At 34.8% G+C, this 72,089-nt stretch overlaps 2 protein-coding genes across 3 annotated transcripts; both read right to left on the bottom strand.

Annotated features, from left to right (window-relative positions):
- Positions 1-439: 439 nt before the first annotated feature.
- On the bottom strand, positions 440-17,891 carry LOC142350736 (uncharacterized). 2 transcript variants are annotated; one of them, XM_075402687.1, is made up of 5 exons: positions 17,757-17,891; positions 12,734-12,866; positions 11,728-11,891; positions 5,519-5,649; positions 440-975 (listed from the first exon to the last, which is right to left on the bottom strand). In XM_075402687.1, the coding sequence occupies exons 1-5, from the start codon at positions 17,788-17,790 to the stop codon at positions 601-603; spliced, it is 837 nt and encodes a 278-aa protein (XP_075258802.1). In that variant the 5' UTR covers positions 17,791-17,891; the 3' UTR covers positions 440-600. The 2 variants fall into 2 exon arrangements, with proteins under 2 accessions (XP_075258802.1, XP_075258803.1); XM_075402688.1 differs by lacking the exon at positions 17,757-17,891 and adding an exon at positions 12,938-12,972.
- Positions 17,892-22,654: 4,763 nt separating this feature from the next.
- Positions 22,655-58,774, bottom strand: LOC142350646 (uncharacterized). The gene is made up of 5 exons (XM_075402558.1): positions 58,610-58,774; positions 46,878-47,004; positions 34,422-34,588; positions 27,061-27,194; positions 22,655-23,135 (listed from the first exon to the last, which is right to left on the bottom strand). The coding sequence occupies exons 1-5, from the start codon at positions 58,665-58,667 to the stop codon at positions 22,770-22,772; spliced, it is 852 nt and encodes a 283-aa protein (XP_075258673.1). The 5' UTR covers positions 58,668-58,774; the 3' UTR covers positions 22,655-22,769.
- Positions 58,775-72,089: the final 13,315 nt, after the last annotated feature.

The raw sequence follows: 72,089 nt of genomic DNA, 5'->3' as shown, positions 1-72,089 counted from the left end.
AACATGCCTATGTCCAGACTTTTGTGCATTCAATGTTGCCTATGTCCAGAATTTCGTGCGTTCAAAGTTGCCTATGTCCAGACTTTTGTGTGTTCAATGTTGCCTATGTCCAGAATTTCGTGCGTTTAAAGTTGCCTATGTCCAGACTTTTGTGCATTCACATTTGCCTATGTTCAGATTTTCGTGTGTTCAAACATGCCTATGTCCAGACTTTTGTGCTTTCAATGTTGCCTATGTCCAGAATTTCGTGTAATCAAACATTCCTATGTCCAGACTTTTGTGCATTCAATGTCGCCTATGTCCAGACTTTCGTGCATTCAAAGTTGCCTAGTTCAGACCTTTCTAGTTTTTATTCATGTTTCCAGGCCGTCTTTAACGCACGATGCCTTCCATTTGGTTCATGTTGGTCTAGACAAATCAAATTTTGGTGCGAATAACCTCAGCTTCTTCTGATATATTTTGATCATCACAACATCACTGAAATTTTAAATAAAAATCATAATGTCCATTAGTTCAAATATACATTATTAGTGAACACTATGGCGTGTCCAATAGCACGCACATGCAAATTAAAATTTCTTAACAAGATGAAACGGAACTTCATCTTCTGGACTTTGAGGCTTGCGATGAACCTTTCTTCCTTCTGCTTTTTTTGCTCCCTCCCTCCTTTTTGCTGGATTTCTCTAACTTTTTATCCCTTCTGGACGAAATCTCCGGAATATGACCGCAAATCCAAGGATGCTCTTTACACATTATGTTATGCTTGAACCAGTGGAAAGTCAAATTTTGTCCAGGGTTCTCAAAAGGAAACGTTGCTGTACTGAGACCAGGGATTCCATATTCGGGGAATTCTTCACCACCCATGATTATGAAAGGAGCTCCATGTACGATTGAGTTCTGATTCCGAGTAAAATTTCCAGGTCCGAAACCGAGTTCGATTATCAGATTTTTGCACGCAATCTCCAGATAGACAGCCTGGAAAAACAAAGAACACATTTTTTGCAATTTGAATAAACTGGCATTTTTTTGGGCAATGAAGCGTGGGTCAAAGAGTCAACGGAATTCACGGCTGTAAATCTAAAGACCTGATTTTTTCTTCTCAGAATTGATTTGAATGAAATGAATACTGTGAAGAAAAATAGTAAGAGATAACGAGACGGAATGGTAATGTGAGTTAACACTTTTTGTTCCAACGGGTCAAAAATTGAATGAGAATTGTTATGATGCTATTCAATAAGGTTGACGTTTTGTCCAAATAAATATTGTTTACTTCTCTGAAGAAGAGTTGTAACTAATTTGCACTTAACTTTTAATTTTTTAATCGAAAAGGTCCGCCTGAATGTCGTTTTTTGTCCATCAAGTGCGAAAAAATTTCTCCTTTTAGATCCCATAACAAAATGCTTCAAACCTATCTTAAATAGAATGCTCCGCATGCACAAACTATATGAAGTAGGACGAGTAAAAACAGCAAATTTACAGCTAGGAAAAAAAATCAATTGAAAAAAATATTCAATAAATCTTTAATATTGCATTTTTTTATTTTTACATCTTCAGTTTTTGCCGAAAAACAAAATGTCATTGTTAATCCAAAAAAAACACCATTTGCAGGTCAAAAATTTTTGAGAAAAAAATGCGTACGAGAACTGTGCCGAGCCAAAAGAAAAGACGCTTAAAATATAATCATACCTCATCTTATCTGCTCAAAAAAAATTTTAGCATTAAACAAAAATTGAGATTTAACCGTGCTTCAAACGTTGCCTAGAAAAATTGAGTTGAATTAACTGTCAATTTTTATATAGCCTTGACCGTTTCTGAAACGAAAAGTGGGTTGAAATTTCGAAAATAGAAAAAAAAGTTTAAAAAGCATTTTTTTATATCAGTCAACAAAAAAACTCATAGAGGCATCAAATTGGATTTTTTATTTCTAATTCTAACCAGAAAAGCAAAGGTTCTGTAAAAACTTTTCGAAATCCCAAGTTGTAATGTGCTTCTTTGTGATCAGAGAAACGAAGTGAATCCAAAAGAATGCGGCGATAGATTGTACAAACAAAATTTAATTTTTTGAAGCTAGAATTAACAAATAATTTTTAAAAAATTGGACAATTTGGAAATTTTGACGGCAAACTTGTATTTGCTTTCAAAACTAAAGTGTTAAACAAGGGTAGATACCGTTCTGACGTTTGGAAAATGCGATAAAATTTTTTTTTTCAAAATTCACTTCTTCTGTAGGTAAACAAGAAAATCAAACGTACCTAAATTTCTTTGAAAAGAAACACTTGACGCCATATCTAGTGCTTAAAGGGAACACCGCACTTTGAGAGATACATCAGGGTACTGGAATCTAAACTTTAAAAAGTTATAATTTCTCCCAATTTTTCCAAGATTTTTCTCACTCTGGTCATAACAAATTGTTTTAAAATTTAACTAGACAGCAATAAACTTTCTTTGAGGGGCCGAATCATTCAGAAAATGAATGGCTTGCAAGATCGTGTGAGATCTAAGAAAATTTAAAAGATGCTGGAAACGTCATTGCGGTCGGGCACTAAAAGAAATGGCCCAGTTTTGTACTATATTCCGTTGATTCCTGCAGAAACAAATAGGTCAATATGTGAAGAATGATTGATGGCAAAAATAGCGATTAGAAAAAAACTGAAATATTCTGGGAAACTTAAAAAAAATTTTAGTTGCTATTCCGGCTTGCTTTTTTGCTTGAAACAATTTTTGCTGCAAATGGTTGCAGGAATTGGGTCTAAAGACCAAAGATGTAAATTAATCTTATTCGAAAAACTAACTTGAGAAAAAAGATAGCTTTTTTATAAGTGTCAAAATTAATTCAAACTGATGTCCAATTCACGCAATTGAAAAGCTGAATTCAAACCTTTTGTAATTTGTTTTTTATAGCTCGAATCTAATAGAACTGGAACATCGTTAGTAGTGCCGAAAATCTTGCAGAATAAAATGAGGCGTTTTCAAGCTGACGGTAAAATAGTTCCACTCTTTTGATTTGATTTAGTTAAATAATTTTGTCCCAATTGTGCATTAATTTTCCTATAAGTTCATTTGAGGTCCACTATCTAATAACATAAGCCTATGCTGTCCAGTCTTGCAAACCATGTAAAAAATTTGTCCAGTTTTATATGCTGTTCCCGCAGTTACTTCCAAAAGACTTACTTTTTCAAAATTATCAGAGAAAAACATATTTATTAAACCATGAACGTTTGCGAAAAACATTAATCAAGCAAAAATACAGAATTTTTTTGTAGCTGCCATTTTTCCGTCCATCAACAACTTTTTCCACCAGATAATAGTATGAAAATTAACTGAACAATCCAAAGAGAGAAAAATCTTAATTGCGAACAAATTCTGTTTAACGAAAAACATCGTAACTATAACAAAGATTTGAATGATCAGTTCATGCATTTCAAATCAGATCCAAAAAGTTAATTTATATCAGAAAACAACTCCGGGAAATTGAGGTCACTTCAAACACATGAGACAATTAAAATTTCTGCGGGAGAGTTGACTCACAGAGGGTTGTAGTAAAATAACAATTAAATATAAACATGAAAAAAATCATTTTGGTCAAACCACTGGTAAGAATTTGATCGGATATTTCAGAACATCATTTATCATTTTTGCCAAAAATAGCGCCTTTGTGTGATCTCAGAGAAATTCATTATTTAAATGGTAAGAAAAAATCCTTACAATACTCCAAAACGCACCCATTTTTCTTTGTAGATTTATTTCTTGTTCAATAATTTTGCTCTTTTTGAATTTGACAATATTTCGGAAGCTTTTTTAAGCATAACTCATATTCGTTAATTTTTCTTTTGAAAATTTATGTTGAAGTCAAAAATATATGTCCTACATAAGTTTAAGAGTAGATCTTGTATTCAAATCTTATGATTACAGTACAGTATATCTTTAAGTCCATTCACTGTATTTCTTAGCTAGTTAAGAGATTCCCAAAAAAAGAATCAGGAAAAGAAAGAAATGGGAATTTTCGACTTTTCAAAATTTGATTGACATGCTAATAATTTGTCGTAGTGAGTGACATTGTCCAAAACTGTCAACAAACTGCAGATGATATGAGCCTTCTTGACGCTTTAATTTAACCGTATAACAGACATGTTATTTTTTCAGTTTACTGTAAGATTATCAAGTCTCTTCAGAACATACAGCGAAATCTTAGCTGTATTGGAAACTCATTCTAAATCACAATTAATCTGAAGCAATTCTGAAGAACAAAGATTATTTCATTAATTTGGCAATAAAACTGCAGTTAAGTTGCGGTGTTGTCTATAAAATAAAACCAAGTTTGCAACTAACCTAGTGTAGAACTTATAAAAAGCGCTCCACTGAGAAATTTTTGTGATCAATTAGGCGAGACAAAAATTTTCATTAAAAAGTCAACTGTGAAGTAAAGTTCTAGATGCCTAGTTTGCATATCTTTGCAAGATTATAGGCTCATTTTAGGATCAATTGACGTTCGTTCTGTCGTAATTATATTATTTTTCCCAATTTTGGCTTCCTTTCCATCTTATATTTTATGAAAGTACCCGGACTTCAGTTTCGAAGCAATTCAGCGCGGCAACAGTACAATTCAAGAGTAAAAATTTTATTCAGTTCTGAAACATTGCATCTCGAGTATATCTTAAGTTTTTATGTACAGTTTTTCTTCATTATGATTATATTGAGGTCATGGCGTTCTCCCATGCTAAATTTATTTTGTATAGTGTGAAAATTACTCATGCGCCGAAGTTAAGTTTTAGCAGCATAAAGTCATACTTTTATTGCTTAGAACTGGTAATTACTCTACTAGTATCAACTTTATTCTTTAGCTAGGTTTTAGGTAATTACCACTTAACTCAGTGCTTACGACTCGTTACTCAAATTAAATGATACAAGTACCCACGCGGAAAGTAAAATCACATATAAAGCGAACATTGTTAAAGAGAGTTAGGCTGAATACATTTTTTCATGCAGTAAATTTTTACTCAAAAATCAAGACTAGCTAGTGTAAATTGTGATATGAACAGAGTACTGGCCATCCACGAAAACAAAATGTTTTTCGACTGATTCAGCGCTGATTTGCTCTGTCACCAACCTCCAGATACGAATTTTACTTCATTTTTATCAAATCTAAAAAACCAAAAATTAAACCGTTTACTGTCTTCAGTTATTTGGGCATAAGTTCCTCTGATTTATAAAAATAATTTAAAAGTTTTTAAGCTGTAGTTTTTGCTGTAGCTATATGGGTGCCTCTGACTTTTTTCCCCTTGTGGTGCGTTTTCCCCTCTCGGTATAAGTGCATATCGTGTGCTGAAGGTGAACAAAAAGGCTAAGATCATATGAAAAAAATTTTTTTCCAGATTTCGGAATTTTTGAATGAATGCATCGTCTTTTGAAGTTCTACTTGAATCTTGCAATATTATCACTGCCGTAGCCTGCATGAAAAAGTACACACTTAACAGATCAGCAATATTTATATTTCACAAACAAATAAAAAAAGAAATACCGTAAGAAAATTCAGGGGTTTATCTTCGTCCGAATAATCCATCAACTTTTCCATGTATTGCTCGGGGCTCCACTTTTTTCGCAACTGACCGAAGAATAGATACTTCATTGACTGTCCCTCGCAACAGAAATCTGAAATGATTTAAGGGCAACAAAGTTTTAGCTCTAAACCTCCCACCTAAAATACAGATTCAAAATTATTCAATAATCTGGAAAACAGATGTTTAGAAAGTATATATCGATTAATTGAGCCACTGGCATCTAAAGAGTTAACTTCCACTCATTGATTGAGAATGGGCTGGTTATCAATGCATTGTTATGAAGATTTAACCCAATCAATGGTTCCCTATTTTTCTCCTTTTTCATCGCCTACATGGAACCTTAAGCTATGTATCCCAATAACAAATTTATGCAGATAAAGGCTCTCTCTCTCTCTCTGTATAAATACGTTATGAAAAAACATGCAGGGTGTTCAAAAAAGTGGTTTCAAAATAAATGTTTGGAAAACTGTGCTAAAGTTATATGAACTCAAAGGTTTGCGTTGCAAAACTTTATCAGCTCAATAATCCCCTTCTTACTCAGAAAAGGGGCATGCAACTAGTGTAACATTTCGTGCATAGCTACATGCTACCCAGGTTGAGGTACCATCCGGAAATGACCTCTAATCAGACCATCCCAGACCAAAGTATCCTCTGATCAAACTAAATTGCGCTCGAAACACCGTGTACGCTCGAAGTGCGCTCGAAACTATATCTGATCAGACCTTTCCAGACGGAAATGACCTACGATTAGACCGAAATCAGACCATTGTCCGGACAATTGTGCGACCATGGCCCAGACGAAAACCAGACCATCGTCTTTCTGATCAGACTATTGTACGCTCAAATGTCACTCGTGATCAGACTATTGTGCGCTTGAAATCACCTCTGATCAATCTCAGTTGCGCTGGAAATAGTCTGATTAGTTAATGATTTTCACTGTGAACGAATTTCCATAATTTTGTTATAAAACTTTCATTTCATAAAAAATTATTTTTGAATTATTATATTCATCTGAAGAAAATACCATTCTAAAAGTTTTGCTAAAGAGAAAATCCAACTGCTGAGAAAAATTATTTAGTATACCATTAGTGCATATTTCGAACTCAATTGATGAATTTTGACTGCTATCTATATAAAACGTTGTGTTCAACTGTTAACTAAAGTTTCCTTTTAAAGGGGATGGCATTTTCTATCATCTGGACCCCATTTGGTTCTGATCAAAGCCATCAGACTCTAGATGTGTATGTGATCAGAATGCTGATTTTTGTTGCGTCTTGGCAGAGCCAACATCTCTCGTTTAAAAAACAACAAAAAATCAAAGGAAAAAATTCCCCTCGAAATGGTCTCTGATCAGATAATATTGCGCTCAAAATCTTCTCGGATCAGACTAATGTGCGTTTGAATCCGCCTCTGATCAGACCAACCCAGACGGAAATGACCTCTGATCATACCATCCCCATACGGAAGTGACATCTGATCATACTATTGTGCGCCAGAACCAAATTCCAGAAACTGTTATTTTGTTCTGAGAACACACCGAGTGCGTTGGACTTGGTCTGAGACTTGGCTGGATGGGATCTCAACCTTGGGGAAATGCAATTATGCAACGTTAGAGGGGCTAATTGGCATATTTAATGATTTAAATATACCCAATGAAAATATATTCAATATGACAACAAAATATCGATAATGCCATAATAGCCAATATAAGCTTAATGATATTTTCATTCAGTATTCCTATTACCAATTAGCAATTGATTTTAACAAAATTTTTATCTTGCTTAAGCAACCAAGTGTTCGATTGTGATTGTTCCAAATCCCTCATTCCGGGGTATGGCCATGACGAGTGAAATATTGGCAGATTCACAATGAAAATTTAATGTGCAAAGTATTGACAAGTGGATCAAATTCATATTGAAATTTTAGTATATAAAGGTTAATTGCATTATGAATTTTCTGTCAATTGTTTTTTAAGCCAAATAATATTCAATGGATAAATTTAAAACTTGGGTAAAGTATTGGGTGTATGCTTGTTAGTTTGTCACCTTGGGTTTTTTGTCCGTGACACTGTTTATAGGGATATTGGGTTTTACCACAGACAAAAAAGGTTTTAAATAACTTCAATGTTGCCTTAATTTCAACACAATTTGGAGTACCCTGCATTCTTAATACACAAGAACTAAATTCGCATTTCACTTATGTGGATAATTGCTAAAACTCAGCAATAGTAAAAACATATATTGGCAATATATATATATATATATATATATATATATATATATATATATATATTAAGACCCTTACGTCCATTATTTAAATATATATATATATATATATATATATATATATATATATTGAGACCCTTACGTCCATTATTTAGTGTAACCCGCTTTGCAATCCCTATACAAGGAAGCGAGCATTTCGAATCCACTTTTGTTTTCAACCTAAAGCAATGACTCTGAAGCCATATGACTATGAACGACCTCTGTGTACCGATGATCAGATGACAAATCAATATAAAACTGCTGAGACTTCTACTTCAGAGTTGCTGTAACCCGTACCCGTGTCAAAATTACCCCACCCCCTGATTACCCCACCAAAAAAACTGATGTAAGACTAAGGATAATTATTGTCTATTGGGGGGGGGGGGGTAAAACGATGTAAGATTAGGGGTAATGGGAGTAATGTGGGGAATTTTTAGATTTCTAGATGCGGAGTAGATTCATATAGATCCACCGTCAGGAATTGGGCACGCATTGATAGTTTAGAGGCTAAGGAGAACCAGCTGAGAGTACAGAGGTTGCGAGTTCAAGACTGTCAGTCTTCAAGTAAAGGGGCTGAAACAATGTAAGATTAGGGCTTCCAAAGGGGATAATTACCCCCCTACTCATGCACTAGAAGAACATAAAATTTGTGTAAAAAATTTGATTGAGTCAATCAGATTTAGATTTTACAACGATTGCGAAACGAAGTGTTAAAAAAAACTATTTCTGCTGACATGTTTGCTTTTTCGTCATCTAAATTTTTTTTATTCAAAGAAACTGGTGTCAAACATTTTTGTGATCTTTCTTTAGAATAGTTGATATGAAGCGAATTGGCAGCACTAAAAACGCCTGATAAATTTTTTCAGCATTTTGCAAATCAACTGCACGCTGACGTTACGGCGCATTCATTCAAATATCTGAAGTCGCAGTTATTGGTCGGAGTCTCCTGACAAGTCAAAGATTTTATTAAAAAAAATTAAAGCTAAAAAGAATAACTTAGCTGTCACTGTACAGGCTTACCGAAAAACTCAGAAAACTATCATTTATTGCCCTTATTACGCACACTTGTAGGAATCTTTTTTGAAAGATGAATTCACTAGCTACTAATTCGGTTTCTTCGCTGCCCAAAAAAAGTTTGATGGAGCCGTAAAATAGTGAAAAAAAGTTTAGGTAGCATTATAAATTCGAGAGGAAATAATTTCTCCTCATGTGTACTAAAAATCGCCTAATTTTTACTCTAACATATGTTTTTAGCTAACATTGAAAATAAAAATTTCAAACTTAGAATACGATTTAATGCTTACATCTCTGAAGTGAAACACCCGAACCCTCATGTCAGAGCTTTTCAGTATTGATTCATTAGAATCCAATGGTAAAATGTTAAATCAGTTCTGACTCATAGTAAGCTAAGGGTAAAGTTACTTATCATTATGCCCAGACAAAATTCAGAATTAAATGTTTCAATGACTTTTTTCTGTTTAGTATGATTTTATACTGTTAATAGAGAGAAAATTCATAGTGTCAATCATAAAATTTTCATTCCGCTCAGAGAAATTTCTTAGAGCTTTTTCATACTGTGAAGAATTCATGCAGGAAGAGGCTATGAATTTACCATGATCAGTCCAAAAAGTGACATGATCAGAGTACTTGACAGAAAAAACTACCGAATGAAAAGCTTCTGATTCATTACTGATGTTGTCTGCAAGGAAAGTCCGGGTGCGTAAAAACACGAAAATTACAAAAAAAATTTTGTCATGCCTTTTTTTACATTTTTTCTTTTTTCAACATTTAAATGAGCAATTTTCTTAACCTTTTCGTCCGCCTTTTGGTAAGTATTCTTGAGTTCGGCTCTCAGAACTTAGTTAGCGCCTCATCATTTCCAGTTTCAGAGCTAAGATTTCTCATTATACAAGAATTTTGACAGCGGATAAACCTTTCAATAGCCCCTTTCTGTGTTTACCCAGTTATGTCTTAGCATACATTTTAAAACTGAAGCCTCACTTTTTACTTGTGACTTTAAATTAGCAGTGATTAATTTTTAGAAGTTTTTTTTTATACGAAGAAAGTAAAATAAAAGCCTTAAAAGATCAAAATAAAAGATTTGATTCAAATACTAGACTAACTTTCCTGGATCTGAAAATAAAGAAACAAAGAATCCATGCTTATGAATCCAAAATGGTCGTTTGCACATATCGTGCATAGGAAGGAGACATTATCAAAATGCAGATGGCGACAAAACCTTAGTGGCTAAAATTCTAATTGGTATCAAAACTTGTAGGTTCTATTATTACCTATAAAAATATTTGCAGGACCGTGAAATTCACAAATACTTCGGCCGATATTGACGAGCATGGGAAGTTGTTTCCATTTATCACTTAAACCCAGGTTTAGGTCCAGACCCAAATTGAGCTATGATCAGACTTTCCAGACCGAAGTTAGCTCTGATCAGACCATCCAGATCAAAATGATCTCTGATCAGACTTTCCAGACCAAAATGTCCTCTGATCAGACCGAACCCAGACCACTGTCCAGACTATAGTGCGCTTATGATCAGACCCAAATTCAGACCATTGTCCAGACTATAAACAGACTATGATCAGACCATCTTCAGACCATGATCCAGACTCAATTGCACACCATTGCCCAGACCTTAATCAGACTATGATCAGACTCAAGTGCGCTCAATATAGTCTGATCAGAGAAAGATTTTAAATATGAACAAATCTCTTAATTTTGCTATAATATATTCATTTCATAAAAACTGGTGTGTGCAGTATTAAAATCAGCTAAGGAAAACCCTATTCTGAAAATATTGCTAATGAAAATGAAACCTAACTGTTGAGAAAAAAGTTTTATTTACAATACACCGCAGTTCATATTTCCGACTCAATGGATGAACTTAGACAGCTTTCCACAAGAAACGTCGTGGTCTTCAGGTAATCAAAATTTCCTCTTGAGGGGACCGGCATTTGCTATCAGCTGGACTCCTTGTTTCTGATCAGAGTCATCGGACTTTAGATGAGTCTCTGATTGGAACGCTGCTTTATTGTTGCCTCTTGGCAGAGGCAACATCACTCAATAAAAAAAAACAAAAAAAGAGAAAAAATAATGCACTCGAAGTCAGACCTTCCAGACCGAATTGACTTCTGATCAGACCGAACCCAGACCATGGTCCAGACTACAAAGACTGTGATCAGACCTTCCAGACCGAATTGACCACTGATCAGACCGAACCCAGACCATAGTCCAGACTATGATCAGACCGTCCAGACCGAATTGACCTCTGATCAGACCGAAATCAGACCATGGTCCAGACTATTGTGCGCTCGAACCGCTTTCCAGACCCTGTAATTTTGGTCTGGGAACACAGGGGTGTGCGCTCGATTGGGTCTGATCATAGCTCAATTTGGGTCTGGACCAAAACCTGGGAAATATGGATACAAATAGAATTTTTGTTTCTTTTTTTGATTAGTATTTACACTGGAACCTAAGAAAAGGTATATGCTCCGCGCATGAATGCTCTGAAATTTGCAAAATTTCATCCTTGTTCTCGGTATTTTTAATTGCAGATGCCCCGGTTGTTTTTTTTTGTTTGATTATAGTCGCACATAATCGTGTCACTTTTGAATCATTGTCGCGAATTTACTCATGGTCCCGCAGAACCAAAACGTGAACAAAATTTCTCAAATTATTTCACAATAATTAGCATTAATTCAAACCATTGCCTAATTTTTGTCTATATTTTCGTCTAATCATCGCCTAATTTTTGCCTGGATCAACCCAACGAATATACAGGAGTTTGTGTATTTTTTACGGCGAAAACGTCATTCCTGTAAAAATTTTATAGGTTTCGAGGGAGCATTTTTAACTTCCATGGGGGAGGTCTCAACTAAATCTTTGCTAACTTGGCTCATCGGGTTCAATCATGTTGATGATCTGCCATTTGTCTCTGATGAGAACACCAAACCAGGCCATTGTGGCCCTCGGGTCCATTCCCCCAGGTGATCTGGTATTCGTGTCCTCGTCCTCAGCTGCAGGAGTTCGGTACGAATCCAGGCAGTAGTATTTGCTAAAATTAGAGTTCTTTTAATCACACATTTTGACTATCTAAATATTCCATACATTCTAGGATTTTCTGGTCGATCGCATAGTGATGCCGGAGAATCACTAAAGTAGGTCCTCATCGAAAAAAAAATTTGAACAGAATTGGAAGCAAAAAATATGTAAGATTCCTGGTAAGTATACTAGGATCGTATAAGATTTCCTGATAATCATACAAGGATGATTTATTTTCTTGTAATCATATAGTGAACATGTATAAATTTCTTTGGTTTCACACTGGGATCAAACTAAGAAATTAGGTGGTATGAAATCATATATGATCATTGTTTGAAATCAAGGGAACCAGCACAACCCAGGGTTTGATTCCTTTACCAACTTAGGGCGCACACATTCTATTTTTCGGAAATTTGAGAGCAATGATCGTTTTTGAGCGTCTTAGCGATTTAATTCTTAAAATTCTGAGCAAAAATCTGTCTTTTTGTTAATTTAAGTACCCAGTGGAACGAAACTTGATACACCTTACCATGTCATGCAAGATCTTGATAATTCTTGCAAAACTTGCAGCATCTTGCCAAAATTTTGATAGGGAAAAATTTCTTGGATCACCTTTGCAAGATCTTGGCAAGATTTACCATGTTTTATCATGGTTCTTATCATGGCTATCAAGTTTCGTTTCACCGGGTAGCGATTTATTTGACGGAAAATAAAACCATACTAAAATGATTATTCATTCGCAAAATTTCTATGAACAAAAGATACTATTGTCGGCTTTGATTTTGACAATGAATATATTGATAGAACATCGGTTCATATTTTGTAATTACAAGGGAGTTCCAATTCTGTTTTTACCTGTAACGCCGACATTTTTTCCCAAACGTTTCGAGCCCATTTGAGACCCAGAACACCAGGGACTCCATATTTGCCAAATCCTTGGTGCTCCTTCCACTCCGATAATGATGCATGGCGCTGCACACAATCATCACTGAAAAAGTAAACAACCGAATATTCCAGGTTTCCACTCCTTAAAAACAAATATCCAATTTGGTGTCTTACATATTTTATTTCATTTCTTCATTCAATCTTTGCATGGTTGCTGTAGAGTCATCATCAGTAATCAAAAATGTGTACAATTGGGACCCCTTTTTGGCACAGATTCCGCAAACATGTCGACCAATCACTCGAACGGATGGAAAAATCTTGGCTGTTTCTGCCTAGATGGCTACTCTTCGTTGTTGCCTTTATATTACGAGAATGAAAGGCTGCCAATATTGAAGCGATGTCAGGAATATAAGGTAGCAAAAATAAATTGAAAAGTAATGCTGATGAAACAAACATATAAAAAAAACAATCAATAGAACAAGCTGTTAGAAAAGATACTGCATATAATCCACTACAGATATCATTTAATTGACTATATCTGTATAAATTGTATAAGAATCATGATTAGATTCATTGAAACATTGTCGACCCTTACTCACACAGAATAATGGTTGCAGGTGAATTAATTAATATCTTCGCCAATACAGCACCCGAGTCGAAAACGGATGGAATTGAGCAGTCATCCCCTGTGTACTAATTAGTAGATACCCCCCTTTTCTATGTTACAATATAATCCTGCGATATATAGACGCAGTTAATTTAAGTTTTATGTGATGGATGCTAATATTTTTTAGCCTGCTAAGAGCTGTGCAGCTAAATTTATCAGCTGTTAATATATCTCAATAAGCAACTATATGAAACAAATTTAGCAAAACGGCTTTTAATTCGAAGTTGAATTGAAAACAACGACCTATTCTTCCACATTTTGAAATTTTGTCGCGTTGGTATCTGCCAGAAAGTGGGTGAGGCGCAAAATAAACAATACCAGGTTGAGGTCCAGACCCAAATTGAGCTATGATCAGACTATCCAGAGTGAAATGACCTTTGATCAGACTGTCCAGACCGAAATTACCTCTGATCAGACTTTCCAGACCTAGATGACTTTGATCAGACCGTACCCAGACTATGGTCCAGACTATGATCAAACTCAAATTCAAACCATTGTCCAGTCTATGAACAGTCAGTCTATCATCAGACCTTTCAGAGCAAACTGACCTCTGAACAGAAGTTCCAAACCGAAGTGACCTCTGCTCAGTGTCTATACTTAGACACGTACGAGACTTTAAGTATCCTTATAATAAATACATTTCATTAAAATTAATGTCTCCTGCGGACAATTCAAAGAAGTGAATAGAAAATCAAAAGTGTTTTTTGTGAACTCAAAGTTTTGTGAAAATTCTTAAATTGAAAACTTTGCATGTCATTGCTTAAGTTCGCCCGCACGGTAGATGAAGTTTGACAATTATTTATGAGAGAAGTTTGAATCTACAAGTGCTGCTCCAATTTATAAAGAGACCGACTGCTCAATTAGAGGTTGTACTCTATTGTCCTATTTGTTTTAATAAAAAAAGTGATTCGTAGGGAATCTCTGACCAGATCAGATATTTTTTGGCTCGTGGCAGAGAACCATTATCACCTACCCATTAGATAAAAATGCAAAAAAATGCATTCAAGTGCGCTCGAAATAGCCTCTGATCAGTCTCCAATTAACTCGAATCTGCCTCTTAAAAGATCGTCCAGACCGAAGTGACCTCTGATCAGACGTTTCAGACCGAAACGACCTCTGATCAGTCCTAAAACAGACCAAGGCCAAGATTATTGTGCGGTTGAACCGCTGCCCAAACCCTGTAATCTGGGCCTGGAAACACATGGGTGTGCGTTCTAGTGGATCTTATCATTGTTTAATTCGGGTCTGGACCTCAACCTGAGATCTCCTCAATTTCATATCCATACATAACATATCTGGATCTCTGACTCACTCTAATTAAGGTATAGGTAAATTTATCTGAAAACTGTGGATGTAACTCCATGTGCTGGTAAAATTTATCTGAACAATGCTCACGAAAATTGCTCACCTGCATGCATTTTTTGAAAATTTCAATGCACTATTTATTTTTCTTGAAAACTGCTTTTTGAGGGGTTGTTTGCTTGTGGAAATTTGTTTCCTTTACTTTTATCTACCTAGTGCTTTACCTGGATTTTGCTCCACAAAACAAATGGGCATTTTTGGCTCGTTCAATGAAGAATTACATATCGATATACAACAAAACGTATTTTATTTTTGTTTTGTGGCTTTAAGTACCGCATCTCATGAAATACGAGACGCAGTGTTGTAATTACACCGATCTTACTCAAAAACAAGTTCAAAACTTATCCTCTTCTATTCAAATGATTCATCCATAAAAAAGTAACTGTTTTCAAAAACAATTATTAACAGTTGTTAAAATTTTTGCAATCACTTGTTTTCCAAATCACCCTAGACAACCGGAGTAAACATGATATTGATGCTTTTGAAATTTAGACAAGCAGTCCTTCGCCAATGTCTAAGATGATAATCGATGCAATATTATCTCCAAGCAACTTTTATTTTTTTTATTTTCGTGCAGACAAAAAAAGCTGTGTATTGAAATAAAAGAAACGGTTACATTGCCATTCTTCTTGAATCGGTTTTAGTGAATGAAATTTTAGAATTTCTCGAAGCTACTTATATCATCATTAATCAGGTTTAATTCTTACTTTATATAGTCAAAAATGACTCCCTGTATCAATTTTTCATAAGGCCTAAGAATTTTTTCCATTTTTTATGAAGTTTTGCATTGAACGAAATATCGCACTGAGGAAAAACCAAGAACAGATATGTTCCAGAAAAAAAGTTGCCAGGTTGCTGATCAATTGTTGCTTGGAAAATACGGCAAATCCTGAGCTGCCAATAAAAGATTATCCAATTGAGTTTGAAAAACAGCAAATTTCTATTCAAGCGAGTGCAGTTTACCATTGCTAAATACTGCTAATTTAATGGTTTATTTAAGCAAAGTACCGCAGCACTGATTGATTAATCTCGAAGATTGAATAAAACTTAAATGAGACTTGAGGAAACCTCCACAAATCCAAGGTCTCAACATAAAACCCAACCTAGTCCAATTAATATGGTTGCTAGTTTCTTTGAAAAATAGGTTATGATCCAAAAACTACATTTGATTGACAACCACTTTTCTTGAGCTAAAAGCAAACGCTTTCGAATCTGTAAAAATACTTTGAGTCAATTATCTGGTCTGTAATTTAGATGGCGACAGATTCTATTGGAAATAACCTGAGCGCTTTGATATCTATTTGTTCAATCTGGAAAATCATTCTTATGCATTTTGTTCAGTAAAAACCAATCAAAAGCGGAAACAGATTTGAAAACAAAATAAATAGTTCAGAGTAAATTTTTATGTAGAAGCAAAATCAGTTAGTAGATTTGACAAGTTGTTGTTTAGTAGATTTGATAATTAGTAGATGGTCTCTTTTGGCCTGACTCGCACCGTTTTGCCATGCACCATTTTTGTTTTACAATTTGACCTAAAAAGCGCGGTCTTCAAAATGGCCCCACGTGGACCTCAAAGGTGACAAATTTCCTTGTAAAAAATCAGAACTTTTCCAATGATTTTTTTTATTTCTAAAAGCTAACAGTCGAGAGTCGCAAAAGCTAATGACAAAGAGATATTAGAGCCTTCAAATACTCCGCGTAACAACTTTTTGAGACAGTGAGAACTCATAAACATAATTGGTGGACAACTCAGATGCTGTCTCAGAAGATAGCGAATGGGAGATTCGGTGTCCTGCGACTACTCCATGCTTGTTGAGCTTCCTGTGATATCCCGGCTCAAACAAGGACGACGGTGGTCTTAACAATAATTCACGATGTTACAAGTCGAGATGCCCATTTTAAGCCAAAACCAGCTTTGAAATGAATTCGATTGTTCGTCAATGCGTACAAAAATGGAATAAGTTACCACATTGGCTTCGGTTGGCAAAAAATGAAAACGTTTTTAAGAAAACGTTGAATGATTTTTTGCTCTCACAACATGAAAAATTCCTTTGAATAGTAACTTAGGAGCTTTTAAAAATTATTTCTATTTTTAGTAAGAAAACAATCGAAAGGAAAGTTTATAATGTGATTCTTTAAGAAATTTGTTGATGTTTATTATATTATTATTGTTTGAATGATTTGAAATATTTTTTGTTTCAGGTATATTTAACCGTATGGTTATAATTATTTTAATTTACTTGTTGCAAAAAAAAGATTATCTACAAAGAGGTGGGAAATTTATGTTGTGGGAAAGATATCGCAATCATTCGCATTAGAAATAAAACAGTATCTAAAAAAAACTATTTTTTGCTCAAAAGAAACTTTCAAAGATTGCTTTTTTCTATAAATATTCTTCTGTAGTTCGTTTTTACAATTTGATCTGTTGCTTTAAAATATGTAGCTTTATGATTCTGTTAATTATCGAAGCGACAACCCAGCGTCACGCGAACAATTGCCATGAGCTCTTCACCAGCGTGCGTGCAGGGTTCAACAGGTGCGGGGAAAACGTACCAAAAAAGTGGCCCCAGCTTGAGAGAGGATGTTTTACACTTTTATTATTACCGACTAGTAAAACAAAATTAATGTTACACAATTGAAATTGTTATAGGATCCAATTCCTATATCTTTTTGCCGCTCCTGACAGCCCAAAAAGATATGAGTGGAATACTTATTTTCCTATTATCCCCATAACTCGCGCATTTTCCTAAAGAGTCAGTCCCCCGTTGCAGCACACTCTTGCAGCAGTATTTTGGTCAGAGGAGAGGAGGAGAGGAGAGGAGAGGAAAACTACCACCTGGCACCTCGTCACTCTAACCCCTGAGAAAAATTAGCCCCTAATTCATACATTGAAATGGGAGGAAGTTCGGGAGGATATTCGACTCGGGTAATCCAGTGGAAGGGGTTATATATCCTAACAATTACCTGTTGCAAGAGCAATTGAAGAATGCCACATCATTGAAAATGGTGCTCAGATTCACTGATTAAGGACTAACAGAAAATGTTTGCTTTTTCAGTTCAATCAGTCAACAATATTCTAGCAATTGAAGTGAATGTTGTTGTTTAAATTGTGTTATAATTAAACGCCCTTTGTGTAAACAACATTTGTACCTAAGCTTTTTTGAGCGGATCTTGATTGTTCATTATATGAAACTCTTTGCAATGCATTGTAGCTCTATCGGCCGTTCTACTACACTGTGTTAGGCCGTTGGATGGTTTTGTACCGAATTAATTATCAATGCTATCACAAATATTCATCTGTATTACGCAAAAGGTGAAAAAAAATGCAATGAAATAATTCAGAGGCATGTGCAAGGTGGACACCAGTAATTCTAGGCCGTTCCCGATTAACTGTGTTCAGGCTGCCCGGACGGAAAATGCCTTTTGGTATTTCAATACCACAATTTGTTGAGCCATTTTTTGAGTTTGGCCTTATATTCTTTAAAAAACTCTTAATGCAAGCTGTATAAATACCATTTTTTAAATTTCCAATTGCACGAAAAAAAATTGATTAAGTCTACACCTTCAGAGTAAATTGATGCTTCAACACTGTTATTCGGTTACTTCATTCGTTTAATAAAATATCCTTTTATGTACAGCGTGAGATGAACAAAAGCTATACCCAAAAACTCATTTGATAGGTTCCTTGCATGGTTTTCTGAGCTGCCAAATTTAGCTAAATTTAATATACCAAGAAGCTACCATTAAGGGTCATTTAAACATTTTAAGATTTTAGGCTTCAGATGCTTGGGAATAGCTCTCAAGAGGTACTTAGTGCTGATGCTGTTCATACGGCTGAGGTAACTCCACTTCTGGTGACAATAAAAAAGAGCTGACTTTCGGGCAAGGATTGTGTTGCACTTAATTTAAAAAATGAGTGTACAAAAGATTGAATTGCAAGCTAATCTCTTTGCTGCCTACTAAAAAGAAAAATTTGTCAAGCAGTGATCGTGTCTGTTCCCAAAGTGTTCAAGTGTACATACAAAAACATTATACTTCAATTGTTACCGCAATTTTTAAATGCCCATTCTTCATTGCAAACCAGTTAGTAACAATCTAGAGTTTTGTTCAGTAACTCCGCCACTGCCGGTCCCCAACCCGGAATGAAAAAGGAGGAGGGTTTAAACCACAAACTACTGGAAAATCTCAAAAAGTCAGTCTTTGACTTGATTTGAGGAGATTTCCGACAAGAAATTTAAATTTCTTCAATTTCTACAGGTATTGTATGAATTTATATATTTTATGGACCTGAGAGCGAAAGCAATGGTAAAACCAAGCTTGGCTCATGAAAATAGTTATGAATTTTCCCCAATTCAGAGAAGATCAGATTCTGAATCAGAGTCGGATTCAGAGTCTGAATCAGAGACTGAATCAGAGAAAAATCAGAGTCTGAATCAGAGTCTGATTCAGACAAAAATCAGAGTCTGAATCAGAGACTGATTCGGAGTCTGGAATTCAGAGCGAAATGTGACCTGAATCAGAGTCTGAATCAGTACTGATAATTTCTGAAATTTACTCTGATTCAGTACTGAATTTGCTTTTGAGCTAGGTACGGGATTGTTTGACCAGTGAGATTACTTCGATATTTTTAATAATCCCGTAGATGCTAGCACGTGTGGTAATCCCGCTAAGTCTTTTGGGCGCCGCGACTGCGTGGATGTCCTGACTTCTTGAGAACTAACCAATTTCTTTTTCCACTTGGTACTGTCGTCGTTGGAAAAAAAAACAGGCTTTGTGTTTTAACTGAGTGAGAAAAATGAGCTCCACCTGAGATTTAGTCGAATCTGCAATCAACCCGCTAGAAAAAATTCGCCCAACCTATCAGAATTTTGTGCCACAACCTATGTTTTCCCTCTCCTAACCATCTGACGAAAGTATATGCCTATTAACCATATAACCATATATATGCTTATTAACCAATCTTTTTTAGCTGGACGCAACCAAGCTTCAGGTCTAGTGCTTTGCTAAGGGATAGTCTACTGACACAGAGATAGTAGATCTCTCTCCTTGGCAACAAATCGGGCAAGCGGATGCGTGTCAGAATTTTGATGAACTGTTGCTTCATCATAATCACTAGAAAGAACACTATCGGGGCGTTGATTACTTGCGTTAAGCTTCTAGTCTGATAGTGAATTACTATTGTTGTATCGCAGGACCGTTTGACAAATTGAGTTACCACAGAGCGCGTTATATTCTGAGGAACGTGTTTACTCAATCTAGGAAATCAATTTAGTTCAAACAGATGGAGTTGATCATGAACGGATCTAAAACAAGAGATCATTGTAGCAGTATTAGAATTATAGCAAGATTTTACAAGATATTCGTCTTGTATTGACTTTGTTTATAGTCACGCATATACTCACCATAGTCAACTCCAAGCATTTTCGTGTAAGAATTTCGCTCACCTCTATTACCAAACCTGGTTTTTAGGTTGGATTTTTGGTTTTTAGACCGATCAGAAAAAGTCAAACTTTTGGAAAAGTTTTGAACAAAATTTTGAAGTTCGTGTAATAATTTGATGCCGCAAACGTGCTCAAGATATTGAAGTTTTTACACAACCGTAACCTGTATTGGTCATTTTCTGTGTACTTGTTAATTCTTTGAAGAACCCAATTTGAAGCATCATATCAGTTAATAGCTAATAAACACCGGAAAAATTAGTGTTTCCTTGTTTTTCATTCCAGATTGTTACATGATTTTAAGATTGCCGTGATTGTAATGTACTACTTTTTTGTCGAGCTTAATGGCAAAAAATGCAGCTAAAATATTGACTTATTGATAGGAATTTCCTACCCACCCAATAAACATTTTTTCATTACCATTGTGCGGATATTTTATTGCATTATGGCACCAAATCGGACTAGCTTATTTAATAAGACTAAAGACCAGTGTTCAAAATCAAAATACGCCGTGAAAAGGTGGTTGAATATGGACTGATAGCGGGAAGGAAACCATTATAATCTGCATCTTAAAGACCTGTTCGAAAAAAATTGCTTTTTAATCCATTAGATTTTTTTAGTTGTTTTAGTTAATTTTCACAAACTGGTCAAAGGAAACTGACCATTTTGTACAGCCAAAGTTACTATTTGTTAGCTAAAATACAGTATCGAAATCAGGCTAAAAATATTGCTTTGAGTTATAATTATATTTTAATATTTGATGCTGTTAAGAAAATTAAACTGAGCTTTTATTTCTCAACACGCAAACTAAAATAATAGTTGATTTCGTTTTCATTATAAGCACTCGAAAAAAGTATGTTTAAACTTTTTTAAAAAAATTAACGCAAAATTTCTCAATTTTGAGTTAGCATGACGCAAAAAAGAGTTCCGTTAGCAAGAGTTAGCAAGAAAGCAGAAATTCAATCCCATTTTTTGCATATTGAAGGGTTTTAATGGGAGTGGAACACAACCATTTCCTAGTCTAGCTTCAGTTTCACCCATTACAATATAATTTAATATTATTAGTTCTCCAAAAATGTGTGTTTCACACATATTGTTAAAATATTGGCAATTGAAAAAAGGATGCACGCGATGATTTGTGAACTTTGGTTGAAAGAATATCTCGTCTAAATTATTCTCTTGATTTTAATAAGCCAAATTTTATTGTATTAACTCTTCAGCAGTATGCAATAAAATTTTGATCCAAACCATTTAAACACTTAGTGCATACACTAGTATTTATGGAAAAATTTATCTGTTCACAAAAAGCCTTGGATTTTGACATTTTTTCGAATTGAAAGTCCCTTCCTGTGGGGCATGCATTGATTGGGCTCAAAAAAACTATTCAAAGTCTAAAACATAAGCACAAACGATGCTTATTAAAACGATAACAAATGCAGCTTAAACTGGATAAAAAATTTTCAATTTTTGAAACTTTGCTGAGAATGGTCAAGAAATGTGCTATTTGTCGCAATCCAATTTTGTCTTTCTTGATTCGAGATGTTAGCGCCGTTTTAGTGCATCTTTTTTGCAAGAAACTCGCTGAGTGTGCTAAAATTATGGAGGAAACGAGCTGAAATACACTGAAAAGAGCTGATTTTTTTTAAAAAATCGGTTCAAAAATTTTACTTAATATTACGCTGAAATGTGCTGAAGTTTTGTGAGAAATGCATTCAAATTTAGGCGCATTTCCTTGTTGTTCCGAATTATATTTATTTATATTGACCCACTTTTTGGCAACGATTCCTGAATTTTTAACCATTTGAATTGCTCTTATATTAACGATCAACGTTTTCTAAGAAATGCGCTGAAAATATGTATTTATTGAGCTGAATGTTTAGCGCTTTTCTTACATAATTTCAGTGCATTTCTTTGTAGACTGTTCATTAAAATAAAATCAAATTAAATGGGAAGAATTTCAGGAATCAGTGGCGCAGTGGATTGACTGATGGCTACGGCTCTGCAGAGCAGGGTGCTAACATTTTTTTATTATACAGTGGCTTTCAGCACATTTCAATGCATTTTTATGTAAGGTTTTTGCGCTCAGTTCTTGGAAAAATCAGCGCATTTCAACGCTTTTTTTACATATTTTTTAGAAATTTGTCGACACGTGTTATGATTATCTATAGCTGAGTATTTTTCTGAGAATAAGTATGAGAAATGTATTAAATTTTTTTGTAAACTAAACTTATTTTGTGTTTTTATGCAAATGAATTTGGAAACAAGAGCTCATTTCATTTTGTGGATTTGTTTTTACATGCTGAATAAATTTTTGTATTTTGTAAAAAAAACTTTTGACAGCTAATATATGGTTCTAGTTCTTTGCAACGCAATTCGTTTGAGCCCTAGCATTATATCTATTCACCCCTATTCACTCATGCAAACTTTGACCCGCAAAATTTTGCAATTTAACCCCATTGACGATATTGAAAGTCTAAAGTATCAATTCACTGATCTGGCAGTTTTGTATTTAAAATCTTGCTTCTGGGTATTAATTTAGCTATCCCATTTTCTCTTTTCCTTTCTTTGAAGAATTTTTCCTCTGACTTTTTTTGTTTCCCCCCGTTCCACTGCTCTCCCCCACCTCGTAATTTTGGGAAGGTTGTTGTACTACATGTCCGCAAATCCAGGGGTGTTCTTTGCACATTATGTTATGCTTGAACCAGTGAAAGGTCAAATTCTGGCCCGGGTTGATGTAATCGAAAATTGCCGATTCTATTCCTGGAATCCCGTAGTCGGCATATTCCTGGCCCAAAATGACGTAAGGAGCACCGACTACAACTGCCATTATGTTTCGGGACAATTGACCTGGACCAAAGCCCACCTCCACGACCAGATTCATACATATCATTGGCACGTATCTCGCCTGAAAAAAACGCCTGTTCCTGAAATTTTACTCCTGATCTTTTACACCTCATAGAAATTTATAAAATTTCAATTTTTCTATTCCTAACATTACTGTTTTCTTAAAAAGGTGTCTAAATGATGTCAAAAGTTGGGCAAACTTTGCGATTATCTAATGACGCAACTCTATGGGCAATCGCACCCCAGTTGGAGTGTCAGAAAGTTTCACTACAATTTTGATAAATGCGCTCAACTAAAAGACTAAAAGATTTCAGGCCGCCTTTTATGTGTTCACATTACGGAATTAAGGTAAACCGTTGTTAAGGTAAGGTTAAGGTAAAATTTATCTTAACTTTACATTAACTTGAGATAGGTAAAACGTTAGCTTAACTTTGTTAAAGTAAAATTACCTTAAATTACTGTAAACTTTTGTAACAATATGCACTAAAATTGCCAAAAAAAGTTAGGCTTGTTTAAAAAAAACAAAAATATCTTCGAGTCGTAGAAACAGATGAACTAGACTATTCAAAAAACCTGATGCAAAAATCCGAACTTTTTTTCAAGGTGAAAATTGTAAATGGCCACTCTTGTTTGCCTTTCCATCCTGTAAAACGTCGTTCAATAGCAGAATAGCAGTCCTTCTGAAAATAATACCTGGTGAAAAATCAATATTGCCATTCAAATTAAACAGCATTCCTTAATAGACTCATTTTAAATCACATATGCTCTCTTCTGCCACAAGATAATATTACAATGCTGATAATTTGAGCCAGCCATTCATCTAATGTAATTTAATAAATAGGCTACACATACCTGACAAAATTGCTCAGAACAATGTTTACAAGTAGGAGTTAACTCAAAAACTAAATATAGATACTAATTGCTAACAATATACAATTTTTGAGTTATCTCCTACTTCTAAGCACGGTTCGGAGCAAATTTTGTTAAGGATGTTTAGCCTGTTTATCAATTTACATTAAACGAATAACTGGCTCAAATTATCAGCAGTATATAACTCATTTTGGCGACAGAGAGCACATGTGATTTAAAATGAGCATGAAACAGAATGCTGTTCAATTTGAAACACGCCATGCAATTTGCATCCAACGTTGAAACGTTTGTTGTAAATTTGTTATATCACAACCCTCGTTTAAAATAAAAAACCATATAATGACATAAGCTCAACTAGTTTGCTATGATTGTGAAGTAAATCAGAATCTTGAAGGTGAAAACGATTGGAACTTGACATGATATGGATAATAAAAATAAGGATTCCATTCTGTTTTTATTGTCGACATAGCACCCAACACTTGACAAACTAATCTCAAAATATCAGCAAATTAGGTCAAAACGTATTCTTGGAAAACCTGGAAACCCAAGAATAATACTTTAATTTTCTTTAACAGAGCAGAAAATTGAGAAGAAATGGATTTCAATTACTGCCTAATTCATTTGCAGAGGCATGATTTGCCCTCAATTGTTGTGTAAAATCCAAACCATTTCTTAATACATGGGAAAAATTAGATACTGCGAATTTTTGCCTATGTAAAGTTTTGACAAATCGTAGGCAATTGTTAGAGGTCGATAATCACAAGTAACATTTTCTCCTCTGTAAATCAACGTTGTTCTGCAGTTCTTTCGATACAGATGTTTCATTTTATTTCTATCATGTGGTAACTAATTGCATATAATAAAAAGTACAAAATAATTAAGAAAAGTACGCAACATTTAATGGAATATACCCAGAGAAACTATTTCCCTTATTTACCAAAAGCCTGAAAAACTTTTAGCAGTTTTGTGTAAACATGAAGCCCACATACAATTAGTTTTTTTGGATTATTAATTATTGGTTTTGTCTTGCTCATTACGGAATGTTTTAGGAAGAGTTATTCGAACGCTTCAAAATCATTGCATTCGAAAATGGGTGCAGGCTTTGCCGCGCTATGTAAAAAAATGAACTTTATAACATTGAAAAATAGAGAATATTATAGGTATAAAGTATTTTGTATAGGTTATAGGTATAAAGTATCTTTTCACACCTATTGCAGCAGTGTTTCCAATCATGTTGAAAAAAGACACAAATTATAGAGGTGTGTCTCTTGAAAATGCAGGAAAAATGTTTATTAAAATGAAAAGAGTATTTTAGAAAAATAAATCATTTTGTACACAATATGAAAATTCTCCTTAGAGTAACCATAAACTCAAGTTTACCTATTTTGTTAACCGCAGTTGCCAACACATAAGGCAAATAGGGAAAATCTCCTTGTTTTTTTGTGACATTGAAATATAATCTACAGACGAAACAAAATCAATTTTTGTTTAAAATTCGTATCAACAAATGTTCAAGATCTGAAATCAAAGATGAACATTCCAAGGGAAAAAATTTCGCCTAACCTATTATTACATATTTTTTCGAGTTCAGGCATTAAATGAGCTTGACGAAGGCTTAAGAAAACTTAATTTAATTGAAGAGAAAATAGGGAAGAGTTTGGTTAATTTTTTTTTCACTTTACTTGATACTGGCTGCCTAAATAATGTTCATCTTTAAATAGCAAAAAAGATGAAGCAGTTTTTTGAGTTTTTGAAGCAGTTTTTTGCGTTTTTGAATATTTTTTGAGTTTGGTTTTCGAGAAAGTTTTCGAAAAAGATAGTTGTAGGCAACTGTATGTGATATGCACTCGAAAGATGCGCAGATAATTTACACAATTAATTCGACATCATTTGCAAAAGAAAACTTTCATTTCTAAACAAAAAGTTAAATTAAAATTTGAAGTGTTTCTCATGTTTTTTGAAGTGTTTCAACTGCCATATAAAAAAAATTGCAGCTTGCTTTAAATATCTCTATAATAATTACAAATTGAATGGTTATTAAATATTATTTTTGATTCTACAAACTTTAATAAGTTTCATTTTAAGATTTCTGTTGCCTGATTTTGAAAGCAATGAAGCAGGATATTTCGTTGTGAGATACTTGAGATTTTTGCGTTTTCAGGAAGTAGCTCGGGATGAGCACTTACTTTATTTTTTATCATTTTATTTTGGAAATCAATTTCCAAACACAAAAATGCTTTTTCGTTTTCATCGTTTTAAATTCAATAAACATTGTTTGGGAAACATTGTTTTTCTGCGTGTGACTGCTGATCAAAATTTAAGTGCTTTCTCAGACACTCTACATGCTAAGAATTTCAAATCAACGTAATGAAGATACTGTCTTTTAAAAAGCAATGCTATGTGAAACAAATGATGTGAGATGAAAAAGTGCAAAATCAGTGAAAGCTCATAAAAAGTAATCCTGTCAGCTGATTCAAATTCAGGATATCCCTTGTTTCTCAGATTGCTTGTCATACATACAAAAACTCCAATTATCTTACCAAATCAATACCAGTAACCATCACACATTTTTTAGAGATGGTTAAGCAACCAGAAACGTGACGCTCATTTGGCTTGAAGTATGTTAGATACGGGAGTACATGTTGCTTTCAGTGAAAGTTTGTCATAGTGTATAAGGAGCGTATACACTTGTTTTTTGAAAGGATTTTTGGTTGAAGCCAAACCTCGAGCTTAGTTTACAGCGAACTTAGTTTATAGCGCGCGCGTAATAGGTTATTAGATTTCCAGTTGATCGTTTCATGTGCGATCAATGAAATACCTTTCCGTCATCGCATACGACCCTGGTTATCAAAAATGCACCACAAGTTAATGACAAAAAAAACTGTATATGATTGGCATGACGTCAAATATTGTTTATGAGACCCGGGTATTTGTTATTACCCATTGTTAAAAAATGTGAAAAAGTGCTTTACAGAGCAGGAAAATGCAGGATTCAGAATCAATACAGAAACTCTTCTGAAAACTTTCTGAATCAGTACTGAAAGGTATTATTATTCTGAAAATGTTCTGATTGAGTTCTGATGCCGACTGAATGGAAGGTACGTGGGATGATCTACCGATAGTATGTTGAGTGGTTTGTTATCCTCATCCCAATATTCCGTCAATTTATCCATGTACTGCTCAGGGTCCATCCTTGCCCTCAGATAACCATAGAGAAGATACTTCTGAGATTGCTCCTCACAACACAGAGCTAAACACAAATTAATTATATAATGTTTAACGGATCTACTCAGTCCCTCGCTTAATGAAAAGACATGTAAAATTTCACAACTCCCCCTCCCCACCAGGTGCTGTTTTTTACATGGTAACGTCTATATAGCTACACAAAACCGGTATGTGGGAGTCAATAAGACATATGGGGCCGCAACAGATTAATTAATGTACATTATTTGAACGTTTACTATATTAGGACTTGCGAGCATATCCAAATCAATGTTAAAATGACGTAATTGCGTTTTTCACAATTCAAGTTTTTATGATTCCTGTATTAAGAAAAAACGGCAACCTTTTTTATACGGATTACACCAACGATTACCTTCCTTTCTTTTCATTTGGTCCGTTTTTTAACATCATTGTTCCGCCCCTCTTGAGGGGGAGGAACTGTATACTCAACAGGGTTTTTTTTGTTCAGACAATTTTGGCCGATCGGTATATTCATCGTACAGAGTAGTGAGTGGTATAATTAAAAAGCCCATCCAACGTAGAATATGGAATTAGAAAAATTTTCTTGAATTTCGTTCGTTTTCTATAGCGAGTTATCGACGTTCAAATTTTTGTGAATATTAAACCGATTTCCGTTATTTTTTCACATTTCCGGAATTTGTGCCTAAAATTTAATAACTTTTTCTAAAATTTGTTCAAAAATTTAAGAATAGTGTTGTTGAATTTTTTACGAACGAAAAACTATTGTTGACTTTAATTTGATTTAATTTTTTTGGCAAAAAAATTTGGCTAGATATTTCAAAATTCAGCCTTTTTCATCAAAAATTGCACGAACTAATCATCTTTAAACCACTTTGATTAAATTTGCTGGAAGTTTGCTGGAAGTACACACACGAAAACCACTAACTAAATCTTTGTAAAATAGGGTCTGTCTTAATTTCGCTTCCATTGATACTGCACTGTAACTAAAATTTTGCTAATTTACTAGTTGATTATCAAAAATGCAGCAAATATTTTGATTTTTTAACTAAAAAATTATCTCTATCTATAACATTCAAAAAGTTAAATGTTCCTATTGGACGAACAGCATCCACAGGGCAAATTTTGAACACCTCTCGGACTAATACAATCCAAAATTAATTTGTACTGTAATGATTCGGTCTTTAAAAAAAATTCCGGTCTTTTTTCTATTAAATAAAGAACAGAACTTAAAATGAAATCACGTTGTTGATAGGTCCAATTGTCTTCCTAAGCAGCTCTTTAAGACATTATATGTGTCAAGGGAAGGTGTCAAAAGGGATTGTTGTCACAAAATCTGATGGGTCCGTTGTTATATAAAATGGGTCCCTTGTTACCAGTACAAAAGATCACATGTAAAAAAAACTAAAAATCAAATATTGAAAGAAGCATAAAATTTATCTGTGGAGCATCAGTTAAAACCAACAGACAATCAATTGATCACTAAAGTTTTTAATGAGTAGCGCAACTTTTACATTGTAAAGTTATAGAGAAGAAACGGCCTTCATACGTATGAATGGGGAAAAACTCATTGTTCAAGCACAAACTTGTAGCCTATAAACTCGAGAGGACAAAAAAGGTGAAAAAAATTTTGAGAAATTTACACAAAATTAAAATGAGTCTTTGCAAATAATAGTATACCAGATAACCTAGCGTGGTTCAAAGACTTTGAATTAGGGCCATATGCCTATTTGAAATTTTCTCTTGATAAATAAAAATTGCTCCGCCTACTCAGAGCAGACAAAATTAAGTTTCTTTTTTCTTTGTTCCTCTCAATTAATCAATGTCAAATAAGACTTACCATTTTTCTTCCTTCTATGATCTCAAAAATTAAATGCGGAAAACGAGACTACCAAAATCTCATTTAATGCTTAGAATTTTTCAGTTGAAATTAGGTTGAATATTCTTGGGAAAATTGACAAAAGAATTAGGAAAACGTGTGTTTTTAAAAATATTGAAAAAAAACCTTCAAGTTCGAACATTAAAAACAATAAAACCCTATACTTCTAAAACGTCGCATATGAAACAAAACGTTGTTCAACAATGTTATTTATACAATTTCCTTTGTAATATAAGCAGATCTGACGATTTTGCACGTGGAATGTTTTTCTAAGCAGTTTTTTATCCCGGGATTTTTCTTGAGCAACGAAAACAAAAAATTTAAAAGCATTTTTACCAAATTAAAAAATATTGTCATTAAAAATGTTAATTACAAGAAATGTCATTAAAAGAAATGAATCTGCACCTTTCCGTTCAAAGTTTGATTTCTGCAATGCTTTAGTCCTGAATACATATACACTTGCGTGAAGACTTTTTAGCTATAGAAAAACTCAAAATACCACAAATTTTGAAAATACCACATAAAAAATTAAAACAAAATGGTGAAGTTGTTTAATTTTTTTTAACTTAATCAAATTAACTTCATGGCGAAAGAGATAAATGAACTCTTCATAAAAAACAGATTATCAGAAATATCAAAAGAATACAAACTCGAATACTTGCTGGTGTGTGATTGCATCAAAAATCATGATCAAAATTGAAATATATCGTACCAGAAAAGCCTCAAGTTCACTCCGCTATATACCTGAACTTCAATTTTGAAAAAAATGCAAGCATCATTTGGGCTGGGATTTGCAATTTTTTAAGTGATTTATCATAGTTTTCGTGTGTATCGTACTAAAAAAATGATTCGTCATTAAAAAAAACTTTCTTCGTTTCTTTTGTTCTTTCGAAGATTCTGTGACACACTTTACCATTACGCAAGAGATTTTTATTATAATCCAGAAGAAGACCTAAAAATCACATCAAAACTCACAAATACTAAATGGAGGGATTCTTGTTCCGACCCCACTTGTGGGGGGAGGAACTATATACTCAAATGGGTTTTTTCGTTCAGACAATTTTGGCCGATCGATATATTCCTCGTAGAGAAATGTGAGTGCTATCTTTAAATATCTCGTCAAGCGTAGATTCTGAAATAAAGAAGATTTGTTTCGAATTTTCTTTTTCGAGGAGTTATCGAGGTTTAAACTTTTGAGTGAACACGGGGTATATGGCATGATTTTGTTCACTTTCAGCGCAATTTTTATCCAAATTAAGACTTCTTCTATAAAATATTACTTCAAAAATACATTTCACGCTACAAAAGGGATCAGTTATCATAATATACGAAACGCGATAGAAAAAAGCTAATTCTGTTCTCATAGGGAAGTTCACTATAAGAAAAATTAAATTCTTTTTGCGAGCTGTTTTTTTTTCATATAGAAAATTTTTCAAATTTATTTGTGTATATTTAAGACACTTAGAAGCTAGTCACTTTTCATGTCAAGGCCTCAGAATTGGAAAATCTCCTTTACGGTCAATGAAGCATAATGAACAAAAAAAATCGTTTTCAAGGAATCGTTCATGTTTTTTTTTGCATTCGACCCTGAGTTTTCATAATTTATAATGAAATTCTGCATTTCCTTTGAGATTTTAATGAATTTTGTAGACCTATGGGAACGAATAGCTCACTAAAACCGCAAAAACTTACTACTGAGCAATAACTGAAACTATCTAGTGCTTTGAGTCGACAGCTAGTGGTTGTTAAGACTTTTAAAAAAATTTCAGATAAATTTTTTTTGAACATTAACGAACCTTAATCTCATTTTTGTGAGATGTCAGTCAATCTCAGCAAAAACATTGCCCCCTTCCTTTCTAATGCAACCAAACTTATTATGGTTAGCGCCTTTATCTTCTAACATTTGGACTAATGGTTTCATAACTTCGATGCCACGAGTTTGCATCAATTTTTTAAGTAATTTTCGGATTTTTCTGAAAAAGTTTGGTTCCTTTTGAAATCACATTAGCCTGATAGAGATCGGTACCGTTGGCTCTGTTAGGGCTTTAAATCGACAATAGAAAAGCAGAAGATCTTTTGGTTTAAATGGCTTCGACACTTTCTTCTCGCACAATTCTACTGAACTTTTCCCATCCAGGCGTTAGCGTATTTTTTGACTTCCGTTAAGAGCTTTTGAATTTCAAGGCGTTGATACTACGGGTTTTCTTTAAAAAAACCTTGCTTTTAGTAGATTGGTTCATATTTGTCGATTTTTTGATATCACATTGTTAATTAATTAATGTCAAAAATTTTTTAATCAACTGAAAGTAGAAAAATTTTCACTGAAAAATTGATTTTCAGTTTGCTTCGGCACTTTCTCTCATTTTTTTCTGAATTTGCTGTTTTTGCCTGTTTTTAATGTATTCCCTGTGCAAAGGTAAAACGCTGACGGGTCTCATAAACTTCTAAATAAGGGTTTACTGAATGCCATGATTCAATACAGTCAATTTATAGCAAATAGTCTTATAGTTTTTTATATTATGTTGTTCTTTTCGTTTTGTTGATCTTTTCGTCAACTTGTAACTTGTTCTCATCATTGAGAGGTCCCATCCATTTCCTTGTAATTCAAAAAATGGATTGCTTATTAATTTTTTGGCCGTGACTGTTTTTTTTTGCCTGCCAAAATGAGTTTTCATAAAAGTTTTGCGATCGGTCAAAATTTGTGTTTCTTTTTCTCTTCTCTTAGCACATTTGCGTAATAACAGATCCCAATGATTTTCAAAGGAGGCTCAAATGAACTTATTTAATCGTTAAATATAATTTTAGCTGGATAACTGTAAATAACAACTAAATTTTTTAAGAAAAAAAAACAATATTCTTCAGAAAACAGCTAATGATTTCAATGGTTTCAATAATTTATGTTTTTCGCATATTGTTTGTAATTGTTTGATTTTTCTTCATCTTTAGTTTGTTCCTATGGCGCAGTCTAAACTAAGACAAGTCTTATTGATTTCATATTGACTTTTTTGGTAAGTTCATCGAGGTTTATATCGTTAAAAGCTAATGATTTTCAAGATGCTTGAAAATATTTGTTTTAAAAATAGTGGGTTGATTCTCAAACCTTGCCTCATTATTTTTATTTTTGTCGACTTGTTACCGAGTCTCATTAACGAAAAGTCCTATCTGTGCTGTTAAGAAGAAGTAAGTTTGTAAAAAAAGGTTTTATTTTTTTGCAATTTGACCTTGTTACTAGGTGCTTTTAATTTTAGATATTGAGTTTTTGCCCTGAATTCTTAATGGCCAATGATCTCGTGAGCACCGATGATCTCGTGTGCGCTGTAATTAGTCATGGAATTAAGTGGTGGTTTGGGTGCGTAACAATTTTTTTTTTTCAAATCAAACATCTGTTTTTGATTTTCTCTTCATCTGCTTGACAATTAAGTCAAAAATGTAGATGAGCACGGGTCAGAAAATCTTGTGTGAACGCACAATAAGGAGCCTTATCGTTTTTTTACCTTAGAATTTACCCATATTCCAGAATTATCCAAGGCTACTTTTACCCGACAATTTCTTGTTGGTACCTAATTTCATGTCAATTAAAATGAAGCTTTGGAATGTATATACTTTTATTATTTTACTTTTAAATTTGTAATTTTGCGTGTGCAAAGAAAACCGAAATTTCATAAACAATATTGTATACGTGTGCGTGTGCTTATGGGAATTTTTTTTTTGTCATAGAAATCATGGACACGTCTTTAACTCATCTTCAACCCAACTGCAACACAACAATTTGATCTGCAGCCCAACTTCAACCTAAGATATCGGTAATAAAATCAGAATATCAAGAAAAAGCAGTCAATTGAAAAAGCGGAAAATTGAAAAAATGAAGATCAGCGAAGATAGAAGGATTGTTTTCTTGATGCTCAGAAAAATACTTTTCTGCTGTTTTTCAATCATTTTGTCTTTCGCTTTGTTGCCGATGTACAAAATATGTGTAAATTTAAATATTGCGACTTTTTTAGCGTTTTCTTTTTAAGTTTAAGGTCTTTCTAAGTGTAAGGAGATTTTTTGCGAACAGTTATTATACAACATTCTTGCTAACGAATGGTTATCTGGCAAAATCTTGCAAGATAATCATTCATTTTCAACAAGGGATATAACCAATTTCATAAACATTGCCATTATAGAAAGTCATTAATTTTTTTATGCAACAAAACTGTCCTTTTTATTTCAAAGTTTGATTTTAATAAATTGAAATGCATTGGATTTACATAAATTTACATTTGACAGTTTTCCAGTTAGCTTTAGAAGAATTCATAATATCAAACAAAAATTTGCATTAAAAAATTGAAATAAAAGCGTTGAAATTGTTAATTTTTCTTGAAACTATTAGAAAGCAGTTAAAGGCAAACCAGACAAATATTTTTTTATTAAAAAAAAAGATTATCATAACTATCAAAAAATTGTAAACACTAATACTTGGTGAATTGTGAGGTTGCATCAAAAATCTTGTACAAACAAACAATATCTCGCAAAAGAAGTGACCCACGTTAAATCTTCTTTATGCGCGATTTTCATGTTTGAAAAGAGAGCATGAATCACTTGGACTGGGATTTAGGATTTCTCGTGTGATTCATATTAGTTTTTCTTTTTTAAATCCAAAATGAGATGCACTGTCGCTCAAAATACCTTAGTTTTTTTGTTTTTTGAAGACTCTTTGACAATTTTCGCAGAAGTTTCGAATGAAAATCCACTAAATTGCCTGCAAAAAATTCCATCAAAACTCACGAAGTCTAAATTTGTTTCGAGAGTTATCAAACGCCACTTTAACACGACAAATTGCTTGTTGGTGCATAATTTTTGTCATCTACTATGAGGAAGATTTATAACGTATATACTTTGGTTAAGTGGAAAACGTCCGTAAATACATTCTTCAAAAAATTCGGCGTTTTGTGGAAACGAGCAAAAACATTTTGAATTTTGTGTCAACTTTTTTAAACGATGACAACTTGTTACTCAAATAGTGGAAGTAAGTGTGATTTTTGTGGAAAAGGCATGAATAACATCACTAGTTTTTACAGATGAACGTGAACAATCTCAACGATTCTAAGCAAATAATTAGCTTCTATTGCCCGAGATTTATCAGTAATTGTTGGAGACTTAATTCAAAGACCTAATTGTTCTTGTAAATGGTGATATGGGCAACTGCAAAACGGCTAATTGTAATCGGATTTCTATATAGCGCAATTCTTACAAAATTTCAGCGCATTTCAGCACAATTCAGCGCATTATTATGTAAGGATTTTGCATTTCAGCACATTTCAGCGCATTATTATTAAAGGTTTTTGCGCTGAACTTTTTGAAAAATGAGCGCATTTCAGCGCATTTCTTACATAATTTTCGGAAAATTTCTCGAACCTGGTCCTGTGGGGTCTATCATGTTGATGATGTCCCATCTTTCTTTGATCAGGACACTGAACCATGCCTTGGTTGCACTCGGAACCATGCCATTTTGAAGAGTCGTGTTCAGTTCGCTGCTGTAACCCACTTTTCGCGTTCTGTATGACTCCAAACAATAGACTCGGCTATAATACAATCCATCATATAATGACAATTGCAGTAATCAACAAGACTTGTAATCTAATAATATATTATAAATCGAGGGGGAAATAGGTTATCCTGAGTTATATATTTTAGTAATAGAATATATATTTTCGAGCATATATCTTGTTCTAATAACTGTAACCCTTCATTAAGATAGCTAAGCAAAGCAAAACGTCGAAATTTTAATTTTTTCTCCTTTTTCGCTGGTCGAGGCAGGCTAACTTACAAGAATTTACAAGTTTCTTACGAAGGATGGTTAACTTGTAAGATCTTATAAGTCAGATTTCTAACTCATAAGAATTTACAAGTCTGATTGCTACCTTGTAAGTTTCTTCGCCATGAGGGTAGAAATAGTTATTTTATTTCATTTAAATTTTCAAATCTTATTATGCCAGTCATTTGTGTGATAAAAAATCAAGAAGACATGACAATTTGGATCTTTTCCGTTTATGCCCCCAGCCTAGTGGGCACATATTATTTGCACTCCCAGACGCACGTGCCATATTTTTAACTAATGATTTTTTGTGCAGTGACAGGTGCTCTGTAATGAGGGTGCCTATCGTACGGGGGGAGGTCACAAACGGAAAAGATCCGACTATTAATTCATAAAACGTTTGTGTGTGTGATGTAAATACAAAAAAATTTTAAGGAACTCTAAAAGGACCCACATGGACCCGAAGGAACTAACAAAGAAACCCTCTTCAACTTGACAACGACAAGAAATAACCAAAAAATCAAGAATTTTGAAGATCAAGTAATAATCACGAAATTTTGAAGAAATGAATATCAAAATGAAATTCTTCGAAAAAAAAAGAAGATTGAAGCTGGAAGGATTTTTTTTTGATGCTTTAGATTAAAATTTTTCTGACGTTTTCTCTTTTTATGCAAAAATGCGTGTCGGTGCAAAAAGTATGTGTAGATTAATGTTCAAGAGCCTTATAAGATCATATAGTAAAGTTGTAAGAACTTACAAGTTGGCTGTTTGACTTGCCAGAACTTGTAAGGTTTAGTCAGTAAACTTGTAAGAACTTATAGGTTCGTTGGTAAACTTATAACAATTTGCAAGAAAATTTTATATGGCTATGCATAAACTTATAAGAACGTGTAAGAATCATGCGAGTTCTTACAAGTTAACTATCCAGTCCCGACCCGGAATTTCTCGAGATATTCTCCCAGAAAGTTATTTTTGATGCTCTTATATGGCTCATTCGGGAATTATTTGAATCAGCATAAATACAAAAATATTCCCCTCAACCACCCCCCCCCCCCCTCCGCCCGAAGGAATGAGATACGTCAATTGCTTTCAATTAAAATCCTGATTTGTTGATTTGAAAAAGTTTGTAATGTCACATGTATGGTGTCACGAAATATCAAGTCAAATGTGCATTCGTTTCCAAATCCCATGGCCATAGTAGTTATAGACCAAAAATCCTTACAGTTATCGAATGACATTTTTCACATGCATCAAACTTGATTGCCTAATTAATTTCAAGAAAATTACACAAGTTGAGCTATCTGACAACCCGGGCCAAGGGTTTTTCCAAAAAATAACGGTGAAAAGAGTGAAAAAGTAAAAATTAAAAAAAATTACACCCCTATTAATCCGTTTAATTAAGGGTGGAATAGGGTAACTATAAAAGGGTAATTTGGAAAAATAATGGTGGAAGGAGGCAGTGAGGATTGAACCCCCTGTATCTTTTCTCTGTCGAAAATTTTTTGATCACTTTGTGAATTAACCCTTGCTTCAACTGATACAATACTTTTATGTTTCATTTTGCTGATAATGGTAATTGTGTAAGCATGTAATTTTTTATCAATCCAACCTAACTAAACTCTTTGTAAAGAGAGTGAAAAGAGTGAGAAAATTGCGTAAATACAGTATAAATTTTCAAAATTTCACTTTTACACTCTTTTCCCCGATAAATAGGAGTGGAATACGCATTACAACCTCATCCCCGCTAATTAGGGGTGGATTCATGTTGCAAACTCGGCCTGAGCAAAAATTATATACATAAGTCAATATAACAGTCCACTCAAATGTAAGTTAACGAAATTGTACTTGTCAGAAAAATTTGAACCGCTTGCTTTCGACTGACAAGCAAACGAATCAATTATAACAACTAATCTAAACCTAAATATCAGTCATTAAAATAATCAGTGATTACGTTTTTCACAGTGGTAACCATTTACGTTGACGGAAACAGATAAACTAGGATAGTAGTGCAAATCCAATTTGAGCAGACGTGACTTAAAAATAAGTTAACCCGGAGTTGGGTGCCACAGTGTTTCAGCGCTGATGAAGAAAATATCAATAACAACCATTACTGAACCATTATAAAACCTGTGGTGAGACACCTACTCACACTGCAACCAAGACCTACAAGTATTAATATGAACTCGTATAAAAGACTCCTTATGTTACTATATTATAACTGTTCGTAGTTGTAAATATGTTGCACGCTTTGTTAGTTCATTTACTGGTTGTACCAGTCATCATTCGTACGCTCCAAATGGAACGCAAGTGAGAAGCGCACATGGTGTCAAGAGAGATCTTAAGCAAAGTAAAGAGAGAGTTAATTCTTATCGCGCTAGCCTTTTACAGCCTTAAGCCTAGCAATACACTGATCTGCACAACGAGCTTTTGTGCACACAACATGGCGCAGTCAGCAGCTGCTGTAACAATAGCACGATCCCCAGTGGGTATCCCATTCTTCTGGGAAACCGGAGATGAACCCCCAGTGGAATGGCCCATATGGGCAGCTACACTAAAGTTGGCAATAATGGCCAAAAACTCTATAAACGTGGACTCACTACTAAAACACAAACCAGACACGAAAGACTTGACTTACCCAATAGAACCGACATACGAACCCCCAACTGAAAACGAAACACAGCCACAACACAGAGAAAGAGACCTACGAAACAACAAGCGAAAGGTGGACTGGGACAACGATTGCAAACAGATCGCATTCAGAGGCCCCACAGTCGATGGAATACCGTGGGACGAAGCTGACCTGAAAATGCGCAGCTTAATATACTTAAGTTTAGGAACAGAAGCCCAACGAATATATCAACAACGATTCCCCCACTCAAACATTGAACGAATCACAGTATTCGAATTGGCACATGAACTCTCCCTCTCCTTCACACAACCCCGCAACATAACCTACAATCGTTTCCTCCTTTTTACTTGCAAACAAAAGCCCAACGAAAAACTCGAAAGCTTCCACTGTCGCCTAAAAGCCCTAGGCGCAAAGTGCCGCCTAGGATCTGCTGAAGAGGACCTCATCAAAGACATCTTTATAGCTTTCATGACCAACCCTGACATACAAAGAGAACTCCTGATGGAAACTCGAACAGCACAGCAAGTCCTTGAATTCGCCCTCAACCGCGAAAGAGGCCAAGAAAATCAAAAAGCAATAAACTCCCAACTCAGTCGATACTCCCCATATGCATCGGAACAAATATCCAACATTACATTTACCCCAAGGAACACCTCATTCACACCCAGATCACGACCACTCACACGGAACACCCAGACTCAAAGACCCGCAATCAACCCAAATCCCTGCCGACGCTGCGGAATACAGTTCTCATTCGAGCACTTGCAAGTGTGCCCAGCAAAAAAAGTCCAGTGCAACCTATGCAAAAAAATAGGACACTATAGTAAAGTATGCAAATCAGCAAAATTCATGTGGCAAACACAACAAATAAAGCCACAAACAACCTCACCCCAACAAACATTCCCACAAATTAGACGAGTCAGGAACATTAGACCCACGCATGAACAACAACAGGAAGAACAACAACTCCAGGATACCCGAACGGAAGCCACAGACGAAACATTAGATCTTGAAAACACGTTCTACATCCAGGAAGTATTCGACAGCTGGAATACTGTTAACTTCGTACATCCAAATAAACTTCGTCAACGCACACCCACAAAAACTATCCCCAAACATCTCAGATGAAATCTGGATCAAAACATCCACAGACACGTTCGAGACAAATTGGCTCGCAGACACAGGCAGCCCTCGAAGCTTCATCTGTAAAGCGGAAGCGGATAGGATAATACAAATGTGCAAATCAGCCAAGTGGAAAAAACCAACCAACAGCCAGACCCAGTACAGATGCTTCAATAACATAGAGATCCCTATAACTGGAATAATGCAGATGAACCTCCGATCGGGACTCCGAGAAGCAACAAACAACGAAATCCTAGTGGTCAACGCCAACACTGTGAACTTGATGGGACGAGATATATTGGGGAAACTTGGATTTGCCCTCTCGCAAAATAAAGGTACAAATATTAACAACATTAATTTGGATGATAGACTAGAAATAAAAATCATAAAGAAATTCCCACACCTCTGCTCCCGTTTGGGAAAATCCAAAAACCACATTGCTAAATCAACGCTAAAACAAGACATCTCACCGTACCAACACAAAGGCCGAAGGGTTCCACTCCACTTAACGGAAAAAAGAGATAAGGAGATACAACATTTACTTAACACAAACCAAATAATAAAACTAGAAAAATGCTCCGACCAGGTCTTTTTAAGCCCCGTAGTAATAACAGTGAAACATGACCAATCCATCAAACTAGCACTAGACTCAAAACTACTGAATGATGCAATCGATAAAAATAAATATCAAACGCAATCCACCGACAATCTAAAGGACTCAGTGGCCAAATACATCTCAGACAATTAGAGTAAACAAGGCAATTTCCTATTCTCGAAAGTTGATCTAAAATACGCATACAGCCAAATCCCACTACACCCCGAAATTAGAAAACATTGCAACTTCAACATCCTCGGGGGCAAATCAACTGGCACATATCAGTTCGTAAACGGATTCTACGGTCTAAGTGATATGCCTGCCACATTCCAAAAAACGCTGGACAAAACGCTCGAAAACATCGACAACAAATTCAACTTTTTAGACGACATACTAATCATAACAAAAGGCTCCACCCTTGACCATGAACACGATATATATAAGGTCTTATCCAGACTTGACAAGGAAAACCTAGCCATCAAATTAGAAAAATGCGAATTTTCCAAACCCTCAATAACCTGGTTAGGCTACAAAATAACCCAATCGGGAATCTCCACTACAGTAAAAAAGACAGACTCCATAATGAACCTAAAACCTCCTAACACACTAAAACAACTTCGTTCCCTTATGGGCTCAATACACCGACTCATAAAATTTATACCCAACCTAGCCAATCTACTCAACCCCATAAGACCCCTGCTAAGAAAAGAAAACATAACAAACAACAAAATACGTTGGGAAGAAATACATACAACAGCCTTAGACAAAATAAAGGCAGAAATCTCGAAAATTACAGAGAAAAAACACTTCGATAAACAACGTAAAACACGTCTGAAATGTGACGCGAGCCACACGGGACTTGGAGCGGTATTAGAACAACAATACCCAGAGGGATGGTTCCCCATAGCCTAGGCCAGCCGTTTCCTAAACGAGGCAGAAATGAAATATAGTACAAACGAACTAGAACTACTATCAGTAGTTTGGGCAACCAACCATTTCAAATATTACTTACTAGGATCAAAATTTGAACTAATAACAGACCACACAGCACTACTTTCTGCACTTAAACCCAATCGGGCGAATAAATCACGACAAAGTCGACTGATTCGCTGGGTAGACAAACTACTCCCATATACTTTTTCAATTCAACATATACCGGGGAAAGACATGGGCTTCACGGATTACCTAAGCAGAAATCCACACCAAAAACCTCCCCCAATAAGCCCAGATGATGGACTATTCGTAATAAACAGAATTAGAGAATTTGCTTTCACACTTTTGAACGAAGAACGTAAACACAACATTTCAACCAATCAGATCGCTACATTCCGACTAGCGCACAAATTACATGACGCAATTAACAACGCTCAGTGCGATCAAAATAAAGCGAACGCTTTTTGCCATTTCTTTGCCATAAACAGTCACACTCTTTCTCGCTAGTTATTTCAAATTCACATTCCAATTCAAAATTTCAAAGTTCTACACACAAAAAAATCCAGGATCTCAAAAACATCAAAAATTACTCCAACACAAATTCTTCTAACTTCCCAGACAAACAGAAAACTCCATTATTCTTTAATCCCAACAATTACTGCTTACAATCCAGTCCTAAAATAAACGTGGTCACAAGAAATAGACCGAATCTCAATACATTCGACAGACAAAACATAAAACGAGCCAGAAGACAAAAAACATTAACAATGTCGCACAATAACCTCAAACCCCCCCCCCACTCAAAACACCCCAATCTCAGTGGCAACCCAAACGGACAAAACACCCCCAACCTCGAACCTAGGACAAGGCCGAGAGCCAATAGACGAAAACAAACATGCCCCTTTATTCGAGTTTGAGAACGAAACGGCCCCGAATTATCGACTCAACCTCTCCCGTGTATTCGGCCAGGAATTCCTAGCGGAGGCTACCCTCAAAGATAAAAACTTACAAAACATTATTCGGTTAGTAAAAAACCACAATTGGGATCAACTAAAGCTAGTTTCCAGATATTATTACAACCTACGAAATGACCTAGCCGTAGCCCGATCGGGATGCCTGTTGTACGACGGCAAGCTAGTTATTCTCCACCAACTCCAAAATCTGGTCATCAACGCCGTACACAAAACCCACCCGGGCCAAGTGGGAATGATCAGATTGGCGAATTTGATCTGGTTTCCCCAGATACACAGGACAATAGCCCTCAGGGCAGAAAATTGCAAGCAATGCTTAGACCAAGGTAAGAACCTAAAACCCATAATAAGTAAATCAAAATTAGGAACACTACCTAAGTTAAGTGAACCCAATGAAGAACTACAATTAGACTACGCTGGACCCATTGTAGACATAAAAAACAATAATAATGAACATTATATACTGGCCGCGGTAGACCGATTTTCACGTTACCCATCCGCACTAGTTCACACAAGTTGTGACACACAAACGGCAATACAATTTCTAGACCAATACTGTAAGTTCCACGGAATCCCACGCAGCATCCGCTGCGACCAAGCGCAAGCATTCAAATCGAGAGCATTCGAAATATACTGCAAAGATAAAAACATTAAACTAATATTCTCCCCTACACACGACCATCGCGCTTCAGGAATGATAGAACGTTTGATACAAACATTAAAACGAAGACTAGCAACCATGAACATTGACCCCATATGAGACAACACAACCATAGCAGAAAAAATAACAGAAATAATTGAATCCATTAGACTAATACCAAAAAGAATCACTAAAATTGCCCCTTTCCAGGCACATTTTGGCAGACCGAAAAACACGGAACTATCTAACATCCTTAAAACACCCAACACAAAAAACCTATCATACAACAACATAAAATCGTTTTACTTAGACAAACGACTACTCCAGAACCCAAGCCTGACGCCGGCCGCGATCTGGGACAGGGACACCAACTCGGAAATTAACCTGGACATCCAGTACCGACAGGACGAGCCGACCCACCAGGAATCCCAATCGGAAGTATCCCAGTCGTCCGACACTTCGGAGTCGGACAATGCACCACTGTTGCCTCCCCAAAAGGGTACAATAATTCCGTCTAAATTTATATTCCAAATAGGAGATAAGACCACAATTATTGACCAAACACGTCGCAACCTAGCACGAAAAACTATAAGAAGAAAAAACCCAGAACCACGAGGCATGCTAAAATCCCTCTGGTCCATAATACCAGACGGCACAATAGTTGATTACTCCCCTCACACCATAACCATAGACACTCATAATCGCAAAAATACCGTGATACGTAACAATGACATAGCAATATCATCAGAAACACGCCCTGTTCCACAAGAACCAAAACTACGCCTTATAAATTTCGTAGCTTGCAAAACAATTGGAGAATATAACCGGAACAAACGTAAAATAGAAAAATTCTGTTTAGCGGAAAAAGCACAGCTGTCGAAGACATCCCAAATGGGCGAAAACTCAAAGAACCCAAGGCTAACCGCACAACCCAACATTCAACAACTCCGCAAGCGAAAGGTCAACAATGAAGAAACGAGTTCCCCAGCAAAGACACAACAACAAGAGACGTCTACGCCCATCGACGATGAACATCCATCGAACTCAATGCCAAGCCCGTCATTCAATGTATCCCGATCCTCACAAGAACAACAGGAGGAAAGAAAAAGTTGAACAAGAAATCCCCAGGGAAAGCACAAAAGGGTAGACAATCATGCATACGAAAGAAGGCAACTGTATCAGCAGCCAGGAGAACGGCCAACACAAAACTAACGAAAGCTAAACTCGCAGCCCTGAAACAAAGCTACGTCTTCCAACTAAGCCAGAACCAAGTCAACTTCAACGAACTCAGCAAGAAACCCACGACACGCGTGTTCAAGGAACGATCCCCAGGGCACACAAAACCATTCATAATAGCCACGTCGTCATCGGCAGCCGACTTCATGCTCACCCCCAAACGGAGCACCGTGTCAACAATCGCGAAATCACCTCCAATGCGAAACATTCGAAAGTCTAAGGCAGAAGCCACAGTCAAAAAGCTGAACGTAGAGAAAGCCATAGCCAACATCTCATTATCCCCATCAACGGACGACTCCACACAAGACCTAAAACACAAGAACACTACTGTCATCGATCTTCTCGATACCTCCGAGGACAGTCCCCCACAAGACGCACTAAGCATTAACCCGAACTGCACTACTTTCGGACAAGATATAGTCATATTATCCTCAGACCCACAAGACTCATTCCATACCGCCTCCGTCAACTCTGCCCCTACTCGAAACGCACAACACTCAGAGCCCATGGACTGGACCCCCGACATACCAGAATCCGAACGGGACATAAACTCCCAGAACGCCACAACCAGTGGTACTAACGAGAACTCCAATTATTGACTGCAACTCTAGATTCTCCAAGAGGGGGGGAATGTGGTGAGACACCTACTCACACTGCAACCAAGACCTAGAAGTATTAATATGAACTCGTATAAAAGACTCCTTATGTTACTATATTATAACTGTTTGTAGTTGTAAATATGTTGCACGCTTTGTTAGTTCATTTACTGGTTGTACCAGTCATCATTCGTACGCTCCAAACGGAGCGCAAGTGAGAAGCGCACATGGTGTCAAGAGAGATCTTAAGCAAAGTAAAGAGAGAGTTAATTCTTATCGCGCTAGCCTTTTACAGCCTTAAGCCTAGCAATACACTAATCTGCACAACGAGCTTTTGTGCACACAAGAAAACCATTATAAAGTCTTAATTCAAACTACCAAGAGCGCAAACATACCGCGCTACGTCTGGCCAGTACTCATAGCCATCGGCCTTCGGTTTGGTCTTCACAAGTTGAAAATATCAGAAGTTGATTGAAAGTTGATTTCTGAAAGTTGTTTGTTCCAATCATTGGGTATTGATCGTGACCATGCCATCTGAAATTAGAATTGAATTGGCTGTGGAGGAATCTGTGATCAATCCGTGTAACGATCAGCCCTTTATGCTAGCCCTCATGCACGTTGAAACATCATAAAGGGGACTCGTTATTGAACAGCTTGGTGTCACGAAAAAGAGGCTCTCATAAGGTGTATCTTGCTGTCATTGCAGGTGGTAAACGATAATCCAAATTGTTCAAGCGCTTCTATTGCGATCAAGCGTCCACCGTACAGTACATAATAGCGCGTTAGATTGCAAGGGTTCACGAAGCATCAATCAAACCAGAGCATTTCGAGCTGTGCCAGTTCTGTGCCATCAACCCCCTCTTACCGTAAACGGCATAATGCCCGAGCTCATGTCTTCATTGTTTTAGTATGATCGCTAATTTGCGGTATTTTTTTGTGATAGTTTTTGTTTATTGCTGCGTCACATTATCAGTAACAGTGGCGAACTGTTTATTGCTGCCACTTGATTTCTAAATTTGATTACGTACAACTATGCCGACGTTTAAGAGTGCCGAAACCGAAATTGATTCTAAAAGCGCCGAAACTGCTATTACCAATTAATTATCAATTAAATGCTAATCGAATGTTGTTTCAAAGCAACTAGGGCACGCTGGTCAGTATTCGCTTGTGATAGATTCATATCAAGTCCCACGGGCCACTGAGGAATGGCCGTAGTCCGCAATTATCATTGTTTGTTATAAATATTTCTCCCTCCAATTATCTTGTCCTAATAAATAATAAAATCCAAAATCTCACAACTTCATTGTGATTGGTTCAGAAATTTTGCGCTCATTTCAGTTAAAGTGATTTGATTGGTTTAGAAATTTATTGGGTGGAAATTTGAATAAATTTTCACACTCTTATAATCGGCATAGTATTGCGTCGGCATAGTTGAACGTCACCCTAAATTTATTACAATTTGGTTACCATTTTGTTACATTTTGGTAATCTTCTTTACTCGTTGTTTTGCCCCAACTTGCGGAGAAAAGCAATTAATTGAGCAATTAATTACTTGAGAATTCATTATTTGCATCGCATCTTTCTCGTTCCTTAAGACGCGCATTTTAAGCGTAAAAGACGCGCACTTGAAACAGAATACCTCCATGTTTGCAGAATTATTCGCAGAATAAAGTGCGCATAGCAAATAGAGTGTGCAAAGTTAACGCGTATATTATAAAACCGCATATGACTCATAAAGCCGTGCATCCTTCACAGAACAAGAGGTACACAGAACAACAGTTGATAAAGCATGATGTACAGAACAAGGGCCGAAAATAAAACATCATGCACAGAAAAAAAATAGCTTTGATTACATGATGAACAGTTTAAAAGCATAGGGAAAATAACATCATGAACAGGCTATATTATGCCATGAACAGAATACCTGACTGAGGAAAAGCCACGATGAAAAAGCGATGGTTCAGTAATGATTGTAGATGCGAGGTTTTAGATGCGGGAATTTTTACAAACCAGTAAGAGTTAAAACCGTTTGCAAAATTTTTTTAGTCCAAGGATGCATTTTGAGATTTTCGCAAGTGCAATGACAAACTTTTTGTTCCGGTTACGTTCTCTTTTTGGATAGTTTCTTTGTAAAATATTGTTCAGCCGAACACGCGGAACAAAAAATATAACATTGAGTTTGCTATACACACTAAATAAAGTTCAGGTAAATTTACCTGAAAAAATACCTTAACTTACCTGAAACGTTCAGTTAGTTTTGCCTTACCTGAACTTACCTTAACTTACCTCAACTTTACCTGAAAATTACCTGAAAAATTAAGGGGGCACCACCTGAACTTTTACCTGAACATACCTTAAATTTACCTGAAAAACACACCTGAACAGTTAAGGTAAAATTACCTAAACTTACCTGAAAAACGCGCAAAAATTACCTGAAAATTTAAGGTAAAAATATTTGATGAAAAGATTTGTGAGCAGCCAATTCATAAACAGAGGCGCGTGAAAAATAAAAAAAAAATTTGCAAAATTGATGCGTTACTGCCTTTTTGAATTTTTTTGAGCACTCACTGAAAGTAATTTTGGGGTTTGCTGTAGTGTAGGTCGACAAATATTAGCTCAAATTGCTTCATATAAGGATCATTGTAAAGCTCTTGTAATAAACGTCAACATTTGGTTTGCTAATTTTACTAAAAATAAACAATTTTGTACTGCAGAAAATTATTTAAAAAGTTAAGGTAAGTTAAGGTAATTTTACCTTAACACAGTTCAGGTAATTTTTTACCTTAACTCAAGTTAAGGTAAAGTTAAGGTAACTTTTACCTTAATTTTACCTTAACAGAGATTTACCTTAACTGCGTTAAGGTAACTTTACCTGAACTTTTTTTAGTGTGTATTTTGTAAGTTTGTCGTCGGATAGAAAAAGTTGGACAATTAGTATCAACTTGAACATTATTTGGGGAGAAATTTTTCAACTTTACAAACTTTGACTGTTTGCGCTGTCATCAAGAGGATAGTGTTCACATTATACACACGATTTTTAGTTTATTCTCTGAGAACGTAACTCTCTTTTAGTTACAAGAAAACTGCCTGCTTTCTGCCTGCTTAAAAATTTCTGCCTTCTTGAGAAAAATTGGTTCTATCTTTTATTGAATAATTCTGCAACACTGCATGTGTTGATATTTTTAATGAGAACATTGTATTAATATTTATTTAATTGTGCAAATTAAATAAAATTATGTTAGTCTAAAAATCAACTTTATCTTTGTAGTTTATAAAGAAGTGGTTTTTGTCTATAAAATATGAGGCTGAAAAATGAGATTCATAACAACTTTACCTATATTTTCGACATGCTATTCCATATGGTTCGAGGCCGTTTGAGACCCAAAACACGAGTGAATCTAGGTTTGGCGGTTCACCCCCACGTCCTACAGGTGGTATATTGGATGGTGTGGCTGAACATCCTGCAGCAAAGAAAATTTTAAACATTTTGAATTTACGAATTTTTTATATACAATGAGGGGGTTAAAAAAATTATAGTAATTACGTTGAAAAAAACTTCAAAAGACAAATCTATTAAATTTAATTAAAAATAAACAATTTATAATCCACACTTAATTGCAGAATATTTCTCAAAGTTTTTTGACTAAAAAATCTAAAATCTGAAAAAAAGTTTGCAGAAAAAAAATCTAGGTAATATCTATTGATTTGAAAAAACAGAAACACAAAAAAAATGTTAAAACCAACGAAAAATCTCAATATTTGTACCATTGTACCAATTAGAAAAACTTGTATCTCAAGTAAATGCATTCCATAAGAGTTTTTTATAACCTAACAAAAACTTTGATTTCTTTTATTTTTATCGTTCCTAAATACTCCTGGTTCAACATCATTAAGCCAAATACACGAAAACCGTGACATTGGTCGAAGAATCACGTTCTCAAAAAGCTGAATTTCATATGGTTGACTGCTTCATTTTTTCTCCCAGCAAAAATTTTTTTAAGTTAACCTCATAAACACATTTAGGGATAATTTTCCTCGTCAACTCCTTCGAACATTGAAAAAAAATAAACTCGTCAAACAGAAATCTCTTTTTTGGATCTTTGTTAATCGCAAATTTTTCAACAGTTCACATTATGAACAGAGCGAACTGCCATATGCCATATATACTAAAAGTGCAAACCACAAAATCAAGGTTCCATGTTAGAGTAAAATTCTCGTAATAAGCTTGATCTTTTAGTTTTGTACGTAATTTCAGTTTCAACGGATAACAACACGAGGTAAGGAAAATATTTATAGCTTTTTCGTTTCATTGTTGACCAGATTTTGATCCGAAATTCACCCTTTTTTCCGTAGATTTTAATTTTAAAAAATGGGGGTACAATGGTACTATTACAGGGACTCTTAAAAGGCCCTTTAAAAACAAAACCTCTGTCGTCGGCACGATTACCTTTTCTCATCAATGTCTACTTGAATTTCTATAAGAAACCCCGAGCACTTCAATAGGAAGTAGATTAGAAAGATTGCCCCTTTTCGAAAAAAGTGCTTTCTTTTTTGGCATGATTCTACTGTTTCAAGAGCACGGCATGCCTTCAAAGCAGCATTTGCGATTTGAGTAGGGATGTGACAATGAAGCCGTAGTAACACCAAAGGCAGCCGGCATATCTTTTTCTCAAGATGGAACACAAATGTCTCCTGGCCATGAGTTTCTGTCTGGTATGAGGAGTTGAAACAGGGTGTTCGCCTTAAATGTCAAACGTCCCATTTCTAGAGTACGGACTTTTCCTCCCTGCCTTATAAGCAGGTACCCAAAATCTACATTTTGCTCTTCCTCGAAATCTGTATGCAGTCAAATGAAGATCAAGAGCGTGTGTTGTTGGTGCTGATGACCATGCTTCCGAATAACCTAGAGACAAAGGTCGAAGTATAGCATTTGAACCCAAAGACGTCTGCGTCATACGTTTTTACAAAGACATTTTTGAGTTTTTTTCACAGAACGCCGTCAATTCTAACAAAAGCGAGTCTAGTAAACTTTTAATGAAAATTGTTATCCTCTTCTGGTCTCGGCGATACGGAAGAATAGCTAATCAGCCTACTTTATGCAGACAACAAAGGCAATTTCATAATGGTCCTGACAATGCCAAACAACGTAAAACTGCTGATCTTATAAATAGAGCTGCCTGGAGCCATACGTCTTCAATAAAAACGATACCCAGAAGGTTTTTGATGAACTTCCCATTGCCTATTGTCAAATTTTTTTGGTCTGTCGAAATTCTTCAAAAAAAGGCGCCAACTTTCTTACTCTCGACATGGCGTGCAATTCCAAAAGAGGAAGTTGGTTTTTCGAGGTAATCTTTTTTATGGAACAGAAGAAAAATTTTGTCGTTCCGTTCATGAGACTCTTTGCAACAGCTCCTATTGGCTACCCGTAGCACCTCTAGTCGTGACACGGGTTTTCCTTTTATACACTTGTTGACACTTTTAAACTCCTCGGGTGAACAAACACCGCATTCGACCGATCGGAGAAAAAATCTAGGCTCGGAACCTGCGATTAACCTATCAGCAGGATACCATAATGCTAATACAATTGAACGCCTGTTCTTACCATTTGCTGGCCAGAGCGCAGGCGAAAACAGCAGAGAACATAGTGAGTTGCTTGTTGAACAACTGACTTGCTCAACAAATAAATTTGTCGTAGATTAAAGGTCTGTTAAGAACTGGCACGCTTATAATAAAACTTGCAAAAAATTAGTTTACAGAGTTGAAAGCATTCTGAATGTCATTCTGCAGAAAGTATGATCTACCACGTAAATTCAAAATTGTAAAATGCGAACTAATAAAACTGATTTTGCTGTGCTAATTACATCTGTGCTAATCCCGCCTGCGGCCCCAAGTTGTATGATTTCGAGGAAATCTTGTATCGCTGCCGGTTTCCGTGAGCTCTCTTTTGCCGGAAGCCTTCTTAAGATTTCCAATACAGCTATTGGTTAGATTTCCCGTTTTTCATCAACAAAGCTGTTAATGAAACACTGCAGAGCGCTTGAGAAGTAAAGCTAGGGAAACTTCCCCTGCAAACAATTTTCATTAACTTAGTAATTTTTTTCATCGCAGCTTGGGATTGCTTGCACTGCCTTGCACTGCCTGCAATAAAAGCAAAAATTTTTTATCGGCCTCTACTGTTCTATGCTAGCGGAAAGACCTTAACTGTTAGAAACCTTTGGCTTCAGAAAACTGATAAGAAATAGAGTAATGTTTTCTTGTACCTAAGCTCTGCTTTCTTTTGGATATAATTCTTTCAAAGCTTCGAAAGCTGCTTTCCCGGGCAATTAGTGCTTGAATCTTGGACGCCAAAGCGTTTGCTGTACACTCTATGTCTCCCTGGAAACATAAAGCTTGGGCTCAATTCAAAATTGTCTCAATGTCGCTGTTAGTTGATAGTCATGTCTGTTTCCGTAACGCAGCTGCTTTCCTAAGTTCGATATAGTTACCACTATTCAAACGTTTTATTTTTTGTAAATTTTCCCGTCATTGTTCAGTCTTCTTTCCACCTTTGTTGTTTAATCTAAGAATTCCTTTTGAAATAAAAATAGGTTTATTATGAAGTTTTCAGTTTGGTCCTATAGCTTTTGAAAAATCTTTCTGGGTGTGCTTAAGGATTGACCCAAGTACCAGATAGCCCAAATGGACTTGTAATTGATTTTAATTTGTGTCCAGTCGGTCAATCAACCTACAATTCTGATTCTTGTTTCATTGCCACTGTTCTTGAGCACTTAAGTCTCGTACAATTTATTAGTAGCAGCCGACGAAACATGGAAAAACCGCAGTTTCATAATGGTCCTGACAATGCCAAACTAAGTAAAACTGCTGATCTGATAAATAGAGCTGCCTGGAGCCATACGTCTTCAATAAAAACGATACCCAGAAGGTTTTTGATGAACTTCCCGTTGCCTATTGTCAAACTTTTTTGAAGTTTTTTTTATTCTGTCGAAGTTCTTGAAAAAAGGCGCCAACTTTCTTACTGTCGACATGAGGTGCAATTCCAAAAGAGGAAGTTGGTTTGCCGAGGTAATCTTTTTATGGAACAGAAGAAAAATTTTGTCGTTCCGTTCATGAGACTCTTTGCAACAGCTCCTATTGGCTACCCGTAGCACATCTAGTCGTGACACGGGTTTTCCTTTTATACACTTGTTGACACTTTTAAACTCCTCGGGTGAAAAAACACCGCATTCGACCGATCGGAGAAAAAGTCTAGGCTCAGAACCTGCAATGAGCCTATCAACACGATTCCATACATGCTAATACAATTGAACGCCTGTTTTTACCATTAGGTTGGCCCGAGCGCAGGCGAAAACAGCAGAGAACATAGTGAGTTGCTTGTTGAACAACTGACTTGCTCAACAAATAAATTTGTCGTAGATTAAAGGTCTGTTAAGAACGTTGGTGATGCAGCCATAGCTGGCACGCTTATAATAAAACTTGCAAAAAATTAGTTTACAGAGTTGAAAGCATTCTGAATGTCATTCTGCAGAAAGTATGATCTACCACGTAAATTCAAAATTGTAAAATACCAACTAATAAAACTGATTTTGCTGTGCTAATTACATCTGTGCTAATCCCGCCTGCGGCCCCAAGTTGTATGATTTCGAGGAAATCTTGTATCGCTGCCGGTTTCCGTGAGCTATCTTTTGCCGGAAGCCTTCTTAAGATTTCCAATACAGCTATTGGTTAGATTTCCCGTTTTTCATCAACAATGCTGTTAATGAAACACTGCAGAGCGCTTGAGAAGTAAAGCTAGGGAAACTTCCCCTGCAAACAATTTTCATTAACTTAGTAATTTTTTTCATCGCAGCTTGGGATTGCTTGCACTGCCTTGCACTGCCTGCAATAAAAGCAAAAATTTTTTTATTGGCCTCTACTGTTCTATGCTAGCGGAAAGACCTTAACTGTTAAAAAACTTTAGCTTCAGAAAACTGAAAAGAAATAGAGTAATGTTTTCTTGTACTTAAGCTCTGCTTTCTTTTGGATATAATTCTTTCAAAGCTTCGAAAGCTGCTTTCCCGGGCAAATAGTGCTTGAGCCTTGGATGCGAAAATGTTTGCTGTACACTCTATGTCTCCATGGAAACCACAGCTATTTTCCTAAGTTCATTATAGTCACCACTGTTCAAATGTTTTAATTTTTCTAAAATTTTCTCGGCACTGTTGTGTCTTTCTGCTACTTTTGTTGTTTTTTCTAAGAATTCCTTTTGAAATAATAATAAGTTGATTATGAATTCTTCAATTCGGTCCTATAACTTTTAAAAATCTTTTCAGGTGTGCTTGATTATTTACCCAAGTACCAATTGTCCACACGGACTTGGAAATTATTTTACTTCTTGTTCAATCAGTCAACCAACCTACATTTCTTATCCTAGTTTCTTTGCCGCTAATCTTGAGAAATTGGATCTCGTATAGTTTATTAGTAGAGTTTTTTTCCGTTGACTCTGCTCTCACTGTTGTATCAAACAAGTGAGAAATTTCTATGTCTTAACTGGCTTAAATACAATTGGGAATTTTGCATTTTGTGGTACTACTCAAATTTCTGTTTTAAAGGAAAAAAAACACATGAAATTGTTTTAGTGTCTCTGACATGCAAATCTTCCTAATTGTTTAGTCTTTTGCGAAAAAACTATCGAAAAGAGAGAAAAAAATTCAATTACATTCCATTGTTGGAGAATGAAAATAGTAATACAGTTTTAAAATTTGCTTTTCCAATCTGATCCAGATTATAATAAGTATAGGAAATTAAATTAGAGTATAGCCGGAAAATTTATGTTTGACTGACTATGTGTATTGTTCTTAGTCGGAATCTAGATGTCTTAATTTCAGCATGCATTCAAGACCGTTGAATGTAATAGACAACTCCTAATTAGCGTTGAGACAATGTTTTTATTTTCAAAGAAATCATTAGAAAATTGACAGATTTCAATCACATTCTTACAACGTTTTTGTTTTCAATTTCATCGAGTAAGCAAGACAACAAATTGTAAAACTTCAAAACGTTGCCAAACGCACAAACTAAAGACTTACCAAATTTAGATGAGTATGTCATACTCACGAAACTATTTTGTGAGTTAAAAAGAAAAATAAAGATGTTGCTTTTTGACTTTCTTTCCCGTGAACACATGATGAATAAGAAGCTAAAATCGACAGAAAAAAATTCCTGAAGAATTACGGAGTCAATCCAAAAATAGGCAACATAAGGCACTAATAGTCAGTGTTTATACAGTACTGATTGTTTATAGTCAGAAACATACAAACAGCACAGTGAAGATTTCCTCAATTTCGAAACCTATTTTTGGCAAAATCATTTAAGATTTACAAATTTTTTTCAGGCCTGCTTAAAGATTTACCCAAGTACCAGTTAGCCCAAAGGGACTTGGAATTGACTTTAATTCGTGTCCAGTCAGTCAACTAACCTACATTTCTGATCCTTGTTTCGTTGCCACTAATCTTGAGCACTTAAACCTCGTACAGTTTATTAGTAGAATCCGACGAAACCAGAAAGACCCCAAAGAATATATAGAGTTTTTCCGTCGACTCTGCTCTCAGTGTTGTACGAAACAAGTGAGAACTTTCTATGACTTAACTGGCTTAAATACAATTTCGAACTTCGCATATTAATCAAGTTTCTGCTTTAAAGGATAAAAATACATGAAGTTGTTTTAGTGTCTCTGACATGCAAATCTTCCTAAATGTTTAGTCTTTTGCAAAAAACTATCAAAAAGCGAGAAAAATTTTTTTCAATTACATTACATTGTTGGAGAACGAAATTAGTAATTCAGTTAAAAAATTTGCTTTTCCAATTTGATCCAAATTATGATAAGTATAGGAAATTAAATTAGAATAAAGCCGGAAAATGTATGTTTGGTCCCTTTAATTTTGCTTTCATTTCATTTTTGATTGACTATGTGTATTGTTCCCGGTCTGAATCAAGATTTCTTATTTTCAACATGCATTGCAGACCGTTGAATGTGATAGACAACTCCTAATTAGCGTTGAGACATTGTTTTTTATTTTCAAAGAAATCATTAGAAAATTGACAGATATCAGTCACATTCTTACAATGTTTTTGTTTTCTTTTTCATCGAGTAAGCGAGACAAATTGCAAAAAATCAAAACGTTGTCGGACTCACGAACTAAAGACTTCCAACATTGAGATGAGTATGTCATACTCAAAAATTTAATTTGTGAGTTAAAAAGAAAAAATAAAAATGTTGCTTTTTGAGTTTCTTTCTCGTGAACACATGACGAATAAGAAGCTAAAGACAACAGAAAAAATAACTGAAGAATCAATCCAAAAATAGCCAACATAACGCACTAAAAATCAGTGTTTATACAGTACTGACTGTTTATAGTCAGAAACACAAACCACCACAGTGAAGAATTCCTCAAGTTCGACTCAATTGACTTTAATTCGTGTCCAGTCAGTCAACTAACCTACTTTTCTGATCCTTGTTTCGTTGCCACTAATCTTGAGACTTAAACCTCGTGGCGTTTACTAGTAGAATCAAACAAAACCAGAAAGACCCCAGTGAAAAGATTGAGTTGTTTTATCGTTGACTCTGCTCTCAGTGGTGTACGAAAAGAGTGAAAAAGTTTCTATGTCGTACCTGGCTTAAATCCAATTGGGAATTTTCCATTTTGTGTTTTCTAATTACTCTTCTCTCAGTGGTGTATGAAAAAAGTGAAAAATTTCAATGTCGTAACAGGTTTCAAATGGGAATTTTGCATTTTGTGGTATAATTCAAGTCTCTGTTTTAAGTAAAAAAGAACACATGAAATTGCTTCGGTGTCTCTGCCATGCCAATCTTCCTAATTGTTTATTCTTTTGCGAAAAAACTATCGAAAAAGAGAGAGAGATAAAATTCTCAATTACACTCCATTGTGGGAGGAGGCAGATAGTAATTCAGTTAAAAAATGCTTTCCTACTCTGATCTAAAACACAATAATTATAAGTAATTAAATTAGAGTAAAGCCGGAAAATTTATGTATGGTCCTTTTTTTTCTGTTTTCATTTTTGACTATGTGGATTGTTCTCAGTCGGATGCAAGAAGTCATAGAAACAGCTTGCATTCCAGATTGTTGAATTTGATAGACAATAGCGTTGAGAAAATGTTTTTTTAATTTTAATGAAAACATTAGAAAATTGACAAATTTCAATCACATTCTTAAACGTTTATGTTTTTAATTTCCTTGATTAAGTGAACCCATAAGTTTTGAGCAAAAACAAACTTGCAAAACTACAAAACGTTGTCAAACTCGCAAAATAAAGACTTTCAACTTTGAGATGAGTATGTCATACACACAAAATTATTTTATGAGATTTAAAAAAATATTGTTGCTTTTTGATTTTCTTTCTCCTTAAGACATGATGAATATGAAGCTGAAGAAGACCGAAAATAATCCTGAAAAAATATGGAGTCCATCCAGAAGCAGGCAATATAGCGCACTGATAATCATTGCTCTTACAGCACTGTTTTTTTACAGTCAGAAACAAACAAACAGCTCAGTGAAGATTTCCTCAAGTTCGAAACCTTTTTTTGGCAAAATCATCAAAGTTTTATATAATTTTTTCAGGCCTGCCTTAAGATTTACCCAAGTACCATTTAGCCCAAAGGGACTTGAAATTGACTTTAATTCGTGTCCAGTCAGTCAACTAACTTACATTTCTGATCCTTGTTTCATTGCCACTAATCTTGAGCGCCTAAATCTCGTATGATTCATAAGTAGTATCCAACGAAATCAGAAAAAACACCCAGAGAAAAGATAGACTTGTTTTTCCGTTGACTCAGCTATCACTGTTGTACGAAAATTGTGAAAATTTTCTATGTCGTAACTGGCTTAAAACCAATTGGGAATATTCCGTTTTTTTTTCCGATGACTCTGCTCTCAGTGGTTTATGAAAAAAGTGAAAATTTTCAATGTCATAACTGGCATAAATTCAATTTGGAGTTTATCATTTTGTGGTATTATTCAAGTTTCCGTTTTAAATAAAAAAAACATAAAATTGTTTCAGTGTCTCTGCCAAGCCATTCTTCCTAATTGTTTAGTCTTTTGAGAAAAAACAGTCAAAAAAGAAAGATAACGTTTTCAATTACATTCCATTGTGGGAGAATGAAATTATTTGTTCAGTTAAAGAAATTGCTTTTCTAATCTGATTCAAATTATATTAAGTATTATTAATTAAATTAGAGTAAAACCAGAAAAAGTATGTTTGGTCCCATTTATTTTGTTTTCATTTCGTTTTTGATTGACTATGTGTATTGTTCTCTGTCAGAAGCAAGATGTCTTAGATTCGGCATTCATTCCAGATTTTTGATTTTGATAAACAACTCCTAAAAAGCGAGCGTTGAGTCAGTGGTTTCATTTTTAAAGAAAACTTTAGAAAATTGACAAATTTTAATCACACTCTTGCAATGTTTATGTTTTAAATTTCATCGAGTAAGTGAGCCCAAAAATTTTGGAGCAAAATAAAAAGTCCTCGCGAACTAAAGACTTTCAACATTAAGATGAGTATGTCATACTCATAAAGTTATTATATGAGTTAAAAGAATAATTATTATGTTGCTTTTTGACTTTCTTTCTCGTGAACCTTGATGGATAAGAAACTAAAAATGACAGAAAAAATTCCTGAAAAATTACGGAGCCCATCCAAATACAGGCAATATAACGCACTGATAAACAGTCTTTTTACAGCACTGTCTGTTTATAGTCAGAAGCAAACAAACAGCACAGTGAAGATTTTCTCAAGTTCGAAACCTATTTTTGGCAAAATCAATAAAATCCGTAACACAATGCAGTCTTAATTCCGAAACTACGCTTACAGAGAAAACATAAATCAAGTTAGAAGACAAACAATCAGAGACAGGGAAAAAAGAAATCAGTTTACATCTAAAAACAAATGAATCAAAAAGTTTAATGTTTATCAATTGGAAAATTATATCAATAGATCGTCACCATTATAAAAAACATTGAACAAGAATGATTTCAGGATTTTTTTACGAACTTTTTAAGGAAAACCTTGTTTGAGTTCAGATCTAATAGAACATTATAAATTTTTATCAGCGTTGATAAGGAGAAAGGTGTTCGTGGTTTTAGGGAAGCACCAGAAAGCCAAAATGATCTCGAAATTGATCACAAATCGTGTTCACGCCCCAACCTGCCTATTTGATCGGTGTTTCATTGCCACTATTATTTTACAGTTTATCAGCAGTTTTTGGTAAAGAAAAAAGAGAAAAATTTCAGTGAAATGCTAAAATTTTTATCTGTTTTCATGTTTGTTAACTTCTGCAAAGCAAAAATAGACACACAAAAACCAGCAATACCTTTAAATTTTTGAAAATTTTCTGAAGTCAAATTGCATGAAAGTCATGAAACATTAACCAAAATTTGAGAACATTCAAGAGATTTTTCACTTTAACGGACCGATTTTAGCTGCCATTTATGTTGCTGCTTAGAAGACAACAAAGTAGAAAACAAACAGGCAAAACTCAATTTTGAGTTTCACTTTGAACGAAGTGTTGAAATGCCATGGGATCTACAAACTATTTACTAACACTCAATCACATTCCATAAAATTTCATATTTATTATTTAATGGCTAAAGCTGTCGTTCATCTGACTGTCAGGAAAGCAACAAAGGGTCCTAAAAAACGTCGTAAGTTTAACAAATCGCAGGAAAAGTTTGTGACGATAAATAATGGAGAAATCATCAAATCTATTTGCTAATTGGTTAATACTAAATCAATTTCTCGGTTATTTATTCGTCTAAAATAAAACCTGGTGCACTGATCTTCAAATTGGCTGTGACTGTGACTGTGAGGGCAAATAAAAGAACAATAAATCAGGCTGAAATCAAAGTTTTGCGCGCAAATAGACTCAAAGTAAGAAAACTCGTTCACTTAAAATTAACGCTTTTTACGATTTTGATTATTGTTCATTAGAATGCCAGTTACTTGTTCATGGGACTAAGTGAAAAGTCAACAAAAGATCAAAAACTAAGCAAAAAAATCAAAGTACTATGAAATATTTGAAAAAGAAACAAGTTCAATGTCACCAAATCCTTAGAAAAAAACCAAAACCATATTGCAAATATCCAAAAACAAGTCATCAAAGAGCCGGTTGCAGTTGTAAACTGAGGAGCTAATAATTAAGACCTTAGAAAAATAAATACGGGCAAAACTAAAAAAACCCAAGAGTGTACGGGCGGGAAACACTTAGTATCGAATTCACAAAAACCATTTGCCAGTAGATTGTTCGGATATAATCAGTATAGTTTTGACTCATCTGAAAAGCGATGAGACCTGATTTTTGAATTGTCTGTGACGATCTGATGGGACCACAAAAATGGAAGGGCAAAGATCAAAAATCGTAAACATTTTTTTCAAAACAATCATTTTCAGAACCATTAAAATTATTAGCTGCACATTGAGGAGTTGGATCAACTGAAACTATGCTCTGGTAGAGCACATATACTCCTGCTTTAAAACAGATTTTAAAAACAACACTTGGAAAAAACAGATATATAACAGTGCAGTGAGAAGAGACGTCAATTTGCCACACCTGAAAAAAATTCCTTCTCTCATAGGCCAAAAATTTGTTCATACGACAACGTTTGTAAAAAAAAAGTTGTAAACATTTTGAGAAAATTCCATTTCCAGTTCAAACTATTCGCTCTTTTGAACGTTTCACTACTTCAGAGTGATTGAAGTCACTGATCTTAACTGACGTTTAGTTCGGAAGATGGAAAATTTGCGATGGACGTTTTGATCGGAAGTCCGAAAATGTGAGCAGATTTTTAAAATATATGACAACAGATCGGTAAAAAAAAGACAGAGACCCATTAAGAGTGCTATGCTCAAAATTGTTTAAATTTTTTTGGGGTTGAAATTCATTGGTTTTATTGACTTATGGGCTTTAAAATGGTATCTTTTTTTCTAAAATGCCTTAAAAAGTTTCGACCTGTGACTAGAAAACAAGCTGAAATATTTTTCCTAATTATGCGAAATTGTTGGAACATTTAGGTGTACCTGTATCCAAAGTTGTCAGAACAGATAAAAAGACCAAACCAAACGAGGATTTCTTCATATCTAATTTAGAGTTGATGTTGTTTAGAATTAGTAATCAATCCATTTCAATGCAATTCATCACTTCTAATGTTTGTTTATAAACGAAGAAACAAATAGTTTTGTTTCAATAAACTCAGAACTCATACGAGGACAAACCGGGTTTGCAAATTTAAATTTGGTTCCATCGCTTGAACTCTCTCGGAATGAGCAAACAAATGCCTCAAACACGTCTTGGCCAAGAGTTAATAGTCGAAATCTAACAATTGGCTAAGCGTTGAAAGTCTAATTCCAAGATGACCGAGTACAAAACTTTCAAGTCTACCTTAAAGTTTTGACCAGAGTGTGGCAAATCTAGTCTTAGCGAGAATGTGTTATGTTTAGATCCATCTATCAATGAGTCCCGAAGAACGCCAGAAAAGCGGAAATGTTGTCTAAAAGGGTCCATAAAACGGAAAAAATAAGCTAAATAGTTTTCAAAAAGAAAGGAATAACCAGTGCGGCCAGTAATCCCACCGGGAATAATATATATTTGTTGCTATTTGTTAATAATTTCTTGACATTATTACCGGGGGAATTTTTCCTACACATTGCCCGGATAGTCGGGATCTGTTTTGCACACTAAATAAAGTTAAGGTAATTCTACCTAAAAAAAATTCTAACTCACCTTAACTGTTAAGGTAGATTTGCCTTTCCTTAACTCAACTTAACTAACCCTAACTTTACCTGAAATTTACCTGAAAAGTTAAGGCCTCACTACCTTGAAAAAACTTTTAATTTTACTCTAACTTCTCTTAAAATTACCTTAAAATTACCTTAAAAAATCCCTTAACTTTGCCTTAACTGAATAATACCTTAACTTTATTTAGTGTGTGGGAGAAATTATCACGGCAAGTTATAGCTTTCAATACAGTGGACAACTGATGCCCGACCACTAATATTGATTTGCACTGCAAACTCAAACCAAGATAGATTGCTCTGCTGAAGTTATTTTCAATCGATGAAAAAGTGGCTCATAAAAATGAAGCTAAAGCATTTCGTGAAAAAAAAACACCACTGAAAAAAGGTTTCCCGCAAGACTAACAATTGAACAAGTCAGATGGGACATAATTCCTTAGAAAAGCTTTAAAATGAGTCAAGGGATGCTTTATTTTGACTAGATTTTTTCGGAAAGAACTTTTAGTCAAAACATGGTAGAGGGTAGAGTGGCCTGTATCTTAGTCAGTGTCCTATGTAAATAGAGTGAGACCTAACACAACAAAACAGATTAGTTATTAAGTTGATGCGGGGATAACGTACGTGTTGTCGACCAGTGTGGCTCAAATGGTCGCAGTTCATCTCATCTCCTGGGCCTGATTAAAAGGTTCCCTAGTCCAAACCCAAGGTCAAGTTTGCAAAAATTTGCAAATTGAATTACAAATTTTGTAAAATAAAGTATTATATTTGCAAATATTTGCAAACAGGTTTTGCAAATTTGATATTATTTTGCAATTTTTTGCAAATTCTCACATTATTTTGCAAACAATTTTATAACTTTGCCGTCAATTTGCAACTCTCACATTAATTTGCAACTTTTTTTACAAATTGGACCTCTTTTATTTCATTTTAAAATTGGCCAAAAAATCAATAAAAAACGTCCTAAATCTAAGCATAAGACCTCACTCTTCAAAAAAAATGAAAGCGTCGCAAAATATGAATGTACACATAATTCGTGCGTCGACAAAATTTTGAAAAATTAATAATAATAATATTTGACAAAATAACACAAACACACAAAAACTTGTTGGAATTGTCAAAAATAAAAAAAATTGTTGAGTTAACTATAACCATCAATATTACTGGCTTCACGAACAAGAATATGGTGTAGAATTAATAAGGGAGAAAGACGTATCAATGAAATTTTAACACTCCAACTACAAAAACAAAAAAAGACGGCAAACTTTTGCAGACTTGCATCAAGATAACACACTAAGAAGCAAGTGCAGATTAACCGATGTCAAAAAAGAGCTTGCCCAATAACTAATTTAAAAAATGCGTGGTTGATCACAAAAATTAAAGCAAAATTGATGGGGAAATAGGACAATTTCTGAAAAATATCATTGCTTTTGTTATTTCGTCAAAGAAGTTCTCCTTAAGAACCACGCAAGACTGCGTGTTTAGTTATTTGAAAAAAGGCTTCCAGATGTCCTAAAGGATCTGTTTAGAGGTTTTGTATAATCAAAAATCTGATGGTGATTAGAGCAAAGCCAAAGTTTGAGAGAAGTCAATTGGTTGAGAGAAGGTACCAAATGAAATAAATTCACTCCCGAGTTTCGCGTTTCGCTAAAATACACCATCAAAACGCGTAAAAAACGTGGTACACTATTTATTTAAAAATATTCCCCGCCATCCTGGACAATCTTAAACACTATAATTTATAGTGTTGACACAAAAAATTTCAACTTTTCTAGGTCAATGACGAAATAGCTGAATAAGGCCCAAAATCGAGGTTCCGCGCGTACAGAGCAAAAATTGACCCACTCAACTCATTATGACGATATATCTGGGCACTACACACTATTAGAAGAATCCAAGGAATCAATATATAAAGGTTACTTTGTTATTTTGGGTACCGAATTTTGGGTGATACCAACATAATCTAATATTTTGACTTTTTTTAATTTTGACATTGAATAACTTTTTACTATCCCGGCTGCAAACAACCATTTACTACGGAAAGCATGAAGAGATTAGCAGCAACAAAACGATTGTTCTGTTTGATAGAGTAGTTTTCAAGAAATAATCAAATAAGTGAAATAAGTGAGCCGTACTCCTATTTTCGTGCTATTAGGACGCCCAAACTTCTCGCAAATTCTTGCGCAACAACTAAAAGCTGCAACTCGGAAGTGATTCTGGACGCACTCGAAGTCCATTGTATAGTATGAGGACACCGATGACCTTTACCGGGAAATGGGTAAAGTTTTCTCAACTCGCAGTAAAGGTCAATGTGTTTTGTGTGATTCGACAAAAAAAACAACAAGAAGTTCATGATTTCACGAAAATAGAATAATTGTTAAATTACTAAAAACTATTGTCTCAGAAAGCTTCATGGACCCGAGTGAAGTATAAATAAAACAATTTGCATGTAACAACATGTCATTACAATAAAAACTTCATTAGTTCAAGAAAACACTCAAAAGGATAACTTTTTTCTAAACTACACCTTGCTTTTTATTTGCTCAGGCCAATTTACAGAAAAAAACTGAATCCAATTAGCGGACTCCAATCTAGTCTTAGCGAGAATGTGTTATGTTTAGATCCATCTATCAATGAGTCCCGAAGAACGCCAGAAAAGCGGAAATGTTGTCTAAAAGGGTCCATAAAACGGAAAAAATAAGCTAAATAGTTTTCAAAAAGAAAGGAATAACCAGTGCGGCCAGTAATCCCACCGGGAATAATATATATTTGTTGCTATTTGTTAATAATTTCTTGACATTATTACCGGGGAAATTTTTCCTACACATTGCCTGGATAGTCGGGATCTGTTTTGCACACTAAATAAAGTTAAGGTAATTCTACCTAAAAAAAATTCTAACTCACCTTAACTGTTAAGGTAGATTTGCCTTTCCTTAACTCAACTTAACTAACCCTAACTTTACCTGAAATTTACCTGAAAAGTTAAGGCCTCACTACCTTGAAAGAAACTTTTAATTTTACTCTAACTTCTCTTAAAATTACCTTAAAATTACCTTAAAAAATCCCTTAACTTTGCCTTAACTGAATAATACCTTAACTTTATTTAGTGTGTGGGAGAAATTATCACGGCAAGTTATAGCTTTCAATACAGTGGACAACTGATGCCCGACCACTAATATTGATTTGCACTGCAAACTCAAACCAAGATAGATTGCTCTGCTGAAGTTATTTTCAAACGATGAAAAAGTGGCTCATAAAAATGAAGCTAAAGCATTTCGTGAAAAAAAAATACCACTGAAAAAAGGTTTCCCGCAAGACTAACAATTGAACAAGTCAGATGGGACATAATTCTTTAGAAAAGCTTTAAAATGAGTCAAGGGATGCTTTATTTTGACTAGATTTTTTCGGAAAGAACTTTTAGTCAAAACATGGTAGAGGGTAGAGTGGCCTTTATCTTAGTCAGTGTCCTATGTAAATAGAGTGAGACCTAACACAACAAAACAGATTAGTTATTAAGTTGATGCGGGGATAACGTACGTGTTGTCGACCAGTGTGGCTCAAATGGTCGCAGTTCATCTCATCTCCTGGGCCTGATTAAAAGGTTCCCTAGTCCAAACCCAAGGTCAAGTTTGCAAAAATTTGCAAATTGAATTACAAATTTTGTAAAATAAAGTATTATATTTGCAAATATTTGCAAACAGGTTTTGCAAATTTGATATTATTTTGCAATTTTTTGCAAATTCTCACATTATTTTGCAAACAATTTTATAACTTTGCCGTCAATTTGCAACTCTCACATTAATTTGCAACTTTTTTTACAAATTGGACCTCTTTTATTTCATTTTAAAATTGGCCCAAAAAATCAATAAAAAACGTCCTAAATCTAAGCATAAGACCTCACTCTTCAAAAAAAATGAAAGCGTCGCAAAATATGAATGTACACATAATTCGTGCGTCGACAAAATTTTGAAAAATTAATAATAATAATATTTGACAAAATAACACAAACACACAAAAACTTGTTGGAATTGTCAAAAATAAAAAAAATTGTTGAGTTAACTATAACCATCAATATTACTGGCTTCACGAACAAGAATATGGTGTAGAATTAATAAGGGAGAAAGACGTATCAATGAAATTTTAACACTCCAACTACAAAAACAAAAAAAGACGGCAAACTTTTGAAGACTTATGACGATACATCTGGGCACTACACACTATTAGAAGAATCCAAGGAATCAATATATAAAGGTTACTTTGTTATTTTGGGTACCGAATTTTGGGTGATACCAACATAATCTAATATTTTGACTTTTTTTTAATTTTGACATTGAATAACTTTTTACTATCCCGGCTGCAAACAACCATTTACTACGGAAAGCATGAAGAGATTAGCAGCAACAAAACGATTGTTCTGTTTGATAGAGTAGTTTTCAAGAAATAATCAAATAAGTGAAATAAGTGAGCCGTACTCCTATTTTCGTGCTATTAGGACGCCCAAACTTCTCGCAAATTCTTGCGCAACAACTAAAAGCTGCAACTCGGAAGTGATTCTGGACGCACTCGAAGTCCATTGTATAGTATGAGGACACCGATGACCTTTACCGGGAAATGGGTAAAGTTTTCTCAACTCGCAGTAAAGGTCAATGTGTTTTGTGTGATTCGACAAAAAAAAACAACAAGAAGTTCATGATTTCACGAAAATAGAATAATTGTTAAATTACTAAAAACTATTGTCTCAGAAAGCTTCATGGACCCGAGTGAAGTATAAATAAAACAATTTGCATGTAACAACATGTCATTACAATAAAAACTTCATTAGTTCAAGAAAACACTAAAAAAAAAGGATAACTTTTTCTAAACTACACCTTGCTTTTTATTTGCTCAGGCCAATTTACAGAAAAAAACCGAATCCAATTAGCGGACACAGATTAGTGAGAACAAGATGCTACCTCGATCGTGCAATTGGATTCGATCCTATAGCAGATTTCATTAAAACAGTAAACTGTAACCTTAATTTCTTGCTGTCAGAAGATACAATTTTCATGAGAAACAATTGAAAAAGTTTTCTCCTGAAAAATGTTCAAGTACAACGAAAAAGAATTAACTGTAGTGCGCTAAACTTGACATACACGCAAGGGAAGCAAAAAGTTGTCAATACGTTTCCAGTGTTTTTTAACGCATTTGCTTATGCAAAGCTTGACTATTTGAGTGGGCAACAAAAGGTGTAATATTAAAGCCTCCAGAGACTTACAGCTTAGTGTTTATAACTTTTTTAACGATTTTTCTCTCTTGAAATAGGTCTTTTCACTGACCCGAGTTACATTGAAAGATGAAAATTGTTCAAGTACCGTGAAAACAAATTGCTAGTAGTGCGTTCAATTGAATATATAAACGTTAGGGAAGCAAAAAAGTAGACTTTACGTTTTTTGTAGAAATAATTTAACGTTTTTTTTGATTAACTGTGTAAATTTCCAAAAAGTAAAGTGTCTTTTTTGTTAGCCTTCCATTCCATATATAAAGCGTGCTATAGCAAAACAGCACTCCTAATGAAGGTAACACACAGCTAAAAACTAAAAATTGGGGTCCCAAATTTCGCCTAATACCAATTTCTTTTGCTGGCCTATACAGAAAGTTTCGTATGTACTTTAACGGCGATAACTTAATTGAAAAACCACTTTCCAGAAAATTTTTCTAGTGTTTTTTTAACGTATTTGCCTCTGCCAAGCTTGACGAGTTGAGTTTCCAGAAAAATTATTCAAATGTTGTTTTTTTTAATTTATGTCGCCTATGCAAAGCTTGACTAGTTGAGTGGGCACCAAAAGGTGTAAAATTAAAGCCTCCAGAGACTTACAGTTTGGTGTTTATAATTTTTTTTACGATTTTTCTCTCTTGAAATAGGTCTTTTCACTGACCCGAGTTACATTGAAAGATGAAAATTGTTCAAGTACCGTGAAAACAAATTACTAGTAGTGCTTTCAATTGGATATAAACGTTAGGGAGGCAAAAAAGTAGGCTTTACTTTTCATGTAGCAGTAAATAAACGTTTTTGTTGATTAATTGTGTAAATTTCCAAAAAGTGAAGTGTCTTTTTTGTTAGCCTTCCAATCCATCTATAAAGCGTGCTATAGCAAAACAGCACTCCTAATGATGGTAGCACACAGCTAAAAACTAAATATTGGGGTCCCAAATTTCGCCCTAAACCAATTTTTTTCGCTGGCCTATACAGAAAGTTTTGTATGTACTTTAACGGCGATAACTTATTTGAAAAATCGCTTTCCAAAAACTTTTTCAAGTGGTTTTCAACGTATTTGCCTATGCCAAGGATAACTAGTTGAGTGGGCACCAAAAGGTGTAATATTAAAGCCTCCAGAGACTTACAGCTTGGTGCAAATAGCTTTTTTTACGATTTTTCTCTCTTGAAATAGGTCTTTTCACTGACCCGAGTTACATTGAGAGATGAAAATTGTTCAAGTACCGTGAAAACAAATTGCTAGTAGTGTGTTCAATTGGATATAAAAGTTAGGGAGGCAAAAAAGTAGGCTTTACTTTTCTTGTAGCAATAAATAAACGTTTTTGTTGATTAATTGTGTAAATTTCCAAAAAGTAAAGTGTCTTTTTTGTTAGCCTTCCAATCCATCTATAAAGCGTGCTATAGCAAAACAGCACTCCTAATGATGGTAGCACACAGCTAAAAACTAAAAATTGGGGTCCCACATTTTGCATTAAACCAATTTTTTTCGCAGGCCTGTACAGAAAGTTTCGTATGTACTTTAACGGCGATAACTTATTTGAAAAACCGTTTTCCAGATATCTTTTTCAAGTGTTTTTTAACGTATTTGCCTATGCCAAGCATGACTAGTTGAGTGGGCACCAAAAAATGTAATATTAAAGCCTCCAGACACTTACAGCTGGCGTTTGTAAAGTTTTTTTACGATTTTTCTCTCTTGAATTAAGTCTTTTCACTGACCCAAGTCACATAGAAAGATGAAAAGTGTTCAATTACCGTGAAAACAAATTGCTACTAATGCGTTGAATTGGATATAAACGTTACGGAGGCAGAAAAGTAGGCTTTACGTTTTTCGTAGCAATAAATAAACGTTTTTGTTGATTAAAAGTGTAAATTTCGAAAAAGGTAAAGTGTCACTTTTGTTGGTCTTCCAATCCATCTATAAAGCGTGCTATAGCAAAACAGCACTCCTAATGATGGTAGCACACAGCTAAAAACTAAAAATTGGGGTCCCAATATTCGCCTTAAACCGATTTTTTTCGCGGGCCTATACAGAAAATTTCATATGTACTTTAGCGGCGACAACTTATTTGAAACAACGGTTTCCAGAAAAATTTCTCAGGTGTTTTTTAACGCATTTGCCTATGCTAAGCCTGACTAGTTGAGTGGTGACCAAAAGATGTAATATTAAAGCCTACAGAGACCTACAGCTTGGTGTTTATAATGTAAGGACTTTAATAGTCTACAATTATCGATTTCTTTATAAATCGGCGCAAGGAGCGCACTCCTGGTAGCTTTTAAATATCTTTGGTTAGTAATGTTCAACATTTGCCCAAAAAAAATAATATTACTTCGTGAAATTTATTAAAATTGCGGAAAGCTGATGGAAACTCCATAGAAACAGCCCCAGACTGTCCTCGTACGCTGCTGATTACTCATGTTTTTTACTACCTGTATACAATGTTTTTAGGTTTTTCCCCCAAGAGCGACAAAAAAACTATCGTGAAAACCTGAAAAAAAATGGCCCATTAAAAAGCTTTTTGAAATTGTTAGATGTAAATAGATCAAGCTGAAATAGATTTTTAATTATTTCCTAGTGACCTAGAACCTGATCCATAAACTTGGAAACCCTTTCTGAAGAAAACGTAATGAAAAATATTTTATTTTTGCTTCTAATAGGGTGAACTCTATTTTATCAAAAAAATTCCGGCAGTTGTCCAACGTTTTTCAAGACAAAACGTTTTATTTGCTTTGCCCCTTTTCTTTCAACTGTCCCATTCTAAGATTATACTTGAAAACAAATTTGGACAAAATTTTCATCACAATAAAACTTGAATTTTTTTTAAAGTTATAGCTATTGCACTGTTCTAAGAATGAATGTTGAACAGAACTTAATAGAGATTATTTTTGTGAATTTGCTTCTCGCTATCAAACATATTAGGCAACAAAAAAGAACCGTTATTTTTATTGAAATATTTTTGAAACAAAAACAGTAATTCGGATTTGTAACACTCTTTTATTACAAATTTTTTCATAACGCATTTGCCTATGCTAAGCATGACTAGTTGAGTAGGCACCAAAAGATGTAATATTAAAGCCTCCTACAGCATGGTGTTTATATTGTTTTTTACGATGTTTCCCTCTTGAAATAAGATTTTCCACCGATCCGAGTGATCTTGAAAGATGAAAAGTGTTCATCTACCATGAAAACAATTTGACAAGTGTGCGTTGAACTGGATATAATTGTAAGGGAGGCAGAAGAGTAGGCATTACGTTTTGCGTAGCAATAAATATACGTTTTTGTTGACTAAATGTGTAAATTTCCAAAAAGTAAAGTGTCTTTTTTGTTAGCCTTCCAATCCATCTATAAAGCGTGCTATAGCAAAACAGCACTCCTAATGATGGTAACACACAGCTAAAAACTAGAAATTCGGGTCCCAAATTTTGCCTTAAACCAATCTTTTTCGCAGGCCTATACAGAAAGTTCCGTATGTACTTTAACGGCGATAACTTATTTAAAAAATCGTTTTCCAGAAATTTTTTTAAGTGTTTTTTAACGTATTTGCCTATGCCAAGCATGACTACTTGAGTGGGCACCAAATGGTGTAATATTAAAGCCTCTAGAGACTTACAGCTTGGCGTTTGTAAAGTTTTTTTTACCAATTTTCTCTCTTGAAATAAGTCTTTTCACTGACCCAAGTCACATTGAAAGATGAAAAGTGTTCAATTACCGTGAAAACAAATTGCTAGTAAAGCGTTCAATTGGATATAAACAATAGGGAGGCAGAAAACTAGGCTTAACGTTTTTCGTAGCAATAAATAAACGTTTTTGTTGACTAAATTTCCAAAAAGTAAAGTGTCACTTTTGTTGGCCTTCCAATCCATCTATAAAGCGTGCTATCGCAAAACAGCACTCCTAATGATTGTAGCACACAGCTAAAAACTAAAAATTTGGGTTCCAAATTTTGCCTTAAACCAATTTTTTCGCGGGCCAATACAGAAAGTTTTGTATGTACTTTAACGGCGATAACTTATTTGAAAAATCGCTTTCCAAAAAATTTTTTCAAGTGTTTTTTCACGCATTTGCTTGCTAAGCGTGACTAGTTGAGTGGGCACCAAAAGATGTATTATTAAAGCCTCCAGAGACCTACAGCTTGGTGTTTATAATGTTTTTTACGATGTTTCTCTCTTGAAATAAGACATTCCACTGACCCGAGTGAACTTGAAAGATGAAAAAAGTTCAACTACCTTGTAAACAAATTGACAGTTGTGCGTTGAACTGGATATAAACGTAAGGGAGGCAGAAAAGTAGGCATTACGTTTTTCGTAGCAATAAATATACGTTTTTGTTGACTAAATGTGTAAATTTCGAAAATAGTAAAGTGTTTAATTTTGTTAGCCTTCCAATCCATCTATAATGCGTGCTATAGCTAAACAGCACTCCTAATGATGGTAACACACAGCTAGAAACTAGAAATTGGGGTCCCAAATTTTGCCTTAAACCAATTTTTTTCGCAGGCCTATACAGAAAGTTCCGTATGTACTTTAACGGCGATAACTTATTTGAAAAACCGTTTTCCAGAAATTTTTTTCAAGTGTTTTTTAACGTATTTGCCTATGCCAAGCATGACTAGTTGAGTGGGCACCAAATGGTGTAATTTTAAAGCCTCCAGAGACTTACAACTTGGCGTTTGTAAAGTTTTTTTTACGAATTTTCTCTCTTGAAATAAGTCTTTTCACTGACCCAAGTCACATTGAAAGATGAAAAGTGTTCAATTACCGTGAAAACAAATTGCTAGTAAAGCGTTCAATTGGATATAAACGATAGGGAGGCAGAAAAGTAGGCTTTACGTTTTTCGTAGCAATAAATAAACGTTTTTGTTGACTGAATGTGTAAATTTCCAAAAAGTAAAGTGTCACTTTTGTTGGCCTTCCAATCCATCTATAAAGCGTGCTATCGCAAAACAGCACTCCTAATGATTGTAGCACACAGCTAAAAACTAAAACTTTGGGTTCCAATTTTTGCCTTAAACCAATTTTTTCGCGGGCCAATACAGAAAGTTTCGTATGTATTTTAACGGCGATAACTTATTTGAAAAATCGCTTTCCAAAAAATTTTTTCAAGTGTTTTTTCACGCATTTGCCTATGCTAAGCGTGACTAGTTGAGTGGGCACCAAAAGATGTATTATTAAAGCCTCCAGAGACCTACAGCTTGGTGTTTATAATGTTTTTTACGATGTTTCTCTCTTGAAATAATACATTCCACTGACCCGAGTGAACTTGAAAGATGAAAAAAGTTCAACTACCTTGAAAACAAATTGACAGTTGTGCGTTGAACTGGATATAAACGTAAGGGAGGCAGAAAAGTAGGCATTACGTTTTTCGTAGCAATAAATATACGTTTTTGTTGACTAAATGTGTAAATTTCGAAAATAGTAAAGTGTCACTTTTGTTAACCTTCCAATCCATCTGAAAAGCGTGCTCTAGCAAAACAGCACTCCTACTGAGGGTAACACACCACTAAAAACTGAAAACTGGGGTCCCGAATTTCTTTCGCCTTAAACCAATTTTTTCTCGGGCCTAAACAGAATGTTTCATATCAACTTTAACAATTGAGATGGGTTAAGTTGTTATTACTTAAAATTGCCTGAAATTTTATTGCTATGTGTCATGAAGTAGCGCTGGGTGCAGCAACGGGTTGTTTATATCATTTTTTTTACGAATTTCCAATTATTTTTAATTTCGCCTTGTTTTGCAAAAATTTGCAAATTTGTCCCTCAGCAGTGAAAGTTTGCAAATATTTGCAAATTTGACAATAATCTCAAAAAATTTGCAAATATTTACAATTTTGACATTGCGTTTGGACTAGCTTTGAGCAGTAAGGACTTTAATAGTATACAATTATCGATTTCTTTATAAATCGGCGCTAGGAGGGCACAGGAGTTTGCACAGCTGGTAGCTTTTAACTATCTTTCTTTGGTTAGTAATGTTCAACATTTGCTCATAAAAACATAATTTTACTTCGTGAAATTTATTAAAATCGCGGAAAGCTGATGGAAACTCCATAGAAAGAGCCCCTGACAGTCCTCGTACGCTGCTGATTACTCATGTTTTTTACTACCTGTATACAATTTTCTTAGGTTTTTCCCCAAAGAGCCACAAAACGATATCGTGAAAACCTGGAAAAATGGCACAGTAAAAATTTTTTGAAATTGTTAGATGTAAATAGATCAAGCTGAAATAGATTTTTAATTTTTTCCTATTGACCTAAAACGTGATCCAGAAACTTGGAAACCCTTTCTGAAGAAAACTTAATGAAAAATATCTTAATTTATGCTTCTAATAGTGTGAACTCTATTTTATCAAAAAAATTCCCGCGGTTGTCCAACGTTTTTCAAGACAAAACGCTTTCTTTGCTTTGCCCCTTTTCTTTCAACTGTCCCATTCTAAGATCATACTTGCAAACAAAAGACAAGTTTGGACAAAATTTTCATCACAATAAAGCTTGAAACATTTTAAAGATGCAGCTATTTCACTGTTCTAAAAATGAATGTTGAATAGAACTTGATAGAGATTATTTTTGTGAATTGGCTTCTCGCTATCAAACATATTAGGCAACAAAAAAGAACCGTTATTTTTATTGAAACATTTTTGAAACAAAAACAGTAATTCGAATTCGTAACACTCTTTTATTACTAATTTTTTCATAACGCATTTGCCTATTCTAAGCTTGACTAGTTGAGTGGGCACCAAAAGATGTAATATTAAAGCCTCCAGAGACCTACAGCTTGGTGTTTATAATGTTTTTTACGATGTCTCTCTCTTGAAATAAGATTTTCCACTGACCCGAGTGAACTTGAAAGATTAAAAGTGTTCAACTACCATTAAAACAATTTGACAAGTGTGCGTTGAGCCGGATATAATCGTAAGGGAGGAAAAAAGTAGGCTTTACGTTTTGCGTAGCAATAAATATACGTTTTTGTTGATTAAATGTGTGAATTTCAAAAATAGTAAAGTGTCAGTTTTTTTAGCCTTCCAATCCATCTATAAAGCGTGCTATAGCAAAACAGCGCTCCTAAAGATGGTAACACAAAGCTAAAACCTAAAAATTGGGGTTCCAAATTTCGCCTTAAACCAATTTTTTTCGCGGGCCTATACAGAAATTTTCATATGTACTTTAACGGCGATAACTTATATGATTTAACGGTTTCTAGAAAAACTTTTCAAGTGTCTTTTAACGCATTTGCCTATGCTAAGCTTGACTAGTTGAGTGGGCACCAAAAGATGTAATATTAAAGCCTCCAGAGACTTACATTTTGGTGTTTTTAATGCTTTTTACGATGTTTCTCTATTGAAATAAGACTTTCCACTGACCCGAGTGAACTTGAAAGATGAAAAGTATCAAATTACCTTGAAAAAAGATTGATAGCTGTGCGTCGAACTGGATATAAACGTAAAGGAGGCAGAAAAGTAGGCATTACCTTTTGCGTAGCAATAAATATACGTTTTTTATTAAATGTGTAAATTTCGAAATTAGT

The sequence above is a fragment of the Convolutriloba macropyga genome, chromosome 12 (genome assembly GCF_964194025.1).
Source record: "Convolutriloba macropyga chromosome 12, txConMacr16.3, whole genome shotgun sequence".
NCBI classification, from domain to species: domain Eukaryota; kingdom Metazoa; phylum Xenacoelomorpha; order Acoela; family Convolutidae; genus Convolutriloba; species Convolutriloba macropyga.
Note: the sequence above shows the minus strand (reverse complement) of the source record. Positions and strands in the feature narration are given on the sequence as shown.

Bases quoted from the DNA above. Each gene is read 5' to 3' on its own strand.
- LOC142350736 (XM_075402687.1), bottom strand. From the start codon at position 17,790: ATGATGTGGCATTCTTCAATTGCTCTTGCAACAG. The intron at 12,867-17,756 runs GTAATTGTTAGG...TTACTTTTTCAG, and splicing joins TTCAATTGCTCTTGCAACAG to TGATGATTGTGTGCAGCGCC. The intron at 5,650-11,727 runs GTTAGCAAAGAT...AAATCATTTCAG, and splicing joins GATTGAACCCGATGAGCCAA to ATTTCTGTTGCGAGGGACAG.
- LOC142350646 (XM_075402558.1), bottom strand. From the start codon at position 58,667: ATGAAGAAATCCTCGTTTGGTTTGGTCTTTTTATCTGTTCTGACAACT. The intron at 47,005-58,609 runs GTACACCTAAAT...TCTTTGCTGCAG, and splicing joins TCTGACAACTTTGGATACAG to GATGTTCAGCCACACCATCC. The intron at 23,136-27,060 runs GTAGATCATCCC...CGTTTTTTTCAG, and splicing joins AACCACTCAACATACTATCG to GCGAGATACGTGCCAATGAT.